This window comes from Hippopotamus amphibius, chromosome 17, assembly GCF_030028045.1.
Source record: "Hippopotamus amphibius kiboko isolate mHipAmp2 chromosome 17, mHipAmp2.hap2, whole genome shotgun sequence".
NCBI lineage: Eukaryota > Metazoa > Chordata > Mammalia > Artiodactyla > Hippopotamidae > Hippopotamus > Hippopotamus amphibius.
The window spans coordinates 317,055-386,177 of NC_080202.1; the positions used below are offsets into that span (position 1 = coordinate 317,055).

At 53.6% G+C, this 69,123-nt stretch overlaps 2 protein-coding genes across 7 annotated transcripts; one reads left to right on the forward strand and one right to left on the reverse strand.

Moving 5' to 3' along the window:
- Positions 1 to 354: 354 nt before the first annotated feature.
- USP22 (ubiquitin specific peptidase 22) lies at positions 355 to 31,361 on the forward strand. Of its 6 annotated transcripts, none has more exons than XM_057715184.1 (13): positions 355 to 652; positions 13,561 to 13,693; positions 19,123 to 19,236; positions 21,575 to 21,676; positions 22,045 to 22,214; positions 23,252 to 23,414; positions 23,778 to 23,883; positions 23,965 to 24,123; positions 26,079 to 26,205; positions 26,997 to 27,088; positions 27,754 to 27,816; positions 28,178 to 28,296; positions 28,762 to 31,361. In XM_057715184.1, exons 1-13 carry the CDS (start codon positions 515 to 517, stop codon positions 28,947 to 28,949), a joined length of 1,674 nt encoding a protein of 557 aa, XP_057571167.1. In that variant the 5' UTR covers positions 355 to 514; the 3' UTR covers positions 28,950 to 31,361. The 6 variants fall into 6 exon arrangements, 5 of the variants coding, with proteins under 5 accessions (XP_057571167.1, XP_057571168.1, XP_057571163.1 ...); XM_057715185.1 differs by having other exon boundaries at positions 23,252 to 23,399; positions 28,147 to 28,296; positions 28,762 to 28,951; XM_057715180.1 differs by having other exon boundaries at positions 363 to 652; positions 23,252 to 23,399.
- Positions 31,362 to 37,016: 5,655 nt separating this feature from the next.
- TNFRSF13B (TNF receptor superfamily member 13B) lies at positions 37,017 to 55,521 on the reverse strand. The gene is made up of 5 exons (XM_057715597.1): positions 55,476 to 55,521; positions 46,839 to 46,976; positions 44,123 to 44,368; positions 37,911 to 38,096; positions 37,017 to 37,550 (listed from the first exon to the last, which is right to left on the reverse strand). The coding sequence occupies exons 1-5, from the start codon at positions 55,519 to 55,521 to the stop codon at positions 37,291 to 37,293; spliced, it is 876 nt and encodes a 291-aa protein (XP_057571580.1). The 3' UTR covers positions 37,017 to 37,290.
- Between the last annotated feature and the right edge of the window lie 13,602 nt (positions 55,522 to 69,123).

The window sequence follows — 69,123 nt, forward strand, 5'->3', positions numbered from 1 at the left end:
CGGATCGAGCGCGCGAGTCCGTGATTCCCTGCTCCCCATCGAGAAGTCCAGACTCCAGGTGCGGAGCGCCGGGCCGGACTCCCCGGACCACGACGGCACCGGCACCGGCACCGGCACCCGGCCGGGCCCAGTGACCGCCCCCTCGCCCCGGCTCCGCCCGCGCCGCCGCGCCTCGCTGGGCGGGACGTCACGCGGCCGCCGCCGCCCAATGGCGGGGCGAGGGGGCGGGGCCCCGGCAGCCCCGCCCGCCGGCAGCCCGAGCCCGTGGCGGGGGGTGGGGAGCGGCGGCAGCGGGCGGGCCGGCCGGCGGCGTCCAGCGCATGCGCAGGGCGCTCCGGCGGCGATGACGTAGCCCCGCCGCGGCCCCAGCGACCCGCGAGCGCAGCGCGGGCGGCGCCCGCCTCCCCGGTCGCGCGGCTCCGCTTTGTCCCGGGCCCAGCCCTCGGACCCCCGCGCCGCGCTGGCGTCGTCCTCGTCCCCGCCGGCGCCCCGGCCCGAGCCGGACGGCGAGGCCATGGACGCGGAGCTTGTGGTGACACCGCCGGGCTGCGCGCACCTGGGCGGCTTCAAGGTGGACAACTGGAGGCAGAACCTGCGCGCCATCTACCAGTGCTTCGTGTGGAGCGGCTCGGCGGAGGCCCGCAAGCGCAAGGTGCGCCCCGGGGCGGCCGCCGCCCCCGCCCGGGCCCGCGGGGGTCGCCTCTCCCGGGGCTGCCGCGCGGGGCGTGTCCTGGGCAGCCTTGGGGGGTGGGGCGCGAGGACGGGGGGCCGCCCGCGCCGTGCGAGGCCCTCGCTGTTCTGGGCGGCGCCTGAGGGCTCCCGGGCCGGGGGCGCGCGGTCAGCCGGGGTCACCGGGAAGTGGGGACCGCCGTCGCGCGCTCAGGGTCCGCGGGGACGCCTGCTCCCCCCCCTCAGCGCGGGCCGTTCCCGGGCCCAGGGTCTTCAGGGACCCCCGGCCCTCCCCCCACCCCAGCGCGGGCCGTCCCCGGGCCCAGGGTCTGCAGAGACCCCCGGCCCTCCACCCACCTCAGCGCGGGCCATCCCCGGGCGCAGGGTCTGCAGGGAACCCCGGCCCTTCCCCCACCTCAGCGCAGAGCGTCCCCGGGCGCAGGGTCTGCAGGGACCCCCGGCCCTCCCCCCACTTGAGCTCAGGCCGTCCCCGGGCGCAGGGTCTGCAGGGACCCCCGGCCCTCCCCCACCCCAGCGCGGGCCGTCCCCGGGCGCAGGGTGGGCGCGGATGCTCCAGGACGCCCCCCCGCCCCCGAGCCGCGGGCCCCGCCGCTAGGAGGCGCGTGCTCTCGGGCAGACCTGGGCGGGCGGGCTCACCTGTAGCTGCGCAGGAGCGTCTGGAAGCAGGTGGGACTGGGGCGCCTCCTGGAGGCGCCGAGGGAACGGGACTCCGTGCCCTGTTCTCCGGGTGTAGTGGCCGCCTGAGCGACTAGGCTGATTCGTGATTTGGAAATCAGAAAACGACGTCACTCCCCTCCTCTCACCTGAAAACGCTGTTTTTACGGCGTAACGCGATTTTGCGGGTCGCAGCCTGAGGGCAGGCGCAGTGTTAGGCAGTGTCCATCTTGAGTAGAGTTTTCTTAAAGTTTATTTCTATTTTATTTTATTATTGTGAATTTTTGCTTGGCAGCGTTGGGTCTTCCTTGCTCTGTACAGGCATTCTCTGCTTGTGGAGAGCGGGGGCTACTTTTTGTTGCAGCGCACAGGACTTCCTACTGCTGTGGCCTCTGGTTGCCAAGCACAGGCTCCAGGCCCTCGCAGGCGTCAGTAGTTGCGGCTCCCGGGCTTCGTTGCTCTGCTGCAGGAGGGATCTTCCCAGACCAGGAATAGAACCTGTGTTGCCTGCGTGAGGAGGTGGATCCCCCCCTTTTTTTTTTAAGAACTTTTATTGAGACATACAATAAACTGCATATATTTAAAGCGTACAATTTGATTTTTTTCTTATTAGTAATGTATATATGGCAATCCCAATCTCCCAGTTCATCCCACTCCACCTCCTCACCCCCACCCCACAGGCGGATTCTTAACCACTGTGCCACCAGGGAAGTCCCAAGTGACAGTTCTTTATGGGAAGACTAACATGCTGAGCATGTAGAGAGTGTTAAGCACCAGTTTGTTTTTTTTTAATCAGTATTGGTGTTGGGAAGCACTGCCTTTTAGGGTGAACTAAATGAACTAAAATCAGAGATGAAACAGATTTCTACTGGGATGGGAGTGAGGTTCTTGTTGATGGAATTGTGTTGTTAAATCACTTGGTTGTTACTGTTCTTCAGTCGGTAATCGTTTCTCACTGCTCCACTGTGTTGGTTAAGAGTATGTGAGTCTGGCTAATAAACAGATGAAAAGGTGCTCAACATCACTAATCATTAGAGAAATGCAAGTCAAAGCCACAATCAGGTATCACCTCACACAGGTCAGAATGGCCATCATCAAAAAAATCTAGAAACAATAAATGCTGGAGAGGGTGCGGAGAAAAGGAAACCCTCCTGCACTGTTGGTGGGAATGTAAGTTGGTACAGCCACTATGGAAGACAGTATGGAGGTTCCTTAAAAAACTAAAAATAGAACTACCATATGATCCAGCAATCCCACTACTGGCCACATGCCCAGAGAAAACCATAATCCCAAAAGAAACATGTACCACAATGTTCATTGCAGCACTATTTACAATAGCCAGGACATGGAAGCAACCTGAATGCCCATCAACAGATGGATGGATAAAGATGTGGCATGTATATACAATGGAATATTACTCAGTCATAAAAAGGGATGAAATTGAGTTATTTGTAGTGAGGTGGATGGACCTAGAGTCTGTCATACAGAGTGAAGTAAGCCAGAAAGAGAAAAATAAATACCGTATGGTAACTCATATATATGTAATCTAAAAAAATGGTTCTGATGAACCCAGTGGCAGGGCAAGAATAAAGATGCAGATGTAGAGAATGGACTTGAGGACATGGGGTGGGGGGGCGCGAAGGGGAAGCTGGGATGAAGTGAGAGAGTAGCATTGACATATATACACTACTAAATGTAAAATAGATAGCTAGTGGGAAGCTGCTGCATAACATAGGGAGATGAACTCCATGATTGGTGATGATGTAGAGGGCTGGGATAGGGAGGGTGGGAGGGAGTCACAGGAGGAAGGAGATATGGGGATATATGTGTGAATACAGCTGATTCACTTTGTTGTACGGCAGAAACTGGTGCAACAGCGTGAAGCAATTATACTCCAATAAAGAAATTTAAAAAAATAAAAAAAGAATAAACTTTGTGATGAATAAAGAAAATGTATGTACACATAACTGAAAATTATTCAGCCATTAAAAAAAAAAGGAAATCCTGTCATCTGCTACAACATGGATGGATCTTGGGGGTGTTACGCTAAGTGAAATTGAGACAGGAGGGAAATGGGCAGGTCACAACCTGTAAAAGACTATGACGTACTCTGGCTAGAACCAGCTAGGCCCAAGGCGGTGGAAGAGTTGACTTCCAGTAGACCTTGCCTCTCATTATTTGCTCTTTGTGGTGCATTAGCATATGCTAAACCACACACACACAGGCCCAGGAGCGTTCTGAGGCTCACCACAAAAGGCCAAAAAGTGGGCAAGTGGTCCAGTTCCTGGAAATCCCTGCCCCTTCCCCAAAAGAGTTGGAAAAATCCCCCCACTTGTTAGCCTATGCGATTACCTACCCCATGAGAACTCCGCAGCTCAGGGCCCCTGCCTTCTGAGACGGCCCACACTCTGCCTGTGGAGTGCGTATCTCCCAGAATAAACTTGCTTTCACTTAACACACACACACAGAAGAGTATATGGGGTTGAGTAGGGAACCCCTGCCCTTTTACTCTCTCCCTCTTTGTCCCCCCCCCCCCCATAATTTTTAACATTGCTTAAAGAGTCAAATGTTGCCCATCACTAACTTGGCCGAATTTCTTGAAGAATGAATCACTTTTGGTTTTTTTTGGTTATGTATGGCTTGGATTAATTTTTTTTTTTTTTTTTTTTAATGTGGCACACAGGCTTAGTTGCTCCGAGGCATGTGGGATCTTCCTGGAGCAGGGATCAAACCTCTGTCTCCTGCATTGGCAGGCGAATTCTTAACCACTGCGCCACCTAGGAAGCCCTTGGATTAATTTTTTAACGTCAGTTGCTTAGTTTGAAAGCTGTTGAACTACGTCTGTATTATTTACTAGTAATAACTTGAGCTACCTACAGACAAGAAATGGTGTATCTTTTTCAGAACTGGGATCTGTCATGCTGCAGTGCCTTATGGTCATATCCCAGCAGTGAATCCTTGTGTCCTCCATCCGTTATTCCCTGAGTGTTGGGGGGTCCTGTGCATTTCTAGAACCCCAGTGGTCCAGCCAAGCAGGCGTTGGTTTGAGAATTGGTAAACAGTGAATAATGCATGTTTTGGCAGTTTGCAGAGGTTTCTCAGCAGATGTGTAGACTTAGCAGTATGGTTTTAACACTAGGAAGTTGCCTATAAAATACTTAAACCTAAGTGAAACTTCTTTGAGGTTGCTCAGAGAAGCTACAATGGTTATGATTCTTGTATCCAAACTGATTCTTCTTTTGGGGGGCAGAGTGAGAAGAGCGTGATCAGATTTGATAATTTTCTCAGTGGAAAAATGTTCCCCAATCAAGGACTCAGAGCTTCTGTGCGTTTCTGGCATGTGTCTTACTCCTTGACAGTTTGTGTGTGAAAATGGAAAGGGCAATGAAGACAACAGGAATTTTCAGTTCTGGTTATTATGACTTAACCCAGTCAGTGTTATATTTTGAATATACAGACATTTTGGGGGACAGGTAATGTTTTTTAAATAATCATTTCTCTCTTCTTGAATGGTTTCTTTGATTCTAAAATTTTCCAGCAGCTTGTCCTCAAAAACACAGAGCCCTTTTTGTAGCTGTAGTATATATTTTTACCAAAATTCTTCACCACAAGTGAAGAAGCATTGGCACTTCTGGGCCATTACTGATTCTGGTTTAATTTGAACAGTAATCTGGAGGCCTGGAAATCATCTTGGAGCCTTCTCGGCACAAAATTTGGGGACTAAAGCAACCCTTTGGGTAGAAAATCTCTGAGAAGTCTTTGCTTGAGAGAAGGGATTGTCTCTGGAGGCTCTCAGGTCAGAAGTCAGACCTTGCCTGCTCCAACATTTTTCCTGTTTCTACATTTGTGGTCTTAACACTACTGTTTAAAGAACTGTGGGCACCCTTTGGAGGAAAGTGGGCTGATTCCATAGTTTTTTTAGACCTTCCATTTTCTCTTCAGTCAAGAGTCAACTGACTCTTTTTTTCTTTTTTATTGAAGTATAGTTGATTTACAATGTTGTGCCAACGTCTTCTGTACAGCAGAGTGATTCAGTTATACACATATATACATTCTTTTAAAATATTTTTTTCCATTATGGTTTATCCCAGGAGATTCAATATAGTTCCCTGTGCCATACAGTAGAACCTTGTTGTTTATTTTATAAAAGTTTGCATCTATCAACCCCAAACTCCCAGTCCATCTTCCCCGCCCCCAGGGCAACCACAAGTCTGATCTCTATGTCTGTGAGTCTGTTTTGTAGATAGGTTCATTGGTGCTGTATTTTAGATTCCACATATAAGTCATGTCATACAGTATTTGTCTGTTTGTGACTTACTTCACTTAGTATGATAATCTCTAGTTGTATACACGTTGCTGCAAATGACTATTTCATTCTTTTTTTGTGGCCGAGTAGTATTCCATTGGATATACGTACCACATCTTCTTTATCCATTCATCTGTTGGTGGACATTTAGGCTGTTTCCATGTCTTGGCTATTGTGAATAGTGCTGCTATGAACATAGGGGTGCATGTATCTTAAAAAAAATTTAATTTATTGGCTGCATTGGGTCTTTGTTGCTGCGCGTGGGCTTTCTCTAGTTGCAATGTGGGGGTGGGGGGGCTACTCTTTGTTGCAGTGCCCGGGCCTCTCAATGCAGTGGCTTCTCTTGTTGTGGAGCACCGGCTCTAGGCGCTTTGGCTTCAGTAGTTGCAGCACGTGGGCTCAGTATTTGTGGCTCGCGGGCTGTAGAGCACAGGTTTAGTAGCTGTGGCGCACGGGCTTAGTTGCTCCGCAGCATGTGGGATCTTCCCGGACCAGGGATTGAACCTGTGTCTCCTGCCTTGGCAGGCGGATTCTTAACCATTGCGCCAGCAGGAAAGTCTCAGGATGTGTCCATTTTTTAAAGTAAACATTTTTCCTTTTTGAAACTTCTTGCTTTGAGGTATTGACTTTTGCTTTATTTATTGATGAATTGCATCATTCAGATCACTACACAGCAGAGTATTGCCGCATTCATAGTAAGCAGGGGACCCAGGCCATTCCAAGTAAAAGATCTCAAATGAAAAAAGTTTTTCTTTTGAGGTAATTGTAGATTGACCCCCTGTTGTGAAAAATAGCAGAGGACCTTTCCCCGGTTTCCCCGGGTGGTAACATCTAGCAAAACGAATACATGGGTGCAGCCATGTGTCAACATCAGTACAATCCACCCTTTTTATTCCTGTTTCACTAGTTTTCACTTGTGCTTATTTGTGTGTGTGTATTTTGTACTATGCATATTAATAGTAGAGTAGTTTTAGATTTACAGAAAAGTTATCAAAAATAATAGAGAGGTCCTCCACCAAGTGGGGAACGCGGGGAGGGTTGGGGGGGAATGAATTGGGAGACTGAGATTGCCATATATACATTACTAATAAGAAAAAAAATACCAAATTGTATACTCTAAATATGTGCAGTTTATTGTATGTTAACTGTATCTCAATGAAAGTTCTTAAAACAAAAATAATAGAGAGGTCCTGTATCAACCCCCCATGTCCCCGGTTGCTAATTTTTTACATTTCTGTGGTACATTTTGTCACAACTAGTGGCTAAGTTGATACATTGTTATTAACTAAAGCTCGTATTTTTTCAGTTCTGATTAGTTTTCGTCCCATGACCCCCTCCGGGATCCCGCCTAAGATTTAGTCTGCATCTTCTCAGGCTCCTCTGGATTCTGACAGGTTCTCAGAAGTGCCTGGTGTTTGATGACCCGAGCGGTTTTGAGGAGTGTTTGTGGAGTATTGCTCAGATGTTTTGTAGGATGTCCCTTGATTTGGGTTTGTCTGATATTTTCCTTATGGTTCACAACTGTGGCTCCAGGTTTGGGAAGGAAGCCCAAGCCTTTATTTATTCATTTTATTTACTTATTTTTTTAAATATAAATATTTACCTCTTGGCTGCGTTGGGTCTTTGTTGGTGCGCGCAGGCTTTCTCTAGTTGCAGAGAGTGGGGGCTGCTCTTTGTTGCTGTGCGTCAGCTTCTCATTGCGGTGGCTTCTCGTTGCGGAGCAAGGGCTCTAGATGCGCAGGTTTCAGTAGTTGCAGCACCTGGGCTCAGTAGTTGTGGCTCGCAGGCTCTACAGCAGAGGGTTGGTGGTCGTGGCGCGCGGGCTTAGCTGCTCTGTGGCACGTGGGTTCTTACTGGACCAGGGATGGAACCCGTGTCCCCGGCATTGGCAGGCGGGTTCTTAACCACTGCACCACCAGGGAAGTCCCCGAGGCTTTATTTATTAAGGTCTGCACTTTGTGTGGCAGGTGCAGGTGAGAAGCATCTACCACCATGAGCTTTACACAACACCTCACGTCCTCAACCCGGAGGTTCACCCGCTCAGCCCTCCCCAGGCCTTTCATCCCTGGCTGGGGTCCCCTCGTGGCTGTACCTGATGTGTCTCAGTCACCTCGCACTTCTGGTCTCCACACGGCATCTGCTGAAGCGCTCCAGTGCTGGAATTGTTTTCCTGGGTCTGGATTTGCTGGTTGCAGGCTTGGGGCGAGAATTCATCCAATTCAGAGAGGCTGTCAGACCTGAGTCGGGTCCTCTGGAGAGATCTGAAGCAGTGCTGGCTCTTCCCTGAAGGTTCTGCTGCCTTGAGCACCCAGACAGAGGAGGCAGGTGTCAAGCAGATGTTCAGAAGCAGGAATAAGTGAATGCCATTTCCAGGGACCAAGGTGACCTGCCCCACAGACATGTTTCTCGCCTCGCCTTAACCTTGGCAGCACCTGCAGCAGAGGGCGTGTCAGTCACTCTCATCCTCTGTTAGCAGTTTTGGGGGTAAAGTGGGAGCAGAGGGTAAATGAGGCTCTAGGGTGATCCCATGGCTCCCTGTGGGCACTTGTAATTGACAGGGGAGGTGATCAGAAATTTAAATTAAGGGACTCAGAGGCGAGGCAGTAGGTCCCTGGGGGGTGGGGGTGGGTTGCCTTAGCCTTGCTTCTGCCCAGGTGTGTGGCCTTCAGCCTTGGGTGGGCGCACATCTCTTGGGCTCACTTGTTTCTCATTTACGATAATACTACTTTGTATTTACATCGCATTTTGCATTTTCTCACGTAATTTCACTTGGTTTTGGAACTCACGGTGCACTTTTTAGGTGGCTTTGGCAGTTAAGTCTCCTGACCTGTCTGGGATCACTGATTAAATGCCTTGTTTGGGTCTTGAGATTAGGTCAGTCTGACTGAAGTTTATGCTCCGGCTAAATTATTTGGGCATGTTTTCCAGCGCCCCCAAATATCCTCCAGTCTCAGCCGACGCCAACTGGATGTCACACAAATCAGACTCAGTCCGACTCTGTCGACCTGGAGTTAGTGTCCAGTCCCACGGATCGAGGGCTCAGTGCCATGGCACGCCCCCCCTTCAGACACCAGTCACAAGACTGTGCTCTCCTCCTCGGCCCCACAAAGCTCAGGGAAGCGTTTACTTACGTTTACCCATTTGTTATAAAGGTTATTATGAAGAATACAGGTGAGCAGCCAGGTGAAGAGGTATGGGGGGTGAGGTCTGGGGGGCGCTGAGCAAAGGAGCTTCTGTCCCAGTGGAGTTGGGGTGCATCACCCCCAGCACAGTGATGCATTCACCTATGCAGAAGCTCTCTGAGCTGCCAGGGTTTTTACGGGGGCTTTATTATATAGTCACAACGAATAGGCAGTGATTAAATCATGACAGGTGGGATTGATTAAATCATAGGCTGTTGAGAGATGGGGGATGGAGCTAAACATCAGAAACGAAAAGATTGTGTGGAAAAGGAATTCACATTAGTTCACAGGTGTAGCAGGTCCGTGCTGGTAAGAAAGAAGCAGCAGTGCGATTGTGTTAGCAGCTGAGTGTAGTCAGTACAGTAGCCGAGCCTATTTGCCTCTGATGGATGCAGCGCAGTCCTCTTGGTAATGAGGTATTAGAAACATTGTTACAGGGAAAGAAGTTACCTGTGATGAAAGTCGGGCTCATACTGCAGGGTAGTTCTTTAAAAGCAAAGTTATAAAACAATGAGATAACTAATACTTTATATTAAACATCCCTTTCCTCATGCCTATGTGAGGGTAGGCTCTCCACTGCACGGCAAGTCTTGCATATAATATTCTACACGTATTTTTTTGTATATGTATGGAAGAAAATCCACATACAAGTGGACCCTTGCAGTTCTAGCTTGTGTTGTTGAAGAGTCAGCTGCAGGTTTATCTGGATTCATCTGTTTTTCCTTTTGGGGTTGTTAAGTTTGGTTAAGGTGGTGTTGGCCAGAGTTCTCTGTTGCAAAAGGTAACCTTTTCCTTTTTTCATTAACAAAGTAATCTCTGAGTGATACTTTGAAACTATCCAATACCCCAGTATACACACAGGTGCACAAATACTTTGATGTATTTTTTTTTAATTGTGAAATTCTCACAAATACTAACCACTTTAAATACACACCAACTTGGACTTGGCAGTGTTGTATGAGCTCAAGCTGCCTCTGTTAGGCTTCTGCTCCCTCCAGCCCCAGTAGCCTCTGATCTCTGTTCTGTCTCTGGATGTGTCCGTTCTGGGTATTTCACATACACAGAAGGTGACTTTTTGTGTCTGGCTTCTCTCACTTAGCACATTTTGAGGTTCATCAATGTTGTAGCATGAGTCAGTACCTTTTTTTTTTTATTGCTGAGTGGTCCTACGTTGTGTGGATACACCGTATTTTGTGTACCCATTCACCCATTTATGGGGATTGAGGCTGTTTTCACCTTTTAACTATTGTGATGACCCAATTTTTTTTTTACCCCCATATATTTTTTTTGGTCTGAATCAGTTATTATGATGATGATTATAAAATAAAGGCTTTGTAATCTTGTCTTTCCTACTACTGTAGACGGAATCCTCCTATGAAGAGGACAGTGCAGTGTGTGTTTGTATAATGTCAATTTCAGAGTGGACTTTGGGTTTCTCTTTTTGTTCACTGTGTAATCCATTCTTTTTGTTACTCATTTTTGTGCTGAAATCGGGCCAAAATTGCCCAGCGGGAATTCCGTAAGCTGGCTGCCGTTCTTCCTCAGGCCAGTCAGTGTTGGAGTCAGTGGCTTGTAAGAGGTGCCGTTCGTTTTCTTTTTTTTTTAAATAATAGGTTTTAAAATTTATTTATTTATTGGATTTATTTATTGTTTTTATTGGCTGTGTTAGGTCTTCGTTGCTGCACACGGGGTTTCTCTAGTTGCGGCAAGTGGGGGCTACTCTTCATTGTGGTGCACGGGCTCCTCATTGTGGTGGCTTCTCTTATTGCAGAGCACGGACTCCAGGTGCATGGGCTTCAGTAGTTGTGACACATGGGCTCAATAGTTGTGGCTGGCTCATGGGCTCTAGACCGCAGGCTCAGTAGTTGTGGTGCACGGGCTTAGTTGCTCCTCGGCATGTGGTATCTTCCTGGGGCAGGGCTCGAACCGTGTCCCCTGCATTGGCAGGCAGATTCTTAACCACTGCGCCACGTAAGAAGTCCTTGTATTCATTTTTATTTGAGAAGCACCAATTAATTCCAGCATCATTTATGCCTGGGGTGTGTGGCAAGTCCTTGGTGTTTATGGAAAATAGGTTTCATGCTTGGGACTACTTGTCAGTGGAGCCCTAGTTGTAAAATCTGATTCACGGCCTTAGAATGAGTCCTGAGCATGGGTTTTATTTGTGTCAAATTATGTGCGTGCTTATATCTGCGGCTTTCGTTCCCTGATCTGTTTCAGGATATGACCAGTTTCTTTGCTCCTGGTTGTAGCCCATCTGCTCTGTTTAATTCCTGTAGTTCTTTTCTTATGCAGCTAGAATTCTTGAAGGCTTTTTTCTTTAGGCAGGTTTTTCCTTTGTGAAGTTCTGTAAAATAATAGGTGATACAGATTTGCATTTGAAATTCAGGGCTTAATTTTGATTTGTTTTTAAAACCTTTGTATGTTTTAAGGGGAAATAATGATGTGTTAAAACTGTGTACTTATCCTGTGTTTATATTTTCAGGATAACGCTAGTCTTGAATTTTTTTCTTGAATTATATAAATGGAATTGGATTCCCTGTTAAGTTCATAGAGAAATTTTTATAAAACCCTGATCATGTGTTTAATATATCCTGAGTAGTAAAAATAAGGAACACCTCTTAATCTTTTCTTTACATTTGTAGCTGTAGTGAACAGTAAACAGATTCCAGAAACCTGTTCCTGACAGTATTTATATAAAAGGAAAATTTTAAATAAACACAGGGCACTAGGAAGCATCTTTTATTACACATCAAGTAACCATTATGTAATTTAAAAATTTCTCTGTGTTCCTGAGAACAGTTACTTCCTTAGATTGATCATTGGAAGAATAAATAGATGATACAACTCATGTTTCTCATGTGCAGCATTTTATTTATGTACAGTATTTATTTCCCTGCGCTGGGTCTTAGTTGCAGCATGCAGGATCTAGTTCCCCGACCAGCCAGTGATTGAACCCAGGCCCCCTGTGTTGGGAACTCGGAATCGTAGCCGCTGCACCACCAGGGAAGTCCCTTTGCAGCATTTTTGAAAAGTCTTTCCAGTGAACCTCCTGCTCCTGTGGAATTGCCCTGGAGCAGGGGTTCCTGCTGGTGGGGGTGGGTTAGGGTTACGGTGGAGGCCAGGGATGCTGCTGGACGTCCTGTCACCCACAGCACCCCTGTGCCACCCGTGCATGCACAGGGATCCCCTGTGCTTGAGGCCTGCATTGGGGCTCGACCTTGTGGGGTTCACAGAGATAACCTCTTCCTGGTGTCAAAAAATGGGAAGTAGCCATTGAGAGCAACTCTTAGTCAAGAAGAAATGCTGTGGTGATGATCAGCGTTGCCTTTGGGCACGGAGGTAAGTCGTACTGGGAGCTGCAAGATCAGCCTGGGCATGAGGTGCTTGTGCGGCTGTGCTTCCAGAACGAGGGCTTGTTGGCCTGTGGTTGCCGGTGAGGCTTTGTGTTTCTCAGGGTGAGCACCTGGCGTCGAGGAGCTTTGTGATCTGGCCGCCGTGTGTGCCCGTTGCCAGCTGGTCTGCTCTGTCCTCAGACCTGTGCTGCAGCCTCAGGGCTCTTGTCTTGGGGGAGCAGCCATGCACCCTCCCCCAGCACACCGGCACCACTTCTACCTCTTCCAGAGGTTGGGGGAGTTACTCATGTCTCTGTGCAGCTTTCCCTGGTGGAAGAACGGTGACTCAAGTTTTATGTGAATAGAGGTTTAGGACTAGTGCCCAGGCCTTGCCCTCCATTGAGGGGGGATGGTCAGGCCTGGCCACGGGCCGGCTCCTGCGTTGGTCTTGTGTGTGCAGAGTGAGGTTTGGAGGGGCTGCTTCTGACTAAGTGGGGGAGTGTGGACTCGTGGGGGCAGGAGGTCCTAGTCCACGTGCCAGCCGTGTGGCGGCCAGCAGACATACCTCAGAAGGGCTCACGGCCTTCCTCGTGGCTGGTGGTGAGGACTGAATGGCATGACTGATCCGATACCCGGCGCCCGTGTCTGTGTCCCATTCGTGCTGCCCTCCTTTGTTTTCTGGGCCCTTTCTGTTTCAACCTTCCCTCCAGGCCGTGTTCACCTTTTACCTCCCTTCACCCCAGGCTCCCTGCACCCCCATCAGAGCAAGACGGTCCTGTGGTGTCACCTCAAAGGCTGGGAGTTCAAGTTGGTGACCTGTAGGGGTTCACGGTTAACACTGGTGTAATTGTTGTGCTGGGCGTTCTTGGGTGATTTGGGTGGATGAGAACAGTTTGCTGCAGTGCTCATAGTAGCCGAGGTTAAGACTTTAGGCATCTGTGGTCTAGTTCTCAGCCACAGACTGTTCTTTTTCTTGTTTCTGTGTATTGCTTTGATTCATATCCATCTCAGTTGATCGATTGATTATAGATTTGCTGTGGTCTTGGAACCTGGAATATCAAACCTGAAATGATGTGCGGGTTAAGAGTGACCTGGGGGTGGGGCCCAGTCGGACATGGAAGGACCTCGACGGCTCCTGGAGCTCCATACACTTTGAGTGGCTTCGGGTTGGTGACTGAAATGGGGCCAAGGTCTCTTACATGGAGCCAGTTCTGAGCTAGATGACCTACATGCCTTTTGGGGCAGTTGACAGGATTAGCTAGATGACCTTTTAGGTAGTGAGACCTTGAGAGGAAATCCGAGCTTTCGCTTCCTCCCGAGCTGTGCCTGTTGGGATCGCCTGGCTCTGGTGTTCTGAGAACCCTGGTTTCTAAGTCTCTTTTCTGAATTTCAGGCGAAGTCGTGCGTGTGTCACGTGTGTGGCGTCCACCTGAACCGGCTGCACTCCTGTCTCCACTGCGTCTTCTTTGGTTGTTTCACGAAGAAGCACATTCACGAGCATGCCAAGTCGAAAAGGCATAACCTGGGTAAGGCCCTGTGACCCCTCCTGGGCTTTGGGCTCACCTCCCCGACTCTTGCTCTGTAAACCTGACCTCCCACTCTTCCAGGGGTCCACCTTCATCTGGAATAGCTTGTGCGCTCCTTGCGGAACTCCAGCAGGGAGAGGAAACTGAACCCTCAAGGGTCACGTGCACAGCTTGCCTGAGATTACATAAAGTCGTGTAACCCTAGGTGATAACTTTCCTTGAAAAGTGCATTTTCTGTAACGGAACATCAGAGACTCGTCTTTCCCTCTGAAAAGCATGGTTAGGTATTAGATCAGGCAGAAATGTGCACAGGTCTTAAATGCAGCTTTAGGTTATTGGTGTCAGCGTGGAGTGGGGGTACTGGGTGAATTCATTGCTTTCTGTAACGGGTTTACATTGTTGTCAGTGTTTGAGGAGAGGCTGGCATTGAGGTGCGCTTCCACTTCGTATGATTCAGACGGTGGTGCCTTCTGGAAGTTACGTGAAGCTAAGTTTTGCTCTTGGCTTTATTTTCCGACTGTTGTCACTAAATATTTCTCTCCTTGAAAATTGTGTTTTCTTTCAAATGATGGTGAGGTTGTTAGGATACCTGTAAGAAAATCACTTTCAAAAGGTCTAGACCACAGGCCCTTTTCTAGAATATAACTTTCCTTATTTATTTATTTGTTTATTGCGTTGGGTCTTCTTTGCTGCATGTGGGCTTTCTCTAGTTGTAGCAAGCGGGGCTACTCTTCATTGTGGTACGCAGGCTCCTCCCTGCGGTGGCTTCTCTTATTGTGGAGCATGGGCTCTACACGCCCAGACTTCAGTAGTTGCGGCACACAGGCTCAATAATTGTGGCTCACGGGCTCTAGACCGTAGGCACAATCTGCAGCATGTGGGATCTTCCTGGAGCAGGGATGGAACCCGTGTCCCTTGCATTGGCAGGCAGATTCTTAACCACTGCACCACCAGGGAAGTCCTAGAACACAACTTGATGTGGCCTAGCCTTCTAGTGAAAGATAACCTTAGGCCTCTTAAGTAGTAGAGGTGGCGTTGTCTGAACTTGGCCATCTCTGGAGGTCATGCGCGTTTGTAGCTGAGAGCTTGCAGCCAGTGCTGGGCGCTCCGCCTGGGGCAAGGGGCTCGGTGGCCTGTTTGGAAGGAGAGCTGGCTGCGCTGATGGTGCTTCCTGGGCTGGGGGGGCGTGGCTCCTGACGGGCCGGCATGGGCAATCCCGCCTCACCCCAGGGACCAGAGGGGAAGGCTGATGGGGCGGGTGGCTGGCGGAGTGCTGTGGTGTGGGGTTAATGTAGATCTTTGTGCGTAATACCACCTGGTTCTCAGACCAGACCCGCTTAGGCTCCTCTCACACCTGGGCTGTGGTTCTGTGTGGTTAAAAAGGTTACGGGAAATTGGAAACACGTTTGCACTTAAAAAGACGGAAGAATCTTACTGTTACCCAGCATCTTCTACAAAAGTCATATGAGAGATCTGTGTTTATTCATTTTATCAACATGATCGATAAACTCTGCCTCTACTTTTGCTAGAGTGAGTGAGCTTTAGAAAGTTTTCGTTGAGACGAAACCACAGAATGGGAGCAGGGCGCAGCTCTTCGCTGTGTTAGAGCCCAGGAGTTCCTTGCAGGCTGTGGATGAGTGCGTGTGTATCTGTGTGCGTGTGTGGGTGTGTGTGTGTGTGTGGGTGTGTGTGCGTGTGGGTGTGTGTTAACGAAGCTAAAGGTTGGCTTTCTGTGTCCAGATTGGGGGTGGGGTGTGCGGGAGAGGGCGCCCCCAGGAGGAAAGCTGCTGGCCCAGCCCTGCACCATGCATCTCGAGCTGCAAACCCCCCCCCCCCGCCCCACCCCGTTGCATTTTGCAGACGCAGTTCAGTAGAGCAGCCTGATGTTTGAGGCTGAGGAACCATGATCCCCGGCCTGAGTCCTGCCTCCAGGAGCCTCTGCAGGGTGACACTGGGGCCCGACGTGGGTCATTAGAGGAAGTTCTCCCTGGGCTGGTGGTTCCCCATCGGAGGGGCCTGCAGGGCCCACAGTGAGTCTTGTCTGAATGTCTGCTTTTTTGCGCGTGGTCCATTTAAGACAAGGACATCGGTAGCTGTGGGGTCATTGCCGGCGGCCTCGTGGCGGGATGCGGCTTCTGCTCCGCTGTCCGGCCCGCCCTGTGGCACTGCTGGGTGTAACGTGGCAGAACTGGCCCCCAGGAGGAGGGACCTGTCCGGACCCTGCCGGTGGGTTTGCTGTGCAGGGCCATGTGAGCATCCAGGTCACCGAGTAAGATGTGGGTTTGTGCTTCTTCGCTTCATCCAGGTTTTTGTTTGCTTTTGAGTCATGGGGGCCCTTGGATGTTGCCCGTATGAGCCACGGAGGCTGTAAAAGGAGCCTTTAGCTTTGTGCCTGCCCCTGGGGGGAGCCATTTTAGTTTCCCCAGAGGCCGCGTATGTCTGGGGGCTGGAGGGGGATCCGCTCTCCTCTGAGTGGGGGACACTTCCTTCCCTTCCATCTCAAGGTCCTCCTGTGGCCGAAGGGAAGGGGGCCCGCCCCGTGCGGTGCCTGTTGGCTGGGGGTTCCTGAGGGAGGGGGCTGACAGCCTCCACTCTTACTGGGAGTGTCTCGCCCACATCCAGGCAGCTGGGTTCCTAGGCAGTTGGCCCTCCATTTCCCTGGGTTCTGCACCTGCAGATCCAGCCAACCTTGGATCAAAAAACAAATTCCAGAAAGTTTCAGAAAGCAAAACTTGAATTTGTCTTGTCCAGGCAACTAGTTTCATGGGATTTACATTGTGTTAGGTATTATAAGCAACCCAGAGGTGATCTGAAGTGTGCGGGAGGATGTAGATTGTATGCAGGTGGCACTCTGTTTTCTGCTAGGGGGCTTGCGCATCCTTGGGTTCTGGCGTCCGCAGGTGTCCTGGAACAGCCCCCCTTGGGTACCGTGGGACCACTGACGGTACTCAGCCTTTTGTCCTGATGCAGTCAAGGCTTTGTCCGTAGAATAGTTATCTTGACTGTGAAATAATTTTCCAGAGATACTACCTTGATTGTAGGTGTTGCTTCGGGTTTTGAATTCCATATTGAGGTGAAATTCACAGAACACACAATAAACCATTTCAATCAGTACAGTTCAGTGCATTTAGTCATTTGTTGTGTTGTGTAACCACCATATTTCTTTGTTTTCAAAACTTTTTCGTCTCTTTGAAGAATACCTGTCTCTGTTAACTGATCCTCCCCGGCCCCTGGCAATCACTGATCTGCCTTCAGTCTGTGATTTGCCTCTCCTGAATATTTCTTATAAAAGGAATCATACAACACGTGGCCTTTTAAAGTGTCTGCTTCTATCTCACGGCAGGTTTTCAAGATTCATGAAGTGTCAGTTCTTCATTTCTTTCCTTTTTTTAAAATTTATTTATTGGCTGCGTTGGGTCTTCATTTCTGCATGCAGGCTTCCTCTATTTGTGGCGAATGCGTGGGCTTCTCATTGCCGTGGCTTCTCTTGTTGTGGAGCACGGGCTCCAGGCATGCAGGCTTCAGTAGTTTGCAGCATGTGGGCTAAGTAGTCGTGGCTTGTAGGCTCTAGAGCGCAGGCTCAGTAGTTGTGGCGCATGGGCTTAGTTGCTCTGTGGCATGTGGGATCTTCCCAGACCAGGGATCAAACACATGTCCTCTGCATTGGCAGGTGGATTCTTAACCACTGCACCACCAGGAAAGTCCCAGTTCTTCATTTCTTTGTGGTTGAATAACATTCCTTAGTGTGGATATTCCAGAGTTTGTCTATACAGTCATTCACTGGTAGACTTTTGGGTTTCCACCTTTCGCTTTCATGAATAATGCTGCTATAAAAATGCATGTGTGAATTTTGTTTTCATTTCCTTTAGATACCGGCACACCTCAGAGATACTGTGGGTTCAGTTCCAGACCACCTCAATAAAGAGAGTCACACAAATTTTTTGGTTTCCCACTGAATATCAAAGTCGTGTTTACACTACACTGTAGTTTGTTAAGTGTGCAATAGTGGCATTTCTCTGCAGTTGTTCATGCTTTTTTGGTGTCAAACTAAGAACGCATTGACACATCTGAGGGGGTAAATGCTTCCCCGTTTTCGTCTAAGAGTTTACACTGTTAGCTGTGACTTAGGTTGCTGACCATATGGAGTCAGTTTTTGTGTGGGGGGTGGGGCAAGCCTGCTCCTCATGTCCAGTGGCCCCAGCGCACTCTGTGCCCCCCCCACCGGCTGGTCCCCCACGCACCATGCGGGAAGCAGGCTTGTCTGCGGACGCGGGGCCTCCCTCTGCCCTCGCTGTGAACCTGTGGGTTTCTCGTTGAATCCCGCTGCTTCCCTGAACGTGTCCCCTGTCCCCGCCGTGAGCTGCCTGTGCCAGCTCTCTCTGGTCCCCGGGGCAGGAGTGACACTGCTGAGGAGCAGGTGGAGCTCGGGGCACCCGGCGTTGGTCTCCAAAACAGCCTCCACGCAGACTTGCAGAGACTTGGCTGGAATGTTGTTGGTTTTTAGGGAGGGGCAGGGGTAGGCCTGGGATTCTGAAATTGCTACTCTTGAGTTTTGATAAATCTGCTTTAGATCGACTGCAGTATCGCCGACCTGTGTCTTTGTAACTTAAGTCGTGAAATGTGATAAAAGCTGTGACTTGTTATGACGTTAACATTTACCAGGGGGTGTGTGCTGCTTAGTTGTTTGTGTGAAGTTAGTTCCCATGCAGACCTGTGAGATGGCAGTGCCATTGCTGTCACCGTCATGTTGCAGGGGATGTGGGTGAGCTCAGAGGTGTGCAGCTGGCAAGTGGCAGAGCTGGGCTTGTGCTCTGATGTCACTTGGTGGATCTGAGCCTAGGGGATTCTTTTTAATTATTAAATTGAGCGAGTTCCTTCCAGGTGCTCTGAGGACTTTCTCTTGTTCGTCTTCATGACAAAGTAACTAAGGGCCGGGTTTCATGCCTGTTCGTGGAGGATGCAGTTGAGAAAGTGCAGGACTCGCTCCCTGGGCAGCAGGAGCTCTGGGCACGCCGTCCAGGCTGTCCTCTTGGGGCTGTGCTGCCCTCATTCTGGTGGGGAGAGCAGGCCACAGAGCTCCGGCGCCGCGCGTCCTCCTGGGCTGATGCGAATGTGAGTTTCCCTTGCTTTGGAGGAGAGACAGAGAGCCTGGTACCTGGGCATGGGGTCCTTTGTAAAGTGTGGATGTGGCGCTCTTTCCCTCAGATTCCTCAGCCCTCGCTGTGAGCTTCCAGAGAAAATCACGTGCCTCATCTGCTTAGGATACGCCGTCTGAAGTGGGGGAGCCTTTTGTAATAATGGGATTCTCTGGTCTGAGAGATGGTGCCAACAGTGAAGTGCCTGAAAACTTACATGTTTACTTTCTGTCCCAAAGCAGTCCCTTTTGATTTTTAATTAAATTTTGTCTCTTCCCTCCTTTCTTTCTTCAGCCATAGAACTTATGTATGGAGGTATCTACTGCTTTTTGTGTCAGGACTACATTTATGACAAAGACATAGAAATCATTGCCAAAGAGGAACAGCGGAAGGCTTGGAAAATGCAAGGTTTGGTTTTCCCGAGATCTGTGTGCCTGGTTGTGTCTTAGCCCTGTGTTCCCTGCTTCCTTGTCTGTCAGGGCATGGGGTGGGGAGGGGAGGGGCAGGGCAGGGAGGTGGGGTGGTTCTGGTGGCGGCGGGGAAGAGCCCCCCCACCTGCCTGCTCCCTCCTGCCGGCTCCGGGGGGCCGGGCGAGGCAGTTGCAGTGCCCACAGCTTCCTGGACCCGTCCTGCCCGGGTCCCTGTGGGCTTGCGGCTGCTGTGAGGGCTCAGCCAAGGTTAAGAGCGACACCCCCCAACCTGCGATGTCCCGGTGAGAGGCATGTTTACAGACACGGGGCCCGGCCATCTGGCGGACGAGGGTTCGGTGCCCCCACGTCCCTGGTAGCTGCCCAGAAAGCAGCTCCCCAGTAGCTTCAGGGTGTGTATGCTGCTTCCTTCTAGGGGGGTAGACTATTTTCTGATTAAATTATTGCTGAATCTCTTCTAAAACTCAACTCTTTAGCTTATATTAAATCTGTGTCAACACAGAATTAAACTTTCCAGATGAAAAATATAATCTACCCCTGAAGCACTTAGTTCAAGACTTTGCTCTCCTTCCTGTGAGGTGCCTTTGTAGCCGTAAAGGGAGAACTCCAGGCTTTCCTTTCTGTGTAGGAAAAACCCAGCTCTTCCCTGATGCGTGTTTCTCTCCTGTGAGTCTCCTTTAATTGCATGAAACCCTTCATGCCTGGCACTTCTGGTCACCAAGTGTTTTGCGGGGGGTGGAGGGGGGTTCCCTGCCCAGAAGTTCCCTGTGGTGCCAGCTGGGTGTCCTACAGCTCAACTCAGTTCTGACACAGTTGACCTGGAGATGTCAGAACCCACAAGACAAGCCCCCACCCCCAGCGTCAGATGCCAGAGTCTCAAGCCCAGGCTGTCACCTGTGCTCCCGACCATCTGCTGTAGGTCGGAGGCTCCCAGGCCCCCTCCTTGGATCCGAGCACTTGCTGGAGCAGCTCACGGGGCTCAGGGAGACGCTTAGTGCACCAGTTTATGAGAGGATGTGATACAGGCCACAGGCGAGCGGCCAGATGGAGAGAGGCGCGTGGGCCGAGGTCTGGGAGGGGCCCCGTGGCGTCGGGGTGCGGCATAGTCACCCGCCTGGAAGCTCCCGCAGCCCCGTGCTCCTGGGATTTCACGGGGGCTTCCTCACGGAGGCGTGAGGGACCATCAGCCCCGTTTCCAGCCCCTCCCCTCTCTGGGGGAGTTGGTGGGGGAGCCGAGGATGCCCAGCTTCTCGTCATGGCCGGGGCTTCCTGGTGACCGGCCCCACCTGGAGTCGCCTCATTAGGACAGGAGGTTTTTCTAGTGCTCCTATCACTAAGGTGCCTGTGAGGGACGGGCCAGAGGCGGCACGTGTGCCCCCCGACCGCGTGGTGGCTGTGGAGCCGTCACGGCACGTGGTGAGCAGCACACACGAGCGTTGTGCAGCTCTTTTCTTGATTGTTTAGTTACTTGTTTTTGGTTTCCCTGATCTTTTTTCTTTTTTTGTTCTCTTTATTTTGTTCTCATTTTCAGCACACGGTCACAGGTCACAACAGTAATAGGTGTAGAAAACCCCGCTGGCCTGGGACCATCTCTCCACAGAGAACATACAACCCAGCATCTGGTTTACAATTTTTTGTCTTAATTGTCCTGCTCTAAAAACAGCGAGCCGGGGCTGTCGGTCGTCAGAGCCAGTGAGCAGACCTTTCCTGGCGAGCAGCCTCTTCAGTGCACTTCCTGTCCTCTTCCACCTCAGGACTTGAGCAGCACTGGAGCTGAGGGTGCTGTTTCTTGTGCAGAACAGTTAAACCGTGGGGCTAAGACATGCACGTCCCAGGAAAAAGTGGAATTCTTCTAAAATCATTGCACGCTTCCGTCCCTCAGCAGGATGGGATGTCTTTTAAAGTGTGCTGAGTTTTAGGTTTGTGGAGCCGGTGCCTGTGAGGAGTGGGCGTGTGTTAGGCCGAAGGTGACCCCGCTGCAGGTGTGGCTGTCCCTCCGCCTCCCTCGCCGCCGCGCTCTCCCGCGCGTGCTGGTGCCGTGGTCCCGCTGCTCCGGGAGTAGTTAAGGCCAAGGAGACACTGGCGTTGAGGCAGCAGCGGTCACCCGAGGCCTTGCTCTCCCCTCCTTCTCCGGGAACGTGGCTTATTCACGGCACGTTCTCTGAAAGAAGCTCCTTCCAGTGTCTGGGACAGGGTCTTAGAAGGAGCCTGCATTCCCCCGCCTTGGAAATACAGACACTGATACAAACACTGCCGCGCCACGTTGGTCCGTGGACACGTGGTCAGAATGTAGCTGATGGCACTTTCCACCCGCTTAGGCGTCGGGGAGAAGTTTTCAACGTGGGAGCCGACCAAGCGGGAGCTCGAGCTGCTGAAGCACAACCCCAAGCGGCGGAAGATCACGTCCAACTGCACCATAGGTGGCCGGGCCACGGCGGGGGGCTGCGTGGCGGCTGCGGGCGGGGGCGGGAGCAGGTTCTCTGGCTTTGCCGAGGCTGCAGGAGACGCAGCGTGGCCTCGGCGTGTTGCAGAGGCTCCTCGCTGACCTGTCCTGTTGTTACCAGAGGCCTTTGGGCAGTTCTGTCAAAACCCCTGACGTGAAGGTGGCTGGCAGGTGGGGGTGGGGGTGGGGGGGAGCGCCCCGCGGGACATTGCCTGCGAGAGGAGCAAGGCGTGAGGAGGCCGTCCTGTTCCAAGTCTTGCTTCTCGAGGGAGCGGGAGGCGCGGGGAGCAGCGGCCACGGGCCCGGCCAGGGTGCTGACCCCCTGACCCCGCTCTCTGCTGCCAGGGCTGCGCGGCCTCATCAACCTCGGGAACACGTGCTTCATGAACTGCATCGTGCAGGCGCTCACGCACACGCCTCTGCTGCGCGACTTCTTCCTGTCCGACCGGCACCGCTGCGAGATGCAGAGTCCCAGCTCCTGCCTGGTCTGCGAGATGTCCTCCCTCTTCCAGGAGGTGCGCGCGGGCCGGGGGCGGAGCTGGGCCGTCAGGGGGCGGGCGGGCGTTCGTAGATGCGCCCCTCGTGGACCACACGCCCCTCCCGAGGGGTCTCGTCGGGGGAGAGGCTTGGCACTGCCTCCAGAGGCTCGCTGCTGCCCCGGAGGGGTGTCGGTGGCGGACAGCCTCACCTCATCACCTGCCGCTTTCTGGCCTGGTCTGCTGGGCGGCTGGGTCCCCTTCCGCCGCCTGTCCTGCTCACTGTGTATCACCAGAGGCCTCTGTCTTTGGGCCCCTGCCCTGGACCTCAGGTTCTGGCCTCAGTGGGCTTGCAGGCTGGACCCTCCACGCTCAGGGTGGGACTGCAGCCCAGCCGCCCCCACTGCAGGACGGGCACCTGCCCCCTCGGGTGCTGCAGTGACCCGGGTGTCCTTCAGGTGGTGGCCCCGCGGCCAGCAGCCTCAGCAGGGTCTGGTTTTGTCAGAGCCTTTGATCACATCCGCGCATCTCCCCAGCCGCCTGGAGCCTGTCTGGCTGCGCAGCTGGAATTCTTTACGGTCTGGCCGTTTTTGGACGTTTCCTGACCCCTGGCCTGGCCTAGCCGGTCCCCGCATACCTGCAGCCTGGCAGGAGCTGCTGGGCTTACAGGAGTGAACACGCTGCTTGATATCATGGGGCCAGAATAGACGTCAGGGGCGCCGCGGAGGGTGGGCTGCTGGGGGTGGGCTCGCGTCTGCCAGGTTGGCGCTCGGGCTTGTGGGGTGCAAGTGACGCCAGCACAGGCGTCGCCATTTGGTGTTTCTGTGTATTTGACAGACGTTTGCCACAGTTCATCACTTTAGCTTATTTCTGGAAAATGGTGGGAATAGAGAAAACTGTTTGCAGACTCAAAAAGTCCAAATGAAAATACCTTTGCGTGAAAAGGAAAGGAAATGCCTCCTTCTGGTCGCACTCCCCAGAGGAGGTTCTGGCCCCTGCTGGGTGTGCACGTGCGCTCTGTGTTCCGAGGGCCGCACGTGCCGCTGACCAGGGTGCTCCTCCCTCTCTCCGAGCAGTTCTACTCGGGGCACCGGTCCCCCCACATCCCGTACAAGCTGCTGCACCTGGTGTGGACGCACGCCCGGCACCTGGCGGGCTATGAGCAGCAGGACGCGCACGAGTTCCTCATCGCGGCCCTGGACGTCCTGCACCGGCACTGCAAAGGTGGGCGCCGCACAGGTGAGGGCTGCCCAGGTGGGCGCCGCACAGGTGAGGGCTGCCCAGGTGGGCACTGCACAGGTGAGGGCTGCCCAGGTGAGCGCTGCAAGGTGTGAGCTGCACAGGTGAGGGCGAGGGCTGCTCCTCGGGCCAGTTACTGGGTGTGAGATACATTGAGTGCCAGACAGACGGCAGGGAGATTTTCAAAGGGAGGAGCAAGGGGAGAAAACCGAACACACACGGAGGGTCCCCCTGGCGCCCACATGGAAGCCCGGGCCCTCCCGCTGTACCTGCCCTGCGGGGACCGGTCTCGCCCCTTGGGTCAGCGGCTCGGAAGCGGGTTGCCCTGGGGGCCCAGGGTCCCGAGCCGCCATCTCTCCCCAGGTGATGACAACGGGAAGAAGGCCAACAACCCCAACCACTGCAACTGCATCATAGACCAGATCTTCACGGGCGGGCTGCAGTCCGACGTCACCTGCCAAGTGTGCCAGTGAGTGCAGCCTCACAGCCCCGGGGCTGCCGTGCTGCACCGGGGCTGCCGTGCTGACCTGGCCCCCTGCTTGCTCCTTAGCGGCGTCTCCACCACCATTGACCCCTTCTGGGACATCAGCCTGGACCTGCCTGGCTCTTCCACCCCCTTCTGGCCGCTGAGCCCTGGGAGCGAGGGCAGCGTGGTGAACGGGGAAAGCCACGCGTCGGGGACCACGACCCTCACGGACTGCCTGCGGAGGTGAGGCGTCCGTGCCTGTGGGGAGGGGCGCCTCCTCTCAGCTGCTCGGGGGAACGTCTTGGGAACGCCAGGCCTGCCAGGGCTCCACGTTCCCACGTAGGAGCTGAGAGAAGACAGGACGGCTGGCAGGCGAGCCCTTTCTGTTCCCCAGCACCACCCTCCCCTGCGGGCAGAGGCTGGGGCTCCCCCGCCGCTGGTGACGAGCGGCCAGAGTCACACCAGCAGGGCTGCCCTCCTGCTGTGGCTCGTGGCCTGTCTGTGAGGTTAATTTTTAATTTTTTTATTTTTTACAATAAACTGCATATGTTTAGGGTGTACAATTTGGTATCCCAATCTCCCACGTCATTCCCCCGCTCCAACCCTCCCCACTTTCCCCACCTGGGGGCCATATGTTTGTTCTCTACATCTGTGTCTCTATTTCCGCCTTGCAAACAGGTTGATTTGTGCCATTTTTCTATAGTCCGCATGTATGTGTTAATATACGATATTTGTTTTTCTCTTTCTGACTCACTTCACTCTGTATGCCAGTCTCTAGGTCCATCCGTGTCTCTACAAATGTCCAGTTTCATTGCTTTTTACAGCTGAGTAATATTCCATTGTATGTATGTACCACATCTTCTTTATCCATTCATCTGTTGATGGACATTTAGGTTGCTTCCATGTCCTGGCTATTGTAAATAGTGCTGCAGTGAACATTGGAGTGCGTGTGTCTTTTTGAATGATGGTGTTCTCTGGGTATATGCCCAGGAGTGGGATTGCTGGGTCATTTGGGAGTTCTGTTTTTAGTTTTGCAAGGAACCTCTGTACTGTTCTCCATAGTGGCTGAATCAGTTTACATTCCCACCAGCAGTGCAAGAGCGTTCCCTTTTCTCCACACCCTCTCCAGCATTTACTGTTTGTAGATTTTCTGATGATGCCCATTCTAACTGGTGTGAGGTGATACCTCGTTGTAGTTTTGATGTGCATTTCTCTAATAATGAGTGATGTTGAGCCGCTTTTCATGTGCCTCTTGGCCATCCGTCTGTCTCCTTTAGAGAAATGCCTATTTAGGTCTTCTGCCCATTTTTTGATTGAGTTGTTTGTTTTTTGATATTTCATGAAAACGTTCTTAATTAAACTTTTTATTTTGAGGTAATTGTAGTTTTACATGCAGTTATGAGATACAAGCCGGAGCCATCCTGTGTGCTCTTTACCCAGTTCCCACAGTGGTAACATCTTGTAAAGTTACAAGAGCACAGTGACACAGTCAGCAGGATATCAGTGTCCCCACAGTAAAGATGCAGGGTCCCTCACAACCACACCTCCCGTACCTCCCGTACCTCCCACCACGGCTGCCTCCTTCACTGCTGGCAGCCGCAAATCTGTTCTCCATTCCTAGAAATTCCCCATTTCAAGAATGTCATGTCAGTGGAATCGTACATCATGTAACCTTTCAGGATTGGCTCTTTTCACTCATCCTGATTCTCTGGAGATGGATCCAGGTTGTGTGTATCACCAGTTGCTTCCTTTTTATCGCCGACTAGTGTCCCGTGGTGTGCGCGGTTTAACTACTCTTTCACTGAAGGTCGTGTACATTGCTCCCAGGTTTTATTTTGGCCTTTGCAAATAAAGCTGCAGTAACCACTCAGGTACAGGTTTTGTGTGAACGCTAATTTTTACTCTTCAGGGACAAGTTTGATTGCTAGATCTTATGGTAGTTAGAAAACTATTATGATATCACCAGTTTCACTTTTCAGAAAATTTTAGGGTACATATTTTTTGAAGTGATAGGGAAAAGAAAGGAAGAAATAGCTTTTTTTCATTGTAAAGTTATAAACATCCTTAATTGTATATGTGTGTTTTTAGGAAGGAAATTAACCCACTGAAAGTGATAAAATAACTTTTCTCTTTTTACTCTCTCACTGCTCCCATCTTATTTTCCTAAAAATAATGCATTTTCCTAAAACACATTGCAGATTTACCAGACCAGAGCACTTAGGCAGCAGTGCCAAGATCAAGTGTAGCGGTTGTCATAGCTACCAGGAGTCCACCAAGCAGCTCACCATGAAGAAGCTGCCCATTGTGGCCTGTTTCCATCTCAAAGTGAGTCCCCCAAGCACATCCAGGGCCTGCGGAGTGGGTGTGCAGAGTCCATCTGTGCTTCTGGAGCACAGGGTGCTGCCTGTAAATCACTCTGTTCACAGTCTGTTGCTGGGAGGTTTGCTGTGAATCAAAAAGTAATTGCTTCATAATGGAAATAGGTACTCCGGGTGGGGGGTGGTTGACGATTTACTACTCCTCCTCCCCTCCAGATTCTTCATCCTCACTTCGAGTGTTGGGATTTTCTTTTATTAAGCAAAGACCTTTCGCATTAAGGTCTCGTCCAAGGGTCAGCAGGCCTTTTCAGTGAAGGGCCGGTCGTGAGTGAGTCGTGTGCGTGAGGTAGCAGGAGAGAATGCGTAGCAGAGGCTGTGCTGCTGCCCTCGGGTGTTCGTGATCCGATTTTACGTGGAAGTCACTCAGTCTCTGTTGCTTATTCTTTCATCTCATGACGCTTAAAAGAGGTAAAACAAAAACCAAAATCCACCTCCCCCCCCCAAAAAAAAAAAACGCCGAAAACCCCAGCCCTGCCTCACTGGTGGGTGCGGGTCCCGGTCTCGTCGGGGGAGCGTCGTGTCTGGTGGGGGGCACAGGGCACAGGCGTGTGTTCTGCTTCTGCCCCGGACACTGTGCTGTGGGTCCGTCATTTCAGGGCTGGGCTGAGCCCCGTGGGCTCTGAGTTCTCACTGTGGCCAAGGGTGGTTCAGGAAATACGGCAGAGGCCCACCTAGGCAGCCACGGAGGTACACCCTCGGCGGAGCCTGCAGTGTCCCCCTCCTTTGCTGTTTCTGCAGCGATTCGAACACTCGGCCAAACTCCGGCGCAAGATCACCACCTACGTGTCCTTCCCCCTGGAGCTGGACATGACCCCCTTCATGGCCTCCAGGTCGGTCCTCTGTGTCTGTGGTCAGGTGGGCGTGGCGCCGGGTCCCCGATGAGGCCGTGCTTGGCCCCGATGTCACCGAGGCCACTGGCACCTCGCTGTCCTGATCTCAACCCAGGACCTTCCCTGTGTGGGGGAGGCTGCCCTCCGACGGCTGGTTCAGGGCTGGGTTTTCCTCTGTCGAGGCTCAGATCTGGGTGTGGGGTCTTGGCAGCGTTTCAGCTGCAGGCACTGAGATTGGGTACACGTCGACACAGAAGTTCTGCGGTTGTAGATTTCATTTGTTCTGCGCTGAGTCTTTGTATGGTGGTCCACTTAGCAAAATACTAGGACGCTTCCTAGTACTTAGACAAGGGCTGCTGTGGCCACAGGTGGAGCCCCGAGTCCAGTGCGGGCGGGGGGCGGAGGGGGGCCTGTGGGTCTGGGCTGGCTCCGGCTCTGAGCCTTCAGTCTTGATGGTCCCCTTCGCCAGCCTGGGCCTCAGTTTCCCCACTGTGACTCGGGGACCGTCTCTGCCTGAGACGGGATTGTTAGGAGAAGCAGACACGTGGAAGACGCACCCGCCTGGCGTCTGGCGTAGGGCGTCCCAGGTGACAGCGGCGCCATTGAACTGGGGGTTGTTGGTTGATTGTTTTCATCAAGGCTGAATTTGCCGCCGTTTGTTACAGCAAAGAGAGCAGGATGAACGGGCAGTACCAGCAGCCGGCGGACAGTCTCAGCAACGACAACAAGTGAGTGGCGTCTTGAGCGGGGGCGGGGCCGTGGGCCTTGCGGGAGGCCCCGCCCGCGTTTCCCAGGAGAGCGCTGTGTGTGAGGGGCGGCGGCTGGCTCTGTCGGGCAAGGGCCTCCCTCTCCTGCACGGTGACCAGGCCCCTCTTTCCCGTGGCTCCTGTTGGCGCAGCGGAGGCCAGAGCAGGGACGGTGTCTCCTGGCGGCCCTGTCCCCCTCCCCCTCGCGCCTCAGCTGTCGTTCCTGGGCTCCTTCCCTTTGGGGGCTGTGGTCCCTGGTGGTGACAGGGTCGAGGTGACCTCCGTCTCCCGCCGCCGCCACCCCCAAACCAGGTACTCCTTGTTTGCGGTGGTCAACCACCAGGGGACCTTGGAGAGCGGCCACTACACCAGCTTCATCCGGCAGCACAAGGACCAGTGGTTCAAGTGTGACGACGCCATCATCACCAAGGCCGGCATCGCGGACGTGCTGGACAGCGAGGGGTGTGTCCCGCGGGTCCCCGGGGCCAGAGAGACCCCGACGGGGGCACCTTGACCCTGTCCACGGCCGCGTCGCCCCTCCGCCCCGGCCATGGGGCTCCTGTCCTGGACCACCCGCTGGGAACTCGTGACAGGCGTCCGGACTTGCGGTTCCAAGCAGCGGGGCAGCCCCGCCCCCGAGAGACGCCGCGGTGGCCGTGAAGAGGCTGGGCGGGTGGACCGGGGCCGGACCCCGGGGCCGTTGCCTTTCCGAGAGGGACCCACACGCGGAGTGGGGGGCAGGTCACGGGCCAGGGCCCGGCAGGCGTACAGCGGCCGGCCTGGGTGCTGGGCTGGGGGCCCTGCCTCTCCCCCGTGGAGGGCTCTGCTCTGCGGGGACAGCCACGCGCGGGCGTGTTGGCCGGGGTGGTTTTGCTCGGAAGCCTCAGGAGGTGGGTGGTCATTGTGCTCGGTCCTCTCCCTCCTCAGGTACCTGCTGTTCTATCACAAACAGTTCCTGGAGTATGAGTAGCCGTCGGCCTGCCGGCACGTCCCCCGACGTCGTCCCAGCCCCCCACGGGAGCCCCCAGCACGCCAGGAGCCTGGGGTCACGCTGTGTGGACACTTGGCAGGAGGTGGGCCAGGGGGGTCGGGGGGCAGAGGAGACACGGGCCTGAGTGTCTCCTGTGTCCCCTGCGAGCCGGGGCGGGCGCAGCTCCAGCGCCAGCCCTTCCGCGTGGCGGGCCCAGAAGGCGGGAGGGAGAGGAGACGCGGGCCCCTCGGGCCTTCCTCCTCCTGAGTTTGGTGTCGCGTGTGTGCAGCACGGACGCGGGCGTGACGGAGCCCCGGAGCCTGTGGCGCGTAAGACCCCGCGGGGCCTGCGAGCACGTCTGTCTGTTCTGCAGACAGCCGGCGTCATCCTGCATGTGGAAGCATCTCCCCGTTTTCTAGAAATAGGCGTTTTCTTATCCTCCCCCTTTCTCTCTTTTTCCACGATGGTGAATTTCATAAACGTGGTGACAGTGACGTGAATGAATTACCAAGTTCAGCCTGAGATCGAGGCCGTTTTCCCTCTGCTCTGGAGGGCTGAGCTTGCTTGCTCATTGGTGCTGTTTCTGTGTGTGTGCCCACCCCACCCCGCCAGGCCTGCGTGTCCTGGTCAGAGCTGCCGGGCGGGCACCGCGGAGAAGCTGCCGCGCTGGGGATGCTCTCTGTCGTGTTGATCTTTCGGTCACTGAAGCGTTTCCGGGGCTTTCACTGTTTCCTCCCCGTGTTTCCTCCCCAGCCACCTGTCCCTTGAGTTGTCCCCATTGCCGCCAGGCGGCGGGTGTGTCAGATGACATGGGGCGGCCTCCAGGGGGGCTGCGTCCTGGCGCTGGGCACGTGCCATTCGCTTCTGTTGGAGCCAGAGAAACTTCCGGGCCCGCGCTGGCGGGAGGGCTGACGGGGGTGCAGCACCGTTGCTCCCCGCGAGCCGTCTCGCGTGCACCTGCCCGTCCACGCCCGGGCTTAGGTGGTGTGTTTCTGAGAGATTCCAGCGATCCCTCTGACCTGTCGACCTGCGGCAGGGTCAGCGGACTTTCCGCAGCTGGCCAGGTGGTAGCCGTTTCCAGCCTTGTGGGCCCTGTGATCTCCGCCGCAGGTGACACGTGGAGGAGTGCGGCTGTGTTCCAGTAGAACTTCATGTGAGCACGGAAATTAGGATCTCGTGTACTTTTCCCATGTCACAGAATATTAACTTTTTTCAGTGCTTAAAAACGTGTGCACGGGTCTCAGCCAACAGGCAGTGGGTCAGGTGCAGGTCAGCAGCTGCGTGGCTCCGGGAGCGGCGTGGCTGCTGCGTGGTGTGGACGATGCTGGGGCCCCTGGGCAGGGTCCTCAGTGACGTGGCTCAGGCACCTTCTTGGGTCGTCCTCAGCTGTGTTTCTGCCTTTCGGGAACACGCGTCGTGACGCGTAGTTTATCACAGCCACGAGCGTCATTAGAGAAGAGCGGGGCAGCCTGTTCTCAGAGACGGCCCCGCGTGGGCTGTCCGCGCGACTGCTCTGAGGGTTCTGGGCAGAGGCCTCGCTCAGAGGGCCCTTGACTGGAGGTGGCTGCAGAGCTCTGGGCCCTGGGGCCTCCTGCCTCCTGGGGCCTCCTTGCTTTACTGGGGTGTCCTCTGTGCAGAGTGAGGACAGAGCAGATGGACCGGTCCCGCGGTTTCTGGCAGGTCACCTGTGGTCTGGTCAGCCCTGTCCCCACTCTGTCCTCCCTGCACCCCATCCCTGCACCCTGCTCATGTCCAGGGCTCAGCTGCTCCAAGAACGTGAGGACTGGGGAGCCAGTGGGGCTGAGTTTCTCTTCTCTAGGTGTTAGTTTGAATTTTTGTATCCAGACTAGTCCCCTTTATTCCCTCTGGCTTGGTGCTCTAAGCACTTCTCCCTCTGCTGCTGAGATTCCCCTGCGACTGGAAGAGCTGCTTGGGGTGGAGGCTGGCTGCCTGACACCCCGCCCCCCCCACGTCCTGTGCCCTGAGGTCACCTTGTCAGGAACAAAGGACTACATGATGGGTTTGGGAGTTTATTTTCTTTCAGCTCCCAACGCAGCTACTAAATACAGGAAAATGGTTTCTTGTTTCTAACAGCCACCCGTGTGGATGTCCAAACCGCTAGGGAATCCCTAGGCCACCCCTCTTCCCCTGCTAGTGTGTTTAAAGTGGCCTGTGTTTGAGACAGTGGCTGCTTTGTCAGCGCGTCACAGGAGACAGGGGCTCTCCCTCCCTGCTGTCCTGAGCTGGGTGCGGGGCTGCGGCCCTCCGCAGGCCGCCTTGGGCACCAGGACACCCAGTGTACCACGTGTGCTCGTGCTGTTGTAGTTCTGCTCGGTGTGGATGCTTTCGTTGTATAAAATTGCTGTTTTTTTGACAATTCCAGTGACTGTTTCATTTGCTGTAACTTTGAAAACAAAAATCGTAAGAACAAGATGCCTGTGATTGTGCTGTGACCTTACTGCTGGGGTGCCCCATGTCCCTTTTCCCTGAATGGCTTGTAGTCTCATGTGTGTCATAATAAAGCTACACTTTATTCTGAAAACCGGTGGTCTCACCTTCCTAGCGCCCGAGGCCCATCTATGACACTAGCCCTTCTTGCTTTCTTCCAGCCCAGACCTGGCCTGGGCCGGGGAGTGTATGCTGCTGGCGACACTCCTTCTGGAGACACGATGGTGACGAATCTGGGACTCAGGACCCCATGGGCCTGCAGACTTTGGTGAACTTGAAAGTCACTGGAGGGGCTCATTTAAATGCAGGCGTCCTTGCCGGAGTCTGAGTACAGGATCGGGGATGTGGTGTAGGAACCCACGTGTGCTGCCCCCCAGGGGCTGAGAAGGGGGCAGGTGTGGTCAGTGAGCAGACAGCAGGTGCCCGTCTGGGTCAGTGCTGTTGCAACTGTGCGCTCGGTCGTGGGCTGTGGCATTTCTGAAGTGTCCTTTTTTGGATGCCTTTGTCCCAAGTTCCTTTACTTCCCTTACGTGGAAATACCCGGAAGCGTCAGCCAGTGCCCCCGTGGTCTCTCCACGTTCCGTAGGTCCGTTGCTGTGTCCCTGCAGGAAGCTCCCCCCAGGGGTCTTCAAACCAGAGTTCTCCAGGCCAGGAATGGAGGCCGGGAGGGGCCGTCTGTGTGCCGCTGCAGAGCTCCAGCCCTGCCCCCACCCCTCCATCCCGGGACCGCACGCTCAGGCCGTGGTCTCCGGCTACACGTGTTAAGTCGCCCCGGGAGGCAGACCGCGTGCCTGTGTCAGCAGCCACCCGTGTGGACGCACACCTCCCGCTGCGTGTGCTGTGGGCCTCGTGGAGCGTCGTGACCCGGGGATGGTGCTGACAGGCGGGGCAGGCCGATCTACATCCAGAAGGCGGGGTCGCTCCCGAGAAGACACGTCTCCGGCCGCCGTGTCGTCAGCCTGCCAGCAGGTGGCTGGCTGCTCCTGGGAAGCGAGAAGGGACACCGTCCCTGGGCTCTGGTGCGGGTCTAGGAGCCGGGTGGGTGCCCGGCAGGAGTAGCGGGTGAGCCTGGGCCAGGGCCTGACGCTGAGCCTGTTCCTCGTTGTTCTTGGCCCGTGGGGCTCGGGGCAGGCGGTGGGCAGGGAGCCGCCCGCACCCACAGCTTGCTGTTTTGCTCGCCCTCTGTTGGGCTTCTGAGAGGCCCGTCCCCACCCAGATCTTTTCATCCTGTTCCTTCCAAATCTTTGTCCAGCCTAGCTGTTGGCAGCGCCCCAGGAATCCATGTAGGTCAGTACTTTTTTTTTCTCTTTTCTTTTTTTGTGAGTCAGATGTTCGTTTATTAAATACAAGCTTTGAACAAATACCCCCAGGTGACTTTGGCCGGTCGGTACTTTTGGCCCAGTCTCGTTCCAGACACGGCTCGGAGAGAGGACTGCCCTTCCTCACTGTCCTCTGGGTTGGCCCTCGCGTCCTCGGTCACGAGGCTACTGCGGGCGCACAGCAGGCGTGTCTGTGGACATCGGAGCCGCTCGCTCCCGCTGCAGCTTTGCACACGCGCGTGCACCGCTGCACACCCCGCTGTGGGCCAAGCCATGGACAGCACTCGCGGTGTTTGGGGCGCTCGGGCCGTGTGGTCGCTGTGTCTGTGGTTAGGTGCTCAGCCTGAGTGGCAGGGGCTCTCTCTGTGAGGAGGATTGGCTCCCGCAGGGGACAGGTGTGACATGCTCAGAAGGCCTGCGCTCGTGTCCTCTGGCCCCTGCTGGGGGCTCGAGGTGCACCCTCACTTGCCACGGACGCCACGCGTGTCACTAGGTCCCCTGGGTCCTCAGGCTCAGGGGTCGTGCAGCACGTTCGAGCTCACGTAGGTATCGCTCTGGCCGGGAGCCGCACGCTGCCCGTGTGGACGGGTGGGATTCACACGCACATGCGTGTCTGTGCTGCCTCCGAACCCAGCGGGGCTGCCCGTGCACACAGGGGGCGTGGGCCGGGCAGCACCCTGTCTCCTTGCTTCAGACCATGGAGGCCCCAGAAATGCCATCCAGTGGGGGCCCCTGAGTTTGGGGGGGGTTATTTCTCGTGATTGATTGATTTTTAATTTATTTTTTATTCCCATTTATTTTTAATTTTTATTGGCGCACGGGTGATTTAATACATGTTGGTTTCTGCTCTACAGCAAAGTGAATCAGTTAGACATACACATGTATCCACTCCTTTTTAGGTTCTTTTCCCATATAGGTCATCGTAGAGCACTGAGTTCCCTGTGCTACACAGCAGGTCCTTACGCGTTACCTGTTTTATACATGGTGGTGTGTACACGTCCATCCCAGTCTCCCAGTTTATTAGTCCCCCCTTTATCCCTCGGTAACGCTGTTTGTTTTCTACAGCTGTGACTCTATTTCTGTGTTGTAAATAGGTTCATTTGTGCCATTTTTTTTAAATCTCAAGCTTTATTTAGTTCACTATTATTAAAGCATCAGCTAACCAGATCCAGTCAGCAAAATGTCATCGGTGTGCTGGCCCAGAGTGGTGCCCACGTGTCTGTGGACTCACAGCAGACGCAGGGTCAGTGTAGCCCCAGGCTCCATTGGGAGGAGTGCTGTGGCCTCCTGCTCCGGGGCGGGAGGGACAAGCGGGACAGGACCCCAGGGGAGGAGGCACCAAGTGACAGGGCGTCCGCTGCCGAGGAAGGGCCGGAGGCGTGCCACTGCCGGGGGGCAGCCCTCACCCGAGACCACGACCCCACAGGGCGCAGAAGCCACGAGGCCCGGGGCTGATAACGGCAGTGACAAAACCCAACCAGCTCAACCCGTGATCCGGCCCCTCGCTGACGCCTGGAGGAGAAAGGCTGGCCAGTTCCAGGTGTAGTAACTTGGTATTTCAGTCTCTGCCATCCCACACAGGTCTGGCATTCGGTAGAAAAATCACAAGACACACAAAAGAGCAAGTAAAGTAAAAATGATCCACTGAAGGTGCATGTTGCAAAGAAACGAAGGCAGGAATTACAGCATCTGTCTTGTCAGAAACGGGGAGCCAGAGAGAATGGGGTGACGTCTCTGAGCGGCTGGAAGGAAAAAACTGGTGTCCCAGAGTCTACCCAGAAAAAATTTCTCAGAAATAAGAGAGAGAAAGACTCTCAAGCCAAACAGACTTCATTACCTGCAGACTGGCACAAGAAATGCTGAAGGAAGCTCTTCAGGCAGAAAAAGTGAGACACCAGATAGACCTGGGTCTACACACAGAAAGTGAAGACTTCTAGACATGAAGGTACATCTAGGAGACGTTATTTTTAGTCACTCTATAAGATGCTGAGTTTCTAAAGCAAAAATAGTAGTAATGGATCAGTGGATCATGGGCTTACAGGATAGCAGCCCCAAAGACAGGGCGAGTGAGATCAAGTAAAGGTATGTTGCAAACATCTCTTCAAAAAACCGTGGAGAGGCATAAATCAAAAGAGCAGCGGTTCGAGAAGCAGAGTAGAAAGGGGGAGATGCTGGCCAAAGGGCGCAAACTCCCAGGGGTAAGACTGGTAGGTCCCGATACTGTTCCTGATGCTGTGTGGTGTGCTGGAAAGTGGAGAGTGGATCTTACGCGTTTTCATTGCACAGGGGTGATTACGGTCACCTGCAGAGCGTAGTACAATGTATGAGTGTGTCACGTGTCAGCGCACACACTGTTACATGTCAGCTGTGTCTTGGTGAAGCTCAGGTACACCGCGTTGCGGTGAAGCAGGGCGGGGCGGGCCAGCTGTGGCGCTGCGCACAATTGCAGAGGGCTGGGTGAGTGCTCAGGGCTCGCCAGAGTCTCTGCTGTCTGGTCCTTTGCAGAAGAGCTTGCCAAGCCCTGCGCCTGGGGGAGAGGGTGGCTTCGGGGGGCTGGTGTCCCGGGAGCTGGGCTCAGGGCCGTGGCACGTGTTGGGAATCAGAATGTGTTTTGGAAGCAGAACCAGCAGAACACAAAATGTGGATATAATCGATGGTGTTTAGAGTTTCAGGTTTTCTTTCCAGCAAAGTGATCCCAGTCTTTAAAAAAAAAGAAAAACAAAATCCCCAAAAAACCCACATAAACTTACATAAAAGACTAATTGAAAAGCTGACAATAAAAGATGATTTTTGTCTGCGGAAAGCCGAGGTCAGGCACACGTTTCCCCGTGTTTTCAGCAGCCCTCACTCTGCCCATAGCCCAGAAGCATCCCCTAGGGCCCCTTGGGTTCAGATGAGCAGAACTTAAAAACTACAGAAGAGGAGTCGGCACACCTTTTGGACGAGCCTGCACATCCCAGGCGCATCTTTGCAGCTCAGTGATGTGCTGGGACTTTGCCGGCATCCAGTAGGCGGCTACACCAGGTACTGGGTTTTGGTGTCAGTGCTGCCAGGAGGCGCTGCACCAGGATGTCCCCATGGCCTCGTTGGGCCCTTGGAACACCAGCTCCGACGCTTGTCTTGGGCAGGTGCTTAGAAGCCAGCCTGCCTTCAGACGGAGCTGAAGTAGGTGGAAGTGGGCTCGGGGAGGACCTGTGTTCTGGGCTGAATGTGTCCCCCACGTTCACGGGTTGAGCTCCTATTCCCAAGAATCTTTAAGCAGGTCCCTATTTGGAGATTTCCAGACATGATCAAGTTAAAATGAGGTCATTAGGGTGACCAGTGTCCTTAGAAAAAGGGAAAATTTGGACAGACAGACATGCATTGAGGGAAAACTGCCATCTGCAGCCTGGGAGTGAGTCCGGGCGGCTCCTCCTGTCACGGCCACAGCAGGACCAGCCCTGTGACACCTGGATGGACTCCAGCCTCCTGACGGGGAACAGGAGGTTCCAGTGTGTGGGGCGTTGTCTGGCAGCCTGGGAAGGTGACAGCCCATTAGCCCACGGACGGTGGGAAGATGGGGCCTCAGGCTTCCTGTCTGCACCCCCCCGGCATGTGCTGTGTGAACCTTTGGGGCACGGGGACGTGCCAGGTGGTTTCGGGAGGTACCGGGTAAGTGATTTGCATGGTCTTGTGTGTATCTGTGTAGCTGCTTCTCAGGGTAGTTACATATTTTCAGATTTAAATGCTACTAAAATATAGGTTTCATTGCTAAAGACTGCTATGAAATATACGTAGCATCAGAAATTTGTCAATGTGGGACCTCCCTGGTGGTCCATTGATTAGGACTCCAAGCTTCCACTGCAGGGGGTGTGGGTTCGATCTCTGGTTGGGGAACTAAGATCCCCAAAGCTGCACAGTATGGCCCCCAAAAAAACAAAAACAAAAAACTGAATGCTCAGATACAGTGTTATCAGTCAGAATCAAACTTTAGCAAGTAGGTGTGGAAGAAGAGTTACGCTGATGTGAAGAAAAATATGAAACAGTAGTGCAAGTTGGTGTCTACATGAGAACACTCCCGCTGTGGTGCAGGGACGTGGTCCGTGGCTTTCAGAGCAGCTGGATGCCTGGGCTCAGCCCACCTGCCCCTCTGTGCATCCCACACCCGTGACACACACGTGGGAGCGACACGTGGGAGCGACACGTGGGAGCGGCGGCGCACAGTGTGCTTCACCCCCCGCTGAGGAGACACAGGGAGAATTTGTTTAGTGAGGTCAGCAGAGGCGGGCCCAGCCCTAGTCCCACCCCACCGCGCTGGCGGCAGCTGTCTCCAGCGGGAAAGGACAGCGGAGCCCGTCCCTCGGTCCACACGCGCTCAGATCCTCGGAAAGCAGGCCTGGAGCCCGGGGCAGTGGGAGAGGTGGGGTGGGCAGACGCGACCCAAACCAGCCACAGGGAGGAGTGGGCAGCGTGGGAGGTTTTATTTCTGCGAAGGGTCCCCAGGGCTGTGTCCAGCAGGCGCGGGTGCCTTTATTGCAGGTGTGCTGAGGTGACGGTGACCCGTAGTGGAGAGCTGGGGTCAAGACGGCCCCCACCCAGGTGTTCCCCCCACCCTGTCCCTCTCGCTCCTCCGTGTCTTCCCTCCATCATTTCTCTCTCCCTCTCACTGTCTCCTTCTTTGCCCACTCCTCCCCACCCCTCCATTTCTCTTCCTCCTCACCATCCCCCCCGCCCCCAGGTTCACGTGGCCGGGCCTCCTTCCTGCGCCGGGGTGCACATGACCTCGATGCCGCCGAGGCTGCCGTTTGGGACGCGCACGCAGGGCTCTCCGGCCGAGCTCTGGCCGCGGGGCGGCCACCTCCCCGCGCGCTTGGGCCCTGGTGTCGGGGGCGCGCCCGCGCTCTCCTGGGTGGGCGCCCTGCACTCCGGGAAGCAGAAGCTGCACGTCTCCACCGGCTCGGGCGGCGCCCCTGCAGCGCTGCCTGCTTCCATCCAGTGATCTGCGCGAGGGGGAGAGGCTGTTGGCCTAGGCCCTGACCGCTCCTCCCCCGCCCTGCACCCCGAGGCAGTCTGGCCACGCCCACTCCCCTCCTGCCCGGGCTCGATCTTCCCGCACCCAAAACCCCCAGGGACCACCTCCGGTTTGAGCCCTGAGAGCCCTGTTCTGGCGAGACCCTACACACCCCTTCCCCCCTCCCTCGGCCCTGGGTCTTCTTGCCTTGAAGTCTGACCTGATTCCACCAAGGATACTGCAGGGACTGGGCCCTGCCTCTCCCAGGAAGAGCTGACAGACACTCTCCACTTAGAAGCAGGGGCGGAGCCAGGACAGAGGGGTGCCCGGGACCCTGGGGCCAGCTCACCCTGGGAGGCCTTGACCTGCGTCCCACACGGCCCAGCGGGTGGTTGGCAGGACCCCTGGTCGCCCCTCCTCTTGAGGAAGCAGGCCAGGGCTAGCAGGAAGCAGCAGACGACGGCACAGAGGCAGAGCCCCAGGGTGCTGTAGACCAGGGCCAGCTGGTTGGCACTCAGCTTCAGCCCTGGGGCGGCTGCAAGACAGCAGAGGCCCAGAGTCAGGCGGGGCCCTTCCCTGGAGCGTCCCCTCCTCTGGCCAGCAGCTCTTGTCCTACGTGCTTGCTTTCTCCTCGTTAGGCCTAAGCAAGCCACGTGGTCACCCCCACGCCCCCTCGGAGGGCCGGCCCCTGCCTGCGTCCACCTCACCCTGGTGGCACCTTCTAAGACCTCAGAGCCCTTTGCTATCTTCTCTCGCTGTGGGTTGTTGCGTGGGACAGTACCAGAAGTGGACAGTTGTCCAGGGAGGATGTCTGTCTGACCAGGGGGCATGTGCTTTGACAGAGACTGCTGTTGTTGCTGAGTCTGGGGGGCAGGTGTAAACCAGGGGGCCCTGGAGAAACAGGGTGCTGGTCCCTCTGCCTTTCAGGGCCCTGAGCCGAAGCCCTGCCCTCGAAATCTGTCCTGGGCCCTGGGATCGGGCGCCCCCTGCCCAGAGGAAGAGCCGCTGGCCACCTGCTGCCCTCACCCCACGTGATGGTCTCTCTAGTGTCTCCCTGACCCTCGCACTTCTGTGAAGGCTGTTCGATCGCCTGCTTTATAGATCGAGGTATATTCCACGTGCCACTAAGTTCACGGCTGTAAAGCGGCCGAGTGGTGGTGGTTAGTGTGTCCGCAGGGTGTGCTCCTGGGACACTCCCAGCCCCGTCCCCCCCAGGGCCCAGGCACCACCACGCTGTCTCTGTTGCAGTCGTGCAACACGCGACCTTCGTGTCCGGCCCCTGAGCGTGTTTCTCAAGGCTCAGGCCTGTGGCTGCACATGTCAGGACTGAGGAACGTTCCACTGTGTGGATGCATCACACTGAGTTTGTCCATGGTGAGCATTGGGGCTGTTTCCACCCTTTGGCTGCTGTGAACACGTGTGTGCAGGTTTCCACGTGGACGTGTGTTCAGCTCTCAAGGGCTTTGTCCCGGGAGTGGAGTTGCCAGGTCGGGTGGTGCCTCCGTGTTGAGCTGTTTGAGGAGGCACTGTTTTCCACCGTGGTCTCACTGTCTTAGAGGCCATTTTGCAGATGGCAAAACTGAGCCTCAAAATTTCCTGCTCCCAGTTGCAGAGCTGCAAATGATGGACTGATGGACTGATGGACTCTGGGCTGGGACCCTGGGCCAGCCACACACGTGACGAGGGAGGACGCTGTCCCTCTTCCTTACACACGCTCTGAGAGTCAGAGTTTTGTAAAGTGACAGCTGGCCGGTGTCACCCTAACATTTACAGAGCTCTGGGTGGGCTAGTGTCACCACCCCAGGCCAGCAGCTCTGACCAGAGCCCAGAGACACCTTGGGGGAGAGGAGGCAAGGACCCCGCGTGGGCCTACAGATGTGGAGGCTGAGGCCCTGAGAGGTCACAGGGTGTACGGAGCTGGGCGACATGCATGCATGCCAGCTCCTGGCTCTCCATCTGCTCACCTGCTCCTACGCACCGCTAGGATAAAATAAAACCACCGGACTGGCTGGGTCAGCGGGGAAGAGGCTGGCAGCCTTCACATGGAGGCAGGATTCTCAGCTACCAGATGCTGCTAAGTACACAGTGAACTGCTGGGTTGATTTGAGACCAGAGATCTGGATATTACAGGTGTTGGCAGCTGAATTCTAACACCCAGACTCACGCAAGACCGGCAGCTGGCCCGGGCCCCCCTGCTCCCAGCAGGACGCAGCAGAGGGGACGCAGGGCCTGGCCCTGCCCCGAGGAGGCCTGGCAGCCTGTGCTCTGCTCTCCCGGGCACCCTGAGCCACCACAGGAGGAGCCATGCCGCTCTCCAACCCCAGCATCAGGGCTGAGCCACCAGGTGACTCCATCCCCAGCACCGTCTGCCTATCGTGGTGAGCCCAGGTGGCACCAGCAGAAGACCCACCCAGCTGAGCCTGGCCGCCCACAGGACCAGGAGAGAGAACGGCGGTGGTCACCTGTAGGCTGCTGAGTTTTCATGGCTTTCAGATGCCGCACTGGACAACCAGAGTGGAAACTCCGCTTCTGAAAGGCAGGTCCCAGCTTTTCTCCGTCCCTCTGCCCAGACTGTGATTTGGGCTCCCTGAGGGAAACAGAGCCACTTCCTGCCTGGTGACCTGCTCCTAGTACGTTTCACAAAGGCCCTGAACCCAGAGGAGAATTGCGGTTAAAACTGCAAACGTGGTCACCTTCCACCTTTGCCCCAGGCTGGAGAGACAGGTACCCCTGGGTGGGTGGCCTCCTCTGAGGGCCCCTGCCAAATTGGGACACTCCCTCTCCAGAGTCCTGTGGCCTCACCACCTTCGCTTCCAGGGACGTGGATGCAGGCAGCGTGTCTGTAACAAGAGCCGGGGACCAGCTATGTGGCGGGTCCTGAGATGGGCTGAACCCCAGGGGCAGGAAGTGGAAAGGGAGGGAGAGGCCGGTGCTTGGGGTTCCGCCTGGTGTGAGGACACACGGGGGCCGACGAACCCAGACTCCAGCGGCGTCGCTTCTGGGGAGAGGCCCCCCAGACCTCACTGTCTGATACCTTTTCTTTCTTCCATCGTGACCCCGTGCGTCTCATCCGCTCCAAACGGAAATGGCGGGGAGCCCGCTGGCTGCCGTGCTTGTTAAAGCTGCGTCAGGAGCTGGCCGGATGGGGGACGGGGTCCTCGGCCACCGCCCTGCTTCCTCTGTTCAGTCAGATGTGCAGCCTCGGCCGCTGCCCTCTGCCAGCCCTCAGCGACCTGGCCCCGGTGCCTTGCTGTCTGCCGACCCCAGGGGCCCTCGTCCGGAAAGGATGTGACGCGCTCCGTGCTTGCCTGAGAAGCAGGCCTGCGGGCGCAGTTCCGGGCACCTCCACCAGGGGCGGTGCTGATGGCGTGTTTCCAAGCGGGTTTCGCATTTGGTTTCTTCTGTTCTTGTACCGTTTTCAGAGTCAGTCTGGCCTGACAGCTGCTGCTGGGCTGGAGCTCGGGCCGGCCGGACAGCAGTGCTGTGACCTGTCCTGAGGGGCCTCGGAGGCCCTGGCTCAGGCAGTGTAGCCGGGGAGGACAGGATTCGAGCCTGGGCCCTGCGGCCGCCACCACTCAAGGTCAGGCCTGTCTCCTGGTGAAGTGGGGCGGACGCTCGGGCCTCCACGCTGTGGCAGCAGCTGGACCCAGTGGAACGTTCCACCCGCATCCCCGCGGCCCCGGCTCAGCGAGTGGGCAGGTCAGGGGAGGACTGAGGCGGGCGTCCGAGGCTTTCTGCCCCCGTTCCCTGGCTTCAGCTCCGGGGAGGGGGGGGGGCGTCTGGGACACCACTGCCATGGTGACTGTCGGCGGAAAAAGAGAAAACGCCCCACGCCCAGAAATAAAGAGCCAGCGACAGAGCTGACCCCCAGGCCACCGTGCAAGATGTGCCCCCAAGGCGGGCGCCACCCTCCCATGAGATCAGTCCCAGCACATGTGACCTTTCGACCTGATTTGAGAAAAAGAAGCCTTTGCGGATGTGATCACGTTAAGGATCTGGGGGTGGTCCTGAGCGTCAGAGCCCGGGTGGGGACAGGGAGGCACGGTGTCCAGAGACGTCCTCGGTCACCCAGGGCAGTGGGCCGTGCGCACGCCACCCGGAGCTCTGAACTTGGGACCCAGGAGGCCCGTGAGTAGGGCCTGGGGCTCTGTGGACCTGGACAGGGAAAGCAGGTCTTAAGCTTCACTGGAGCTGAGCCTTTGCTCCTACTGTTGGTGGCGGTCGCGGCCCCCGTGGGACGAGCCGTGGCTGGTCCACGTCCACAGAGAACCCGCGTGTTTCCACGCCCAGCCCCTCCCAACCCCTGCACGTGCGGGGCCCTCTGCCCGGAACCGCCTCCTTCGCCGCGTCCCTTAGACGCACGTTTTCTGTTTAAACGAGCCGTCGGCGCGCACTGGTCCTGGCGCGCAGCATGGCAGCCCCGCAGAGGCAGACAGTCTCAGGCTCACGGGACCAAGGCTCAGAGAGGGTACGTGACGTGCTCAGGGTCACACAGGCGGTGGGAGCTGGAACTAGGGGTCTGACCCCCAGTCTGCCTTGAAGGCCTCTCCTTGCCCCCGTCACGCCCCGGCTGGGTCCCGTCGCCGCCATGCGCGGAGGGCCCTTTATCATCTGTCTTGTTCTCCCGTCAGACGGTGACTTCCGTGGGGCTGGGGACAGGGTCTGCCCCCTACCCCTGCACAGCGAAGCCCTCCACAGTGGGCAGACCAATGAAGGAAAGGCTGTCCCTAGAGACGTGGTGGGGGCCGGCAGGGTGGTAAGTGGGTAGAGGGGGCAGGGTTCAGGGAGCAGGAGGGGACCGGGACGCCCCGCCCTCAACACCTCCACCCACGGTCCCCCCGGGGCGTGCACCTGGCACTTCCTGTTTACAGTCCTCACCAAACCCAGCTCCCGCCCCACCTGCGTGCCCAGGTGTCAGGACACAGCGGGACACACCACACGTGAGCCCCAGGCCTCCGGAGGCACACGGGGCAGAGCCAGGCACGGCGCGCATCACCCACCCCCGAGGCTCGGCGGGCCGCACCCTGGAATGAGTGGGACACTGACCACTGGCTTGCAGCGCGTCCGCCTACACGGTATCCACACCTCCTGGGGGATTCGTGTCTGGGGGGTTCACCCTGGGCTCTCTGGGGAGGGGGCTTGGCTGGTGGTCACGGACAGGAAGGGCTCACAGTGTCACACTGGCAGCAGGTCCCCCTGGGTGGGCAACAGTCCCACAGGCTGTTCTGGGGTTTGGCTCTTGCCGAGCGAACAAACTGGAACCCGCAGGTCGGGCCGAGGCCCCGCTCAGCTGTGCGCTGGGTGAGTCTCCAGGCTTTGCGACTCGGTTTCTCTGTCTGTAAAGGGGAATCTGTGGCATCAGAGGTGGGACGGGTTCAGATATGGCCCTGACTGCAGGGCAGGCGTGGGGGTCACCAGGTGCTGGAGAGCAGCCCCCTTCGTGGTTCTGTCTGCCGCCCTCCCCACCCCCCCACGCACACCCGCCCTCTGTGTGTGGATCTAGTTCCTCTCACGAGAGGCTGTGCTGGATTGAAACTGGCCACAAACCCACGGCGGCTACACATCCTTTGCCTCTCCTCCTGCCAAGGGCAGGGTCTGTTTCCCGCGCCTCGAATCTGCAGGCATTGCACCCGGAGGGCTAGGGTGCAACAGGGCGGTGGACGCCAGCTCCCGGCCCAGGGGTGCAGAGGCCCGTGTGTCCCCTCTGACGCCCCCGCCTGCCCGCGGGTCCCAGGAGGAGGATGAGAGACGCAGGAAGAGTGCCCCCTCCAGCCACACCCCGCGCTCACGAGGAGGAACACACCCTGCAGCCTGGGGCTGTTTGTTAGGCGGCGGGAGCTCGCTGACAGGGGAGCAGAGCAGAGTAAGAGACGGAGGTCTGACCGGGAGGAGCCGGACTGGGCGCCTCCGCCGCGAGGACGCATGGAGCCTGGCCTCGTGGAAGTGATGTTGTGAGGAAAGTCACAGCAGAGGAGGGGAGCCAGCCGGCGCCTGGCAGACCAAGAGCAGCGTAAACATCAAGTGTTTGTGGGTCCACAAGCCCCCCCCCCGCCGCCCCACTTTCTGACACCACAGAGCAGAGTAGCTGAGCCAAGAGGTGTTTGCTGGGAGGACCCATTTAGGCCGTTTTCAGTGCCCGGCACGTAGTAGGTGTCCAGGTCAAGGGACGCTTCTCACGTACCCAAGGAGCCCCACCTCCACCGTGAGCCTTTGAGCCTTTCTGGTGATGCGTTCCCTGCTCATTCTCAGGAAGTCTGTTGCCTCTAAGTGGGCTGGGGGTCTTGCTCATAGCTTAGCCACGCTGGCCACTCGCTGCCCTGTGTTCTGCGAACGTATTCAGCTGCCGTTACGAGGCTGCCAACTGTCGGGTCTTTTTTCCTCTCCTGCTTCCTTCTTGCCCACAGACTTCTGTACACTTGGCCTGATTTTTTTTCCCGTCCTGTGATGACCCCTGCAAACCCCCGGCTTCTGGCCGTTTGCCCCCGCCTCATGGACGCCTGGTGCCTGCCTTCCAGCCACTCTGAGCCTTGGATACCATGTGGGCCAAGCTTAGGGGCTTACCTGGATCTGCATCTGAGCCTCTGTGCTCTGACCCCTGGTACCGCCCCAGGTCGTCTGCCCGGGTCAAGGCCTCTCCGGACCGCTGTCTCCTGACCTCTGGCGGGAGGTTCAGTTGGCTCCTGAGCTTGTTCTCGCAGAAGTGTGTGCATTGCCTGGGGTGACGTCCGCAGATGGAGGCGCAGCTGACACATTCCTTCAGGAGGTGGTCGTAGTACCTGCCCTGCTCCTTGCGGCAGCTGAGTGACTCTGGGAGACAGAGATGAGTGTTGCTACTGGGTGACAGACACGTGCAGGGACTGTGCGTCTGGCCTCAAAGGGCATCAAAGTTAAAAAAAATCCTAGTCCAGTTCCGCAAAAGCAATTCCAGGGTAACCCAAGTCCTTTTCCAATAAGCAAATGTAAAACTATACATTGTTCTCTAAGTACTGTTTTAGCTACGTCACACACATTTTGCCATGTAGTGGGTTTTTTTATACCTAGTTGAGGATGTTCTTATTTTTCATTATTATTTCTTCTTTGAGCTATATATTATTTAAAAGTGCATTTCTTAGTACTAACCATATAAGGGCTTTCTAGCTATCTTTTAAAATTGATATCTTGTTACATTGTCACGTAGGTTCTTTACTTGGATTTCTCAAAGCTCATAAAGGAGAAACATGTTTCATACAAACATAAGGAATGGGGACGGAGGCCAGAATCCAGCCTGGCAAGTTGGGGAAGGGGACTGGAAGGAAGGTAGGAAAGCTCCAGTTATTAGTGTTTTTTCTGTCTTAATAATAAATGAGAATTACAGGGGCTTAGACAGGTATCAGTGCCAAGCGGCAGAAGCAAAGTGCTCTGAAGCCCATTCGCACTTGCTGGAGAGAGCAGTTCTGAGTGCATTACACAAACCTGTACTTTCACATGTCAGGTTTCCCTTGTCTGTAAATAAGATTCTGTTCGTATGAAAATGTGACTCATGTGCAGGTTTTCAGGGCGCGTTTTGGAGGCAGCACAAGACAGAGGCCAAGAACCCAGACCTTGAAGCCGCATGGGCTTGGGGAAGCCCTGGTCTGCCACTTCACGTGGCGGGCTTCGCCCCCCCGTGCCTTGGTCTCCTGTTTCCCAGGAGAGGGGTCATTACAACAAGGGTGGTTTCTCACCGTTGTTACGAGGGTGTGAAGTCCCCAGCACTGTGCCTGACACATAATGAGTGATGCTCCGGGTTTAAGTAGAACGTTCACTTGTGCCTCTTTGCGATGCAGACACGCCAACCCTTACGTCCTTTTCGGAGCAGAGGACGAAACCAGGAGGGAGTGGACTTGGGACCTCAGGGAGGACTCAGGTGACCCGTCGGGACCAGGGGCCCCCGACCTGGGCACTCCCGGGGTGGGCTGAGCCTGACGGCAGCAGTGCTCCTGGGCTTGCTGCGCCCCCCTCTCCTCCTCGGGGACCTCCGTGTGGCCTGCAGGTGCCAGCTCCGCAGCCCATCAGGCCTCACTGCCTGACCTCACAGACTCCCTTCTGGGCCTTGATATTCCCTGTCCTATCTTCCCGCCTCTGTGCCTTTGTCCACACTGTCCCCTCCTCCAGGGGTGCCTTTCCCCCTCATCTGACTTCTGAATCTGCCATCTCAGGCAGTGCTTCCTGCAGGAAAACTTCCCTGCTCCCCAAACCATCAGCCAGAGGTGGGCTCTCCCAACCGTGGCCTTTTATGGTAGTTCACCTTTTTACCATGAAATGGAGTCATTTCTCCCACTAGATCATAACCTCCGTGAAGGGTCTGTAAGAGTCCTCTTTCCAGGGGTCTGTGGGTCACAACGGTGAACATCCAGCTCTTTAATAGATAGTGGCTCAGAGCCACGTTACTGCAGACTCAGAGAGTCGTTCAGATCCTAACGCTTCCACTCTCATGCTGTGTGATCTTGGGCAAGTCACTCAGCCTCTCTGAGCCCCACCCAGCCAGTATTTATGAAGCACTTACTATGTGTCAGGCACTGTGCTAGGCTTAAGAAATGAATTGAGCTCACAGTTTGGTGGTTGAGACACATAAAACACACAGGAAAGAATGTGATACACATGATAAGTTCCATCAGGGAAAGAACAAGTTATGAAAAAGAACAGCAAGTAAAAGACACTTTCCAAGACAATCAGAGAAAACTGGATATGTCCTGAGTGCAGACAATATTCAGGAATAGTTGCTGGGGTGATAAAGAATTGAGGTTATATTTTAAAGGCCCTTTTGTGTTAGGGATTCATGATCCAGTATTTACCGGTAAAATGGTGGGAGTTCTGGGACTGGCTTTGAAATACACAAGTAAAAAAACTGGGGACTCAAAAGGCAGAATTTCTAAAGCTGCTGGTGGATAGACAGGTTTATTATGCTGTCTTCTCTCTGATAATTTCTATAATAAAAAGTTTCAAAGGAAAGTGGGAGCAGAGGAAGACGAAGGAGGACCCACTCTCCATCTGGCAGTCAGAGAGGACCTCTCAACTTTGGGCTGAGACCTGAGGGTTGGGTAGGAGGAAGCCCAGGGGAGAAGGTGGGGAAATGCATCCCTGCGCAAAGGCCCTGAGGCAGGAAGGTCAGAGCATGCGCGGGAAGCTGCAAGGAGGGCAGGAGGGTCAAGGGGTAGAAGGCGCCACACTGTCCGTCTCCCGTCTCCCTCCACCCTTCCTTGGACCCCAAGTGCAGGCCAGGGGAATGTGCGGGGGCAGGAGGGGCCCCAGAACTCACTGCAGAAGGCTGCACAGGTGCTTGGAATCTGGCTGCTGCAGATGGCTTTGCAGGAGATGCATCTATTCAGCAGCAGGTCCCAGTACTGCTCTTCGGGGCAGGGCTCCATGGCCGCCCCCGGCCGCAGGCCCTGTGGGGCTGAGAGGCAGGGAGGTGAGGGCCGAGCCACCGGTGCCCCTGGAGGCTGACCCAGGCAGCCTCTCCTGCCCACGTTCCGGCTCTGTCTCCACGAGCGGAGGGGGAACAGACAAAACTGGCTTCCGCCCTAGCTGTACTTGCTGGGCAACCCCGGAGCCTCAGTTTCCCGTCTGGGGCACGGTGGTTCTGAGGCCCCTCTTGCACCAGTGGAGCCCTGCTCGGCCTTGTCCTCGGCCCCCATGAACGTGCACGCACCTCCTGCCCCAGGATCTTTGCACGTGCCGGTCCCTCTGCACACCCTGCTCTTCCAGCCCTGTGGCTGGTCATTTCCTCCTGACCCCTCAGATCGCTGTTTCAGCTTCTTTTCTTCAGGGAAGCCGTGCTGACACCCTCCCGTCGGAGTGGGACTCGCCCCCTCTGCACGCCGCCGTGCTCGTCACTGTCACCTCCCTTTTGTGGTTATTTGATACCGTCTCCCCATTAGCCAGGAGCGTCACGCAGGTATAGATGCAAATTGTTTTGTTTGCTACTGGGTCCTCGGAACCTAGATAGTGTCTAGGACATAGTAGGTGCTCGTTAAATGAATGAATTCGAAAGAAAAGCAGACCTAGCCAGTGGCTAGCAAACAGCAGGCACGCAGTAGATGTCCATCTCCGTCCCTTTCTCTTTTGCTGAGATGTGAGACACACACAATGACAGATCTCAAGAGCACAGCTTGACACATCTTTCCACATGTACACACCTGTGTCACACCCACCGCGTCACGGTGGTGAACATTTCTTGCACCCTGACACCCCCGTGGGCGCCTCCCGCCCAACGTCAGCTTCCAGAGGTGATCTCTGTTCTGGGTTTGAGCTCCGCAGGGCCTAGGCTGCTGGTACTGCCCATTCTTGAACTTTCGTGTCTGGTTTCTTTGGCTCTGCAAGGTGTCTGGGACTCATCCCAGCTGGTTGTGTGTTGCTGAGTTGTCTGTAACTTCTGTCTGATTTCTTGCCATTTGCTTCCCCGACAACGTTTTTTAAACATTCTGTGAGGCTCTTGTTTATTCTTTAACGAAAGTCCGCTGAGGAAAGACCAGCGGCTCCCCCTTGACCCGGCAGCTTAAGCACCTGGGTTTTTCTTCCTCCTCTCTTGAAACAAAACTGAAAGGACAGGAGAAGACAGTTGTCCTCAAAGATGGAATGGAAGAAGTGACTGCAGCAGGGGACAGATGTCAACAACATTTTGGAAGACGGAAGGCAGATGGCCTGGGGTGACTGGCGTCCGTTGAAGATCTCTCTCTGCTGAAGCTTACAGGGGAGGAAGTGGAATTGAGTCACGGAACCCTAGGAAGCTCCCAGAGCTGGAGGCACCAGTACCTCTGACAGCTGGCGATGGGAGGGCAGAGCAGTGAAATAAGGTTGGATGGAAATTTACGTAAAGAGGGCTTCACCTAAGGCAAGCGATGGCCTCTCGCCCACTCAAGCAGGAGGTTGGGGGTCTCCACAGACACCGCTGAGGGTGGCTGTAAGGTCCACTCTACCCCCAGCCATACCTCAGGAGTGCTGTGGCCAGGTTTGTAAAAATGTCTCCTTCCCCATCTGCAACTGGCAGGAAACCAGCAGACTCTGCTATGGAAAAACTGACCCAAAGGAAAAGACCCGGAGGCACTGATGGGGAGTTTCTTTTGAGAAAATGACCACACTGCTGCCTGACCACTGGAGCAAAGCTGCTGCATGTAAACCCCGTATGTTTGCCCAGAATTTCCAATCAGCCATGAATGCTTCATTGTGAATTGTGACCTGCAGCCGAGGGTCCCCTGATACTGGAGCACACGTCTGCATGAAAGAGACCTCAGAGGAAGCAAGCGGAAGAAATCCACGCAGAGGTGATGCAGGCAACAGAAGAAAACTAAAAGATGGCAACCAGACATCTTTCAAAGAGAAGAGAACTTTTACATCCACAGAAAAGAATGATGCGCTCCTTTTTTTAAAATTTTTTCCTGGCTTGTGGGATCTTAGTTCCCCAACCAGGGCCCTTGAACCCGGGCCCTTGGCAGTGAAAACATGGAGTCCTAACCACTGGACCTCCAGAGAATTCCGGAGAATGATGTGCTACTTTTTTTTTAGTTCCCCAACCATGGTTTGAACCCAGGTCCTTGGCAGTAAAAGCATAGAGCCCTAATGACTGGACCTCCAGGGAATTCTCAATGACATGCTATTTTTAAAGGATAATATGCATAGAACAAATAAGAATGATTAGAAATGAAAAAATATAGCAAGAATAAAAACATTTGTAGAAGGGTAATAAGATGTAGTTGAAGAAATATCCCAGAAAATAGGGAGAGAAAAGATACAAAAAACATGGAATTATTTCAGGAGGTCCAAAGGTTGACTGATGGGAGTTTCAGAGAAAACTGATCTGAAAGACATTAGCCTCCAGATTCAAAGAGCCAATCAGGTGTCCTGCACAATAAATTCTCTCAAACCAAGACCCACCATCATGAAATTCAGGAGCAGCAGAGACTTGGAGGAGATTCTAAAACCTCCTTGAGAACAAGCGGGTCACGTACAGGGCTCTGTGAGTTAGGAAGCCTGTGGAAGTTTCAGTTCAAAGTGGGGGCGTGAGGGGATGGTGCCAGAGAACATGGCAGAGGAGGAAGCCCCATTGACCTGCCTGTCCCCTCGCAGCCAGTGAGCCGGCAGCCCTGTCTGAAGTAGCAGTTTTGAAACTCTGGAGTTGTCCACAGGACAGTTGGGCAAAGACGCTGGTGGATTTGGGATATTTTGGTGCATTTCAGCCTATCGGGAGGTGGTAGCTGCTCATGTCCCTGGGGCAGCTTGCAGGAACCTGGATGGGCAGTGAGGTCCTTGTCCTCTGAATGTTGGGATGGTGGGTCCTGCCTGCTGGTTGCTGCTTTTGATTGCTGAGGGGCCAGCACAGGGGTTGGTGGTCATTGTTTCAGCCTCCCTGGGATGAGGTGGCTTCGGGAGGATTTAGAGATGTACTGCCCCCCCACCTGGGGAGTCAGACGTTTAAGGAAATCTTTGTCAGGTCACGGGCTGACTGCAGAGAGGAAGCAACAGAAACTTCGGTGACCACACACGAGGAATACATACTTTGCAAAAATAGTTTGGAAAAGCCACAAACAGACTCCGACTCTCAACAGCAACAAAAAATTCAGCAATCCCTGAGGACATAGAGAATTAGATTTCCAGAGTTACCACAATGTAATGCTCGAAATGTTTGGTCCTCAAAAAACTTACAAAACGTACAGAGAAACAGGAAAACATGGCACGTTCACAGAAAAAAAGAATTTGACAGAAACCATCCTTAAGGGAGCCTCAACGTTGGAGACATTAGTCAAAGATGTTAAATCTGCCACCTTAAATATGTTCCACAAGCTAAAGGAAACCGTGGACAAAGAACTAAAGGAAATCAGGAAAATGATGTATGAACAGAACGAAGATATGAATAAAGAGATAGAGGTTGTAAAAAAAGGAACCAGGGACTTCCCTGGTGGCGCAGTGGGTGAGAATCCGCCTGCCAATGCGGGGGGCGCGGGTTCGATCCCTGGTCCAGGAAGATCCCACGTGCCGCGGAGCAACTAAGCCCATGCACCACAACTACTGAGCCTGTGCTCTTAAGCCTGTGAGCCACAACTGCTGAGCCCATGTGCCGTAACTACTGAAGCCCATGCGCCTAGAGCCCGGGCTCCACAACAAGAGAAGCCACAGCAACAAGGAGCCTGCGCACCACAACGAAGAGTAACCCCCACTCACCGCCACTAAAGAAAGCCCGTGCACAGCAATGAAGACCCAACACAGCCAATAAATAAATAAATAAATAAACTTATTAAAAAAAAAAAGACATGGAGGCATCTTAAACGCACATGACTGAGAAAAGCCAAGCTCAAAAGCATACACACTGTATGATTCAATCTGTATGACATTCTGGAAACAGAAGAGAGATCAGTGGTTGGCAGGAGCTGAGGGTGAGGAAGAGAGAACGGTGGAGCACCAGGGATTATGTAGAGTGAAGCTCTTCTGTGCTCTGCTGCCCCGGTGGACACACGTCATTGTACACTGGTCAAGTCCCATGGGAAGCACAGCCCTGAGAGCAAACCCTGACATCAGCTATGGAGTTTGGGCGACAGTGATGTAGTTACTCACTTGTAACAATGTGCCACTTTAGTGCAGGATGGTGGTTTTTTTTTTTTTAATATTTATTATTTTTTGGCTGTGTTGGTTCTTCATTGCTGTGCGCGGGCTTCCTCTAGTTATGGAGAGCGGGGGCTGCTCTTTGGTGTGGTGCACAGGCTTCTCAGTGCGGTGGCTTCTCTTGTTGCAGAGCATGAGCTCTAGGTGCACGGGTTTCAGTAGTTGTGGCATGTGGGCTCAGTAGTTGTGGCACACGGGCCTTCTTGCTCCACGGCACGTGGGATCTTCCTGGCCCAGGGATGGAACCCGTGTCCCCTGCATTGGCAGGTGGATTCTTAACCACGGCGCCACCAGGGAAGTCCCCTCCTTCATTCTTGAAAGGTAGTTTTTTGCCAGATATGCAGTTCTTGGTCGATAGTTGGGTTTTTTGTTTTTTGTTTTCTTTTTTCTTCTTGGGATTTTATATGCACTGATGTCAGCTCACTTCTGGGCTCCCTGATTTTCGAGGAGAAACCAGCTGTTAATTTTATTGAGGTTACCCAGAAAATGACAGTGTTCCTTTGTTGTTTTCACAATTCTCTCCGTGTCTTTGGGTTTCTACAGTTTTATCACAGTGTGTCTCAATGTGGGCATCTTTGAGTTTATCCTGTTTGGAGTTCATTGAGATTCTCAAACATGTATACTCACGTCTTTCCTAAGATTTGGGAAGTCTCCAGCTATCATTGCTTCACATATTTTCTCTCTCTCTTCTCTTTGGAATTCCTATATGTGTATGGTGGTGGTATACGTTTTGTGGGCTCCCACGAGTCCTTCAGGTTCTGTTTATTTTTCCTCATTCTTTTTTTATTTCTGCTTCTCATTCTAAATAATTTCAGTACTCTTACCTACAGGTGCACGGATCCTTTCTCTTGGCTGCTCAGATCTGCTATTGAACCCCTCTAGGGAGTCTTTTCATTTCAGTTATTGAACTTCTCAGTTCCAGAATTTCTGTTTCCATTTTTTTTTTTTAATGGGTTTTATTTATTTATTTATTTATTTATTTATTTTTTGGCTGTGTTGGGTCTTCGTTGCCGTGCACGGGCTTCTCATTTCTGTGGCTTCTCTTGTTGCGGAGCACGGGCTCTAGGCGCATGGGCTCAGTAGTTGTGGCTCACTATCCATTTTTTTCACAGACTGTTTGGAGTGATTTGAGGTTCACAGAAAAACAGAGTGGAAACTACAGAGAATTCCCATCTTCCTCCTGCCCCCAAACAGGCACAGCCTCCCTCACTGTTAACATCCTGCACTAGGGACGTCCCTTGCGGTCCGGTGGGTAAGACTCCGCGCTCCCAGTGCAGGGAGCCCAGGTTCGATCCCTGGTCAGGGAACTAGATCCCACATGCCCGCCGCAACGAAGGCCCAGTGCAGCCTAAATAAATAAATAAATATTTTTAAAAAAGAGGTGTATCCAGATAGGCAAAAGCTGAGAGTTCATAACCAGTAGGCCTGTCCTACCAGAAAGGCTGAAGGGAGTCCATGTTGAAATGAAAGTGCACTAGACAGTAACTTGAAGTCATAAGAAAAAAATAAGGAGCACTGGTAAAGGTAATCTATGACAATATCGATATCAATAGGAAGGGACAGAGATACAGAACATTGTATACTATTGAAACTAAGTATTATTGAAACTAAGTTGTTATAGGTTTAAGACATTAATTGTAATCCTCAGGGTAACCACTTAAAAAATAACTAAAAACATATAGAAACTGAAAGAAAAAGGGAATAAAAATGGCACAGTACAAGTAATCAACTAAATACAAAAAAAAAAAAAAAAAAAGGTCAGTAATGGAGGAATTGAGGACCAGGAAATATATAAGACATGCAGAAAACAAACAGAAAAATGACAGAAGTAACTCCTTTATCAGTAATCACATTGTAAATGGACTCAACTCTGCTGTTATAAAAGGCAGAGACTGGCAGATTGGGTTAAAGAAACAGTATTCATCTATATCCTGTTTACAAGAGACATAGATAAAAGCACACAAAGAGCTTGAAAGTAAAACAAGGGACAAATACCATGCATGCAGATAATAACTGCCAGGGAGCCAAGGTGCCACTCTCACTGTAAGACAAAGTGCTTTAAGTCAAGGAAGGTTACCAGAGACAAAGGAAGACAAGATATATGGATTAAAAGCTTGATACAGCAAGATTTAACAACTATAAACAGAAATGCATGTAACAACAGAGTGGAAACATATGAAACAAAAATTGATGGAACTGAAGGGAGAAACAGATAGTTCTATAATGATATTTGGATATTTCAATACCCAACTTTCAGTAGTGGGTAGAAGAACCAGACAAAAGATCAATAAGGAAAAGATGACTTGAACAACTCTATAAACCAAACATATAACACTATACTCAACAACAGCAGAATTACTTTAATCATCTAAAACCCGTTAAGACTTGTTTTGTGACCTAATATATGGTATGTCCTGGAAAATGTTCCATGGACACTTGAGAAGAACGTGTAGTCTGCTGTTGTTGAGTATAGTGTTTTTTTAAAATAGACCTGCAAAATTGAGAAACCCTTAGCTGGATTGACTAAGAGAGGAAACTCAAATTACTAAAATCAGAAATGAAAGTGAGGCATTGGTACATATTTTATAGGTTGTAAGAGAGTACTATGAACAATTGGGCACCAACACGTTGGGTGATCTAAACAAATGTACGATTCCTAGAAATATACAATCTACAAAAACTGATATAGGAAGAAAGGATATCTGAATAAACCTATAACAAGTAAGGAGATTGGATCATTAATCAGTAACCTCCCAACAAAAAGTCCAGGATCACAAGGCCTCCACTATTCCTTCTCAGGCTCTTTCAAAGAAGTTGAGGAGGGAGCACTTCCTACCTCATTCTGTGAGGTCAGCATTACACTGATGCCAAAGCCTAATAAAGACATCATAAGAAAAGAAAATTTCAGATCACTATGCCTTATGAATATAGGTGTAAAAATTCTCAACAAAATATTAGCCAATCAAATCCAACAGTGTATTAAAAGGGTTATACATCATAACCAAGTGGGATTTATTCCCAGAATGCAATAATAGTTCAACATGTGAAAATCAGTTGTTGTAAACACTGCATTACAAGAATGAAAGGAAAAACCACATGATCATCTCCATGCAGAAAAAGCATTTAACAAAATTCAGCACCTTTTCACGATAAAAACATTCAGTAAAGTAGGAATAGAAGACAACCTCCTCTACATGGTAACAGCCATGTATGAAAAACTCACAGTTGACATCACACTCATTGGTGAAAGACTGAAAGCTTCTCTCCCATGGCTAGTAACAAAACAAGAACACTCACTCTTACCACTTCAATTCAACATAGTACTGGAAGTTTTAACCAGAGCAGCTAGGCAGGAAAAAGAAATAAATGTATTCAAATTGGAGAGGAGAAAGTAAAATTATCTGTTCATAGATAACACGATCTTATATGTAAAATCTCTAAAAATTTCATATGCTGAAAACTGTTAAAGATAAAAATTTAGCAAAGCTGCAGATACAAAGTCAACACACAGGGACTTCCCTGGTGGTGAGGTGGTTAAGAATGCTCCTGCCAATGCAGGGGACACGGGTTCGATCCCTGGGCCGTGAAGATCCCACATGCCATGAAGCAACTAACCCGTTTGCCACAACTACTGAGCCTGCATGCCTAGAGCCCGTGCTCTGCAACAAGAGAAGCCACCACACTGAGAAGCCTGCACACACCACAGCGTAGAGGAGCCCCTGCTCGTCACAGCTAGAGAAAGCCCGCGTGCAGCCACGAAGACCAAATGCAGCCAAAAAATGAATAAACAAATTTATTTTAAAAAATCAACACAAAAATTAGTTGCATTTACATATACTTGTGATGGATGATCCTAAAAGGAAATTTAAAAAAAATATCCATATACAGAGGCATAAAAATGAATAAAATACTCAGGAATGAATTTAACCAGGGTGGTGAAAGACATATACCCTGAAAACTACAAAACTCCTGAAATTAGAGGAGATGTAAATAAAAGATATCCCATGTTCATGCACTGGAAGACTTCATATTGTTAAGTCTACCGAAAGTGATCCACAGATTCAATACAATCCCTAGCAAAATCCCAATGATTTTTTCATTTGACCCTGAACAGCCAAAACAATCTTGAAGAAGAGCAAAGTTGGAGGACTCATACTTCCTGATTTCAAAACTTACTACAAAGCTAAAGTAAACACGGTGATCATGGAATAAAGACAGATACTCAGATCAGTGGAATAGAATAGAACCCAGAAATAAGCTCTCCCTCTATGGTCGATTGATTTCAACGATAGTCACTCACCCGTGAGAGGGGACACCCTTAGACCACTATCAGTGGACAGGGCCATGGCGGGACTTACGAGACAGGAAGGAAGGAGGGAGAAAAAGTGCAGAGGGCTTTGCATTTGGGGCAGGTGGTTTAGCTGGCAGCAAAGAGGGCAGGCTGCCCTTGAGCACCTGTTGGGCTGGGGGTCCCAGAGAGTGTCGGCGATGTCAACATTCTGGGCGACACGTGGGAGAATTACAGTGAGCGTTTACAATCCCTCTTTTATGAATCGGGGGGAAGAGGCGGAGAAGAAGGAAGAGAGAAAGGTGGGGATGACGGTTTCTCCCCATTGTCGTTTCTGCCTCCTGCCCTTTCATTCTGCAAGCCGACTTGCCACGGTTCAGCGACAGGATGCATGTGAGGGCAGCACTGGCTGTGCAGGGACGCACAGCTGTGAGTCACCACCCAGTAGCCTGCGAAAGGCTGGCGGCGCAGCCTCGCTTTTCCTCTTCTGTAAATGGGGACTACGGGTGCTCTTCTGCAGAGGAGGTTTCCTCGAGCACGTGCACGTGACGTGCAGAGGGCTGGCCGAGACATGTTTGCAGAGGGGTAGTTATTTGGATAAAGTGGTTTGAAATATAATAGATCAATTACAATCATTTCATAATTGCCAAATTGGTACTCCAGGCCTGGGAACTGCCCCCAGAACCTCAGCTTGTGGTTGAAGCACCATAACTTCCCAAAGACGCTTGTCCCTGTAGCTGTCGTGTCACCTGGCCTCTCTGCTGAGATGTCTCAGGTGTGCTTTCCTGGATGGCCATGTGGCCTGAACCCTCTACCTGGTAATGTTTCTCATTTTGTAGTTTGACATTTGGGGTGTAGACATCTGCCTCCTTACACTGTCTCATTCATCTCTGAGCCCAGTGCTTCTGTAATACCAGGCACACAACCAGTGCTCACAAATGACCAAATACCTTATATGGCATCGTCCTCAATAAAGACGTGTGGAGTGGGAAGCAATGCTCATTCTTGTGCTGTGTTGATGTTGCATAATGTCTGAGTTTTGTTCTGCCCCCTCCCCTGCCTGCATCCCCTCCCCTGCCTGCATCCCCTCCCTTAAAGTAGGACTCAGGGCAGAGGTGTCCTGGGGTTGGGGTGGGGTGGGGGGAGGTGGGAAAAGCAGAAATCCTGGCTTTTGCTTTCAGAACTTAGAGGAAAGGATTCTTGGCACAAAGTGATTGGGCCAGAAAACAGCAGAGAAAATAATTTCCCCTAGATTAAAAAAAAAAAAAGCCTACTCAAGGATTTATGTGTGAAAAAGAATAAAGTTACAAAAACTTCTAGAGAAGAAACCATTTGATAACTTCTCTATAACCTTGGAGTGTGAAAAGCCTTTCTAACTATGACCCCAAATCCAAAATCTATAACATACAAGATTGATAAAATAGACTACACAAAACAAACAACTTCTGCGTGGCAAAAAGCACCTTTAGGAGGAAAATCCAAAGACAAATGAAAAACGGGAACAAAACATTTGCAACTTGTATCTAGAGAGTAAACAGAAAGGAAAAGACTGGCCACCTTTGGACAAAGGCAACGAACAGACAGTTCACAGACAGGAACAAACAGCATCAAGTTGCCTGATCTCATTCCTAAGAGACCAGCAAATCCGAACTACGCTGAGACCATCTTCTCCCTAATAGGTTGTTAAAAATCCAGAAGCTTAATAACACCTCCTGTTGGCAAGATCACAAGGAGAGTGGCACTTATTCATTCTGGAAGCAGAAGGATAGGGATGACCCTCACGGGGAGTGATCTGGCAACATCAGTTGAAATTACCGATGTATTTACCTGCTGATGCAGTGATTAAACTCTGGGATTTATGTCAGAGTGCAAAATGACAAACTCATTGCAGCAGTGTTTGTAATAGCAAAAGATTGGAAGAAACCCAAATGCCCATCAATAGAGAGTTGACTGAGTAAATTATATACACGTATACACTGGACTATTATAGAAAAGGGATGAGGAAGCTCTCTGTATATTGCTTTGGAAAGAATTCCAAGACATATTAAGCGGAAAAACAAAAATTAAAACAAAACAAAATCCATAACAGCATGGCTCATAGGCTCCCTTCCTTTCTTTCTTTTTGCAAAAGGGGAGAAAGTTCTAATCTACGTTTATAAGTGTTAGTATCTATATAAAGAAACAATGTAAGGAAACATAAGAAACCAAAAACAATGTTTTAAATAAAATACTTAGGAATAAATTGAACAAAAGAAGTACAAAACTTGTGCATTGAAAACTACAGAACATTCCTGAAAGAAGACCTAAAGTGAAAGACATCCCACACTCATGGATGGAAAGACTTAATATTGTTAAGATAGCAATATCCTCATATTATTCTACAGATTCAATGCAATCCCAATCATATTCCCAGCTGGCTTTTCCACAAAATTTGACAAGCTGATCCTAAGAATCATATGGAAACGCAAGAGACCCAGAAGAGCTGAAACTCTTGAAAGAGAACAAAGTTGGAGGACTCACACTTCCCACCTTCAAAACTTACTACAAACCAACGGTAAATAAGACAGTGTGGTACAGACAAGGGTCAACAGAATAGAATTTAGAGTCAGAAACTAAAGCCTAGCAATTATGGTCAGTTGGTTTTCAACACAGGTACCAAGAAGATTCAACAGGAAAAAGGATAGTCTTTTCAACAAATGGTGCTGAGACAACTGGGTAAGCCAGCTTCAAAAGAATGAATGTGGACCCCTACCTCACACCGTACACAGAAATTAACTCACAGTGGATCATAGACCTACATGTAACTAGACATTTTTTTTATAAGAAAACAGGAGTAAATCTTCATGATTTGAGGTTAGGCAGTGAGACTGAATGCACAAATGATTAAAGAGAAGATTGAGAGATCGGACTTCATAAAAATTTAAAACTTTTCTGTTTCATAGAACACCAAGAAAATTAAAAGATATTCCACAGACTTGGAGGAAGGATTTGCAAATCATATATCTGATAAGGGATTTGTATCCAGAATATATGAAGAACCTTTACAACTGAATAATGAAAAGACAAATAACCCAGTTTAAAAATGGGTTAGGGACTTCCCTGGTGGTCCAGTGGCTAAGACTCCACGCTCCCAATGCAGGGGGCCCAGGTTCAGTCCCTGGTCAGGGACAGTAACTAAAAGATCTCATGTGCCACAACTTAGAATGTGTGCAGTCAAATAAATATTTTTTAAAAAATTAAAAACAAAATAAAAAATTTTTAAAAGTGGGTTACGGAGTTAGAGACACTTTCCCAAAAAGCTATCTGAATGGCTAATAAGCACATGGAAAGATGCTCAACATCATTTGTTGTCAGGGAAACTCACTCAAATCCACACTGAGACACCTGCTGGGACGGCTGTAAGGAACGGGTGGACGGTGACAAGTGCTGGCACGGACGGGGGGGAGCTGGAAGCCTCCTGTGTTAAGTGGGGTTGTAAAACCAGTGCAGCCACTTTGGAAAACAGTCTGGCAGCCCCTCAGGACGCTAAACAGAATTCCCACATGGCCAGCAATGCCACCCCCACGAGAAATGAGAACATGTCCGTCTACATACGTGAACATGAATGTTCACAGCAGCATTATCCATAACAGCCAAAAAGGAGAAACAACCCAGATGTCCATCCGCGGATGACTGGGTGAGTAAAGTGTGGTCCCTCCACGCACTGGAATGCTGTTTGGCCATAAAGAGGTATGGAGTGCTGACATGCTGCCACATGGATGGAACCTCAAAAAACGGTATGCTGGTGGAAGAAGCCAGTCATAAAACAGCACATTCCATTTGTACAGAATGTCCCAAACAGGCAAATCCATAGAGACAGGAAGTAGATCAGTGGTAGCCTAGGGCTGCGGGCGGGGAGGGATGAGGAGTGACACGGGTTCTTTTTGGGGTGATGAAATGTTCCAAAATTAGATTATAGTGGTGGTTGCATGACTCTGTAAATATACTAAAAACACTGAATTGTACACTGTTGAATGGGTGAACTTTACGGCATGTAAATCATCTGAACAGACTGTTTATTCTCGGGGAGGCAGGAAAACTGGGCAGATGGAGGCCCAGGAGGAAAGGAAGGCTGTTATATACCTTTGTATACTTTCTGGGCTTCCAACCTGTGACTACTCTCTTTTCACAAAGCAAACTTAAAAAGCAAGAGGACTGGGAATTCCCTGGGGTCCAGTGGTCAGGACTTGGCGCTTTCACTGCCGGGGCCCCAGTTCAACGATCCCTGGCTGCGGGGAGCTAGGATCGCACAAGCCACATGGTGCGCCAAAAACATATGTATAAATAAAGAAATAAAAGCAAGAGGACCCAAATGAGGAGTTTGGGATTAGCAGATACACACTGCTACGTGTAAAATAAACAACAAGGTCCTACTCTACAACACAGGGAACTATGTTCATATCCTGTGATGAACCATAATGGAAAAGAATATGAAAAAGAATATGTACTGAATCACTTTCCTGCACACTGGAAACTAACACAGCATCGTAAATCAATTGTACGTCAATTTAAAAAAGCAAGAGGACCAAACAAAATTGAAAAGAGACCCCTGAGCCTTCCTTCATCTGGGGAGGGGAAAGGGAAATGATGGCTGGCGGACAGCAGATTGGATCCAATGAGGGCAGCCTCGAGAGCCCCAAGACCCGTTCCTGGCCAGAGGGCAGTGAGCCACTGGACCTGACGGGGACGCAGAGCTCGCTTGGCCAGATGGCAGACACCCAGCTGACCGTTGGGCCCTATCCCTGCCCACCCCTCCTCCGCCACCATCTGGACCTACATAAAGTCCCAGAACCATCATGCAGCCCCAGAGAAGGACAGGAAAAGCCCAAGATTGTCACTGGCTGGCAGAATAGAAGCTGTGTTGCCGTGGGAAGAAGGGGAGGTCTGTTGCTGGCCTGGGCTTGTGGCCTGCGCTCACGACCCAGGCTCTCCTGTACCCCAGTCCTCTGTCCGTCTCCTTCACGTGCCTGGCTTCATAGGCACTGGACCAAGAAAGACCTCTGTGGTGAAATTAGCTTGAAAAACGTTGGGCTAAAGAAAGCCAAAATTTTGTTTTGTTGTTTTACGTGCAGTCAGGGCTTTTGCCTGTGGCTCTTCAGCAGAGGCTCAGGCAGGTTCAAAGCCCTCCTGTGTTTTCCTCAGGGACATCTGGCGGGGCAGAGGCTCTCCTTCATTTTACAACCGAGGAAATGGAGCCCAGAAAGGCAAAGGGGCTCCTCCAAGGTCACACAGCAAGTCAGTGGGCAAGGGGAGGCAGGCCTGAGACCGCTGCTCCTGGTTCTGACAGGTTCCTGACGCGTGGGCATGGGTGCTTCCATCCTGTGTCAAGGCGACCTCTTGTCCCTGCCTGGTGCAACCCTCTCAGAAATCTTGTACATTCGAGCCCGGAGCTGGGAATATCTCTTGGGACACAGCTGCTCGACACAAAGGGAGTCAGAAGAGACGTGCTCCCTGCCTGGCGCACGGGGGACAGAGCAGCACCTGCCCCTGCGGCCTGGCGGTGGGTCCCGTCTGCACAGTGAGGGACCCGGATCCTTCTCTAGCACCCGTGCTTCCAGCTTCAAAACCTGCCCTGATAAAAATTCTACATGATAAATGATTCGGTTTCTTTGATTTAAAAAAAAAAAACACAAAACTAGCAACGGAAAACATGAGACAGGGTGGGAATATTTTAGATTAAAACATGAAACCAAAGGGATGGTGTTTGAATCCTGATTTGAATAAATCAGCTGGCAAAGTCATTGACAGGGCAGTCGGGGAAGTCTGAACTGGGCGCTTGAATGACATGAGGAATCGTTCTTTGCAGAAGTTGTCATCGCTTGAGCGTTTTGGGGGATTTTGTCTTTTAAGGAGGTTTTGTTTCTAAGAGAGAAATACGGAGGTATTTACAAAGCAGAAATGCGATGTTTGGACTTGGAAGCGGTCCAGTGGGACACGGGTGGCCCCAGAAGTGTGGCGGCTGGGCTGTGTCTGCAGGGGCCGTTCAACTCTCCTGCTGTAGCATAAGTGTTGGCTTCAAAACAAAAATGTTTAAAAAATGTCCTGGCCGATCTGGCTGTGGGACCCGGGGCCAGCTTGGGGTGGCAGGCAGAGGCACTTCCTGCCTGTGTGGCTGACCCTCCGACCTCGCGGCTTCTCTCCGGAAAGCAAGGCCAGACCCCCAAGGGCCCCAGACCCAGGGCTCTCCACGTGCAGGGGCGCGGGAGGCCTGGGGCGGCCCGAGCTCGCCCATCTGCTGTGGGCCCCGTGCCCCCCGATGCCACGTGGAGCCCCAGCCCCAGCCCCCCCGCGCCCACCGCCACCTCCCCAGCTACTCACACGGCTCCTCCTGGCCTGCCCGGCTCCGGCCGCCTCGCCTGCGCTGGCCCAGACCACTCATTACTCAGGCCGTTTATTATTAGCCTAGATTTGATTAGTGCGCGGGCTGCACTTCCTGGGTTTCCCCCCACCTGTAGGATGTAAATCAGCGGCTCCCCTCCCGTCGCGCCTGCGCCCTCTGCCCTGGGAGCTGAGGGGGTTGGACTCGGCCCGATGCTCCAGGAGCCCCCCGGGCAAGTCCCTCTGTCTGCTGAGCCCCCAGGGTGCACTGCCCACCCGGCCCGGTCTCCTGCCCCAACGCACACACTGGGCTGCCGCCAGGGTGGCCCAGCCTCCGGGCATTGCCAGGGAACCTTTGCTCTTCCTCAAGAGCCCTTTCCTATCTCATTGCCCCGTCATCTCCTCTTCTCCCTTCTTCTGGTGCAACCGAGGTGTCACCGCCTCCAGGAAGCCATCCCTGACTGCCCCCGGGCCAGGAGAGGGGCCCATCCTCTGTGCTTCCCGAGCCCCGGCCTTTCCCCCGCCAGAGCACTCAAGAGGCTGAACTAGAGCCACACAGACTGGGCTGGAGCCTCACTCAGCCACGTACTAACTAGCAGGAGGCCTTGGTGGCGATTTACTGAACTTCTTGTGCCTCCGTTTCCTCTTCTGTAAAGTGGGTATAAAGGCAGCACCTGGCTCACAGGTGGCGATGAGAACGGGATGTGTGCACAGTTTGGGTCTCAGCATGTTCCTGGCACGGAGCGAGTTCTCAGTGCTCCGTGTCCAGGTGAGCACCACGGCCCCCGTCACACGGTCACTTTATTCCCGCCTTCCCAAGCTCCGCGGGACAGGGCTGGAGTGTGGCGGGTTCAGAAGTCACAGGAAGCCCGTGGCGTTCAGGGAGGAACCAGGGTGGAGGCAAGCGTCGCGGCGGGGCTGGGGCGGGTGGTGGGCCGCACAGGAGAGGAGGCGTGAACGGCTGGAGGACGTAGAAAATGCCCAGTCTCATCAGTCATCAGAAAAGCTAATCCTCATCCAGCTGCTGGGCAGAGTCTTAAAGCGCGGGGATACCGAGAGCCGGAGGGGATCCGGGGGCACGTGAGCTTGGAGCCGTGGGAGGGCGTGTGTTGGCACCTCCGGGCGGGCGGCGACCCGCCCGGGGCAGGTAAGGTGGAGGACGGTGCCCGACGCACGACCCGGAAGCCCTTCTCCAGGGGCCCCGGGCGCACGAGGGTGCCTGGGGGGGGCGGGGCGCAGCGGACGAGGAGCGATGGGAACAGCGGCCGGTGCCCGCCGGGCGGCCGTGGCCACGCGCGGGGCTCCCGCGCTCCTTGTGTCAGCGGGCCCTGGGGGGGCCCCGCGAGCCGGGGGGTCCCGCAGAGGCTGCCGCCTGCTGCAGCGGGGCAGGTGCCCCAGGCCGGCCTCGCCGCGACCCCCGCAGCTCCTGCTCGCGCAGCCGCCCCGCGCAGCGCGGCCTCGGCCAGCCAGGCGGCCCTTTGGCGTTTGCACAGCAGCGCCGTGAGGCGTGAGACGACGAACAAAACCCAGCCTGACTTGGGGCGGCAGCGTGGGACGGTGGGGCGCCCGCCGCCTCCCGGCTGACCCCAGCCTGTTGGTGCTTTTGCTCCAGTGCTGTTCATAAATAACGCATCTTACTGACCTCCTCTTTTCCTTACGTGGAGGTGTGATTCACAAAAGTATTCTCCGTGGGCCGGCCAACGACCGCTCACACGTGTGCAAACCCAGGCACGGCTCCTCAGATCAAGACCTAGAAGATCTGTAGCCTCCAGCGGGCCCCACCCGCTCCCAGGCAGCACACCCCCCCGCCCGGGATGGCCGGCACCCTGGCGTCTGTCCCCACGGGTTCTCGTGGCCGTTCCCGGGCAGGGAGCAGACGAGCTGGACCGTCCACCTCTTTCCTCCGGCCTCTTTGCTCAAAGGTAGATTTTATTACACCAGACAGAACAAGCTGGGGGACCTTCGGGGGTCTCTGGGGGCCTCATTTTCTCCTGCCCAAACAACGAACGTGACGCTCAAACGGGACGGCGGCCGTGGGACCCCTTCCCTGCCGCCCCCGAGGACTTGTCCCCCGCGCGAGCCCCCGCGCGGGGCTGCCTCAGAACAGGTGTCGAGGTTTCTGAGCCTCATTCTGAAACCAGCCCTTTCTCAGCGTCGCAGGGCGGAGCGGGGGCCTCCGGATTCTAATTTTAAGCTCCAGAGTCAAGGGGACAGAAGAGTTTTGGAACCTGGAACAAAGACATTGTTACCTCAAGGTGTGGGGCTGGCTCCGTTACGTGTGTCCTTAAACAGATGAAAAGAGCACATGGTGAAGAGAAATTCAAACCCTGCGCGAGGGAATCCGAGGCAGGGCCCCCTCCCTCCCGGCAGGAGGCTCGGCCGCAGGCCCGTGAGGAAGCTGGGCCCACGCGTGTGTGTGCCACCAAGGGGGTGGGTTAGCTGGGCCCACGCGTGTGTGTGCCACCAGGGGGTGGGTTTTGCCTCGCCACCCCCCCCCCCATTTTTTCTTACAGTTTAAACACACTATGAACAGGCTCCTTTTTTTCACTTCATGTATCCTATCAATCAAGTCCTTATCTTTTGAAATGGGCTTCTCAGTGCCCATCAAGAAAATAAAGCAGCACTGCAGGCACGATTCTGACATCCCCTGCCTTCATTCCATATGTGTTTTACCTGTTCCATGTCTCATGCAATGGCTTGAATTCCTTAAGTGGAGTTACCCGGCCAAATGAACGTTCCAGCGGGACTGTTCCACTGCCCTCGTGCGTCTGTGAGGTTTGGGCCCTGAGGTCCCTGCCCCCCAGGCCCTGCGTGGGTTGCCCTGGGGCTGGTGTCTGCCGCCCCCGACACCCCCCTGAGGCCCCATGGCTGAGCCTCCTCTGAGAGAGTCCCAAAGGCAAGACAAAAGCAAGAGTATCCAAAAAAGGACATTTCTTAGAAATGCAGCGAAAGCCCTGATTTTCATGATTGCGATTTACATATACGACTCAGATGTGCTGAATTTCCTCTGTTGCTACGATTTGTACTAATTTCTCAGAAATGCTGGAGACCGGTACTTTAGCAAAACCCACTTTGAAGACGCAAACAGTGGTTTCTGTACAGTGAGCTCCCAGCCTTTTGTGGGAAAACCTGCTTTCCATTAAAACATTTTTCCCCTCAAAACTTTTTTTGATGAAAACTTCAAACCTCAGAGAAAGGTGAGGTAGGGTGACATCCACACCCCCGGGACCTCCAGGGGGTTGACTGGCGTCCAGCGGTGTATGCCATGTGCACCCTCTCTCTGCCGGTACCTCCTGTGGACCCTAGGACACCCCTTCCAGATGCGTCGCAGGCGTCTGCACGGAGGCTGGGCCGTCCCACACAGACTGTCATCCCCACACCTGCGGAAGCCAGCGAGTGTCAAAGGTGTCATCTGCTACCTGGTCCATATTTCAGTCCCAGTGTCCTAAGCAGCTTTCGTGGCTGCTTCCTTTGATGCAGGGCCCAGCGAGGGCCGCACATGGCATCCGTTTGTCTCTAGCTGGTTTTCTTCTTGAGTTGTCCCCGCCCAGACTTCCCTGGTGGTCCAGTGGTCAGGACTCCACCTTCCAGTGCAGGGGACGCGGGTTCAGCCCCTGGTCGGGGAAACTAAGATCCCACATGCTGCGGGGCAGCTAAGCCCACGTGTGGCACCTACTGAACCCACGTGCCACAACTAGAGAGAAGCCCACGTTCCGAAAAGATCCCACTGTACCGCAGCTAAGACCTGATGCAATCAAATAAATAAATACTGAAGAAAAAAGAAAAGAATCGTCCCCTCCCTTTTGCTCTTTTTTCTTCTCTCTTCTTTTCCTTCTGTTGGTTTGGCACGGATGCAGCCCGTCTTGGGGAGTGCCCTACAGCCCCTTCTCTGCTTGCGGCCTCCCTGCGTGGTTTGACGCTGTGCCCCTCCTCTGTGGTCCTGGGAGCTGAGTGGTCACACGTTTGGGGGAGAAGGCCCCCAGGTGACGGGCGTCCAACCTGTTGCATCTCATCAAGTGCAGCCTGGTGTCAGCTCACCCCCCACGCAGTGACAGTGACGGGACCACCTGTTACAGCAGTGACACCAGGTGTCCCCATGGAACGGGCCTGGCGCCCCCCCAGCTGGTCACCTGCGGTGGATGCTCTGGCACCTTGTGCGTCCTGGTCCCCAGCCACCTCGGTAGATGGCTTCGCTTTCACTGACAGCGATGGCTTTCCCAACCTGTCATTCCTCCCACGTCTCCCAGCCCGTATGCTCTGTGAAGGAGAACTTTCTTTTTGTCTCCCTTTTTGAAAAAAGGAAAACAACGAAATAACCATGAATAATATAACAAAACCCCTATTTTCACCACCCAGAATCACATGTTAGGAGGTTGGCATATTCATCTTCGATTTTTTCTTTTAAAAAAGGAAAGATGACAGTGAAAGCTCTGACATCTCCTGCCCCACCCTACTGCTTCCCTCATCAGAAGGAACCACCATCATAAACACGGTTCTGTCCTCCAGACTCATTTTTATACCTTTTAAAGAGCGTGTTTGTCTGTGAAGTTACAGTATATAGCACTGTTTTGCATGTTATTTTTAAATGTTTTGTATAAATAGTACTCTGGTGTGTATCATCACGCGTCTTCCTGTTTTCACCCAGCATTGTCTTGATCAACTCGCATTAGTGCACACCCACTGGCGTGTTCCTGGTGTGGTCCTGGCGAGGTCCTGGTGTGTTCCTGGCGACTTCCTGGTATGGTCCTGGTGTGTTCTGGTGTGGTCCTGGTGTGGTCCTGGTGTGTTCCAGTGTGTTCTGGTGTGGTTCTGGCATGTTCCTGGTGTGGTCATGGTTTGTTCCAGTGTGTTCTGGTGTGGTCCTGGTGTGTTCTGGTGTAGTCCTGGTGTGGTCCTGGTGTGTTCTGGTGTGGTCCTGGCAAGTTCCTGGCATGTTCCTGGTGTGGTCCTGGCGAGTTCCTGGTGTGGTCCTGGTGTGTTCTGGTGTGTTCTGGTATGGTCCTGGTGTGGTCCTGGTGTGGTCCTGGTGTATTCTGGTGTGTTCTGGTGTGGTCCTGGTGTGTTCTGGTGTGGTCCTGGCAAGTTCCTGGCATGTTCCTGGTGTGGTCCTGGTGTGGTCCTGGCGAGTTCCTGGCGTGGTCCTGGTGTGTTCTGGTGTGTTCTGGTATGGTCCTGGTGTGGTCCTGGTGTGGTCCTGGTGTATTCTGGTGTGTTCTGGTGTGGTCCTGGTGTATTCTGGTGTGGTCCTGGCAAGTTCCTGGCATGTTCCTGGTGTGGTCCTGGTGTGGTCCTGGCAAGTTCCTGGCATGGTCCTGGTGTGTTCTGGTGTGTTCTGGTATGGTCCTGGAATGTTCCTGGTGTGTCCCTTTTCACCACCATCTGGAATCCCACACCACTCCGCATCCCTCCTCAAACGAGGAACATCTAGCTTGTTTCCAATTCCTTGGTGTTGTGAGCAATGCTGTCCTGGGCAGATATGCAGCCTCTTTGTGCAAACACACGAGCATCTCTCCCGGGTGGATGTTGTCCAGCAGGACCTCTGACCTGCAGAGTCTTCATGCCCCAATTTCAGTGGCCGTTGTGGAACTGGCCACATTCCTACTCCCTCCCAGAGGCAATGGGTGACTGTCCTCATTCCTCCTTGTCTTTATCTGCACAGGACAGGGTCATTTAGATTGTTGGGCAACCTCACAGGTGAGACGTGTTGTCACTTTAATTTCCCGATTTCTGGCGAGGCTGCGCACACGTGCTTATTCACCATTGAGAGAAGGCTCTTGGTCACTCAGGTGGAAGGGAGAGGCCTGGGGAGTGCACCTGAGCCCCAGAGACCAGTGGAGAGGCTGCATTAGCAACTCTCAGGTGGGCGTCGTGGAGGGAGTGTGATTATTTCTGGCTGGTAAGGCTCCCATGTTTCTATTAATAAAAACGTTCGCTGCCCGTGACTGGCTCACCGTGTATCGGACCTTACGTAATCCTCTCAGGAATGCATTTATTAATTCCTATTTCGCTGAAGAGGACACGGAGGGTCAGCGAGGTGCGCTGATCTGCCTAAGGTCACAGAGGTGGTGAGCCCTCCGCCTCCCGTCCAAAACCCTTCCCTCCAAGGCCCAGCCCCTTCCAGCCCCGCCCACTTGCTGGGATGTTCCCGGAGCGGATAAATGATAGACTCCCTGAGAGGAGAGTCCGGCGGCCCCTCCCCTGGGCTGTGAGCAGGCAAGTTGTTTGTTAACCAAAATGTCCAACCTTGCAAATAGTTCCCAGCCCTCTGGCACGGATTTCTGGATCAGAAGGCAGAGAAGGCCGTCAAGTGCTTCTCTCCAGGGCGGCTCAGGAAGGAGAGGTGGGCGGGTGATCTCTTAATTTCTTGCAGGTTTTGGATTCCTTGTGGCCCAGCTAGGTGGGGAGTGGAGCCACGAGGCTCCGGGCGCAACACGGGTTGCGTCTCAGGTTTGGGAGCGAGGGGAACCCCCCTCCCCATCTCTCTCCCTCCCGCCTCCCCCCAGCCCTCTGTCACGCGTGGTGTTGGGGGGAGATGCTTCCAGGCTCCCCGCCGGCAGTAGGGGAGCGGAGTCTGACGGGCTCAGGTGTAGCCTGCCCGGGTTACAGGTGAGCAGGGAGGCCCTGGGCCGCTTGTCCTCAGAGCCCAGCGGTGTGTGCTCGGCACGCGGGACACACATCTGTGGAGTGAACAAATGGATGGATGAGAAGGTTGGAAGTTAAAAGCAAACAGACCCTCAAGCTGTTGGCTCCTTTGGGCTCTGCTGGGCGGAGGGAGAGGAAGGAGGCTCAACGAAGCGGGTCCTTCGTGAGAAGCCGGTACCAGGCCCCGTGGGAGGCAGCAGGTGCCTCCGCGAGGACGTGTCCGTGGTCCGCGGGCTGGCGGAGGTCCCGCGCGGGGAGAAGCCCGAAGCTGGCGTCGGGCCTGGACGAGGCCCCGCCCGGCGGGCCCCCGGCGCCCCCCGCGGACTCCGAGCCCCGGGAGCTCAGCCCCTGCTCTCCCCGCCAGGGACGCTCTGTGGGGCCGCGACAGCACCTCCTCAGAGAGGCCATCCCTGCCGCCCCGCGGCCTGCCGTGCGCGCCCCTCGCCCCGCCGACGGCTGGGCTTGGTCTGGACGCTCCCGTGTCCGCGGTCCGCGACGGGAAGTCCGCTGTGTATGGAGAGCGCCTGTGGAAGGAACGCGGCCTCGCGTGGTCTGTGGCCGGCGAGGCTGGAGGGCAGGTCCCCTGGAAGGGCCTGGGGTCCCCCCGGGGTCCCCGGAGCACAGGAGGAGCCTGTTTGGGGCCCAGGGCGGGCGACCCAGG

Excerpts from the sequence above, each read along its gene's own strand:
- USP22 (XM_057715184.1), top strand. The coding sequence starts at position 515 with ATGGACGCGGAGCTTGTGGTGACACCGCCGGGCTGCGCGCACCTGGGC. Across the intron at positions 23,415-23,777 it reads CAAAGGTGGGCGCCGCACAG|GTGATGACAACGGGAAGAAG; the intron begins GTGAGGGCTGCC and ends ATCTCTCCCCAG. Across the intron at positions 24,124-26,078 it reads CTCACGGACTGCCTGCGGAG|ATTTACCAGACCAGAGCACT; the intron begins GTGAGGCGTCCG and ends AACACATTGCAG.
- TNFRSF13B (XM_057715597.1), bottom strand. The coding sequence starts at position 55,521 with ATGGCCCTGTCCACTGATAGTGGTCTAAGGGTGTCCCCTCTCACGG. Across the intron at positions 38,097-44,122 it reads AGGCTCAGATGCAGATCCAG|CCGCCCCAGGGCTGAAGCTG; the intron begins GTAAGCCCCTAA and ends GCTGTCTTGCAG. Across the intron at positions 37,551-37,910 it reads GCAGGTCAAGGCCTCCCAGG|ATCACTGGATGGAAGCAGGC; the intron begins GTGAGCTGGCCC and ends CCCCTCGCGCAG.